At 40.0% G+C, this 72089-nt stretch overlaps 1 protein-coding gene across 1 annotated transcript; it reads right to left on the reverse strand.

Moving 5' to 3' along the window:
• Nucleotides 1-7298: 7298 nt before the first annotated feature.
• Nucleotides 7299-44917, reverse strand: LOC132823086 (cationic amino acid transporter 2-like). Its single transcript, XM_060836626.1, has 11 exons — nucleotides 44542-44917; nucleotides 42062-42217; nucleotides 40548-40713; nucleotides 38734-38870; nucleotides 25071-25293; nucleotides 21050-21186; nucleotides 18837-18939; nucleotides 18559-18731; nucleotides 17412-17578; nucleotides 11502-11610; nucleotides 7299-7351 (listed from the first exon to the last, which is right to left on the reverse strand). The coding sequence occupies exons 1-11, from the start codon at nucleotides 44915-44917 to the stop codon at nucleotides 7299-7301; spliced, it is 1800 nt and encodes a 599-aa protein (XP_060692609.1).
• Between the last annotated feature and the right edge of the window lie 27172 nt (nucleotides 44918-72089).

Here is a 72089-nt window from a genome sequence, read left to right on the forward strand (position 1 = left end):
GTAGGACTGCCAATGATTCCTTCCATTACTTCACTGATAATTGAGATGGTTTGATAAGGAGGTTAGTGGATGGAGTAGATTTGATTTGTTTTTTGTAGACAGGTCATATCTGGGCAATTTAGCAGATTTTCATACTGATACTAGTGTTGTCGCTGCAATGAAACAGCTGAGCTAGGGGTACAGTTGATTCTGCAACAAAAGTCTTCTTAGCTGGAATGTTGACATGGCCCATAGCTTTTGCAGTATCCAATGCTTTCAACTGTTTCTTGATATCTCATGGTCATGAAAGGCTTTGGGATTATCTTCATGCATTAACTTTATGCATACTTTATATAAATTTTATGTATTACTTAGATGTTTCTGTTTTAGTTTTAAGATTGTATACAACATTGTTACTTGTTTTAATTTTAAGTTTTAATTAACTCAGTTTCAAGTACCAACAGTCACAATTAAAGCACACACATTAGAAGATGGTTTCTTCAACTTGCCTTAATGAGAGTTCTGGAAGTTACACAATGCAAATTAATTTGGGTGATTCATTAGGTATACTATTACTGATATCATTCCCTCTCTTCGCTCAAAAAAGTGGAAGCGACATTAAACCACATAATTATTTCAGTGGAAAGTCATAAAAACTCATTTCTCATTATCTGCAGATTCACTACCCATGGATCCACATACCCATGAGATTGGCCCCACATCCCATGTTTTTTGTAACTCATATATGCATCAGTCTGATTGCTCAATCCTTCACAGGTGATAGGTAAGCAAATGAGGAATAGTATCCTAATTTGTTATTATCTGTGGAAATCTATACTCCTGCCCCCCATGGTTTATGAGGATTTAATGTAATTAGGTTTGATCCCATGACATCTTGGAGAACCAGTCAGGAGGTAATGGGAAGTGACATCGGTAGATAAATGACCCCTTTAAGAAACCAATCAAAAATCAATGAAGCACTGCACAGCTAATCAGAGATCAGGAATGTAGTTGGGTTTTGCCTTGGAAATGAGTAAGTTAATATTCTATGTTTTCCAACTCAAAGAATTCAAGTTTAAATTGTGCTGAAGATGTACAAAAGGATGCCAGCAACATTTCTGATCTAATGGTCCAGACCTATGAGAATGGTAACAAATCCATAGTTGAAAGGTTTTCAAGGGTAGGCAGCATTGTAGATTTGAGGTTGTAATCAGATTAACCATGATTTTGTTGAGTGGCAGCGTAGGCTCAAGGGGCTGAATGGTCTCAATATGTTAGATGTTAACTCGACAGTAATGAAAGAACAGAAATATATGATCACAAATGGTGAGGGACCTGGAGTTCAGTTTTTTTCTGTGATGGTAGAGTTACAAAGCTGGCATTGCCCTCAGTAAAATAAATTGTCTAACATAACAATAATGATTGGTACTTGAAAGGTTTTGGAATCTTCTGAAGATATGGAAAGGCAAGAGTTAAATGCCCATGAAGGCCTATATGCACAAAAACATAAAACAAATGAACCATTGAAAGGCTGAAAAAAAGGCCTTTTAAAGTGCTCAGACCTTTAAAAGTCTCCATTCAGGAAATGTAAAGTTAGTTGGGACATGGAATGTTCCCTGGACTGCAGTCTCTATTGGAAGAAGTCAAAGAACCAAGTTGTTATATTGCTAGCAGTGATGAGAAACATACCATTTACAAAGCTTCTATCATAAAGCAAAACAGGACACAAAAACAAGCCAAGAAAGTGACATCAGGAATAAATGAAAATACAGGAGGTTCAGACTGATGTAAGAATTTTTATAAAATATGTATATATTTGAAATAGAATAGCACCATGGCCCTTTTTGCTGATAAATGCCATGTGAAAATCAGAAAGATTCCAACTTCATGAGTGCAGGATTTGCTATTACGATGCTCCTATTCACCTCAGTGCTCATGGGAGAGGAGCAGGAGAAATCAACCATAGTTCCCATTTGACATTGTGAATCTATGACTCCATGTATGTAAGTGTGACATCTCCTTTCATCAAGATCAAAATACCTGTGGAAATTCACCAACATCAAAAGTACAACCAGTTCAACAAAGAGCCTGGAGGGTACCAGTAATAATTTGATTCACTTTTATTTATGAATTCAATTTCAATTAGCCCTGCAAAGTAAAACCCAAACAACCTCTTGGTCTCCTTTACTGCAACACCAATCACAGGTTTGCATGTATGCATATTGTATATGTACAATATGCATATATATAGCAATGGCACAAAGTGAAGATGTGTCTGTTAACTCAGCTCAATGTCTGGCTTGAAATGCAGAGTAACACCAACAGTCTGGGTTCAATTCTCTCGACCATCTGAGGTTCCAATAAAGATCCCAACTTCCCAACCTTGACCCTCACCTGAGGAGTGGTGACCCTCAGGTTAAGTTCACTACCAGTTAACCCTTTGTCACGAAAGAGTGGCACTATGGTCCTCTGGCAGTGTGACAACTTTACCTTAGAGGCATAACACATGCCTCCTATCTTAGCAAGGTGAGGCTTCAGGGTCCAAAAAATATATTATTAACCATACTTCCAAATATGCTGAAATAAAAACAGGACATTTTGTCACAAAGCTTTTGAGAAAAGGTTGTCAGCCTGGAATATAAACTCTTTCTCTCTTTGCAGATGTTACCTCACCTCCTGAATATTTCCAGAATTTATCCCAATGGAAAGGCCTTTTTGAGTTGGAGTGTGTCATTTTCCATAGAATACCCAGCATCTGACCTAATCTAGTAGCCATTGGTATTAATGCAATTGGATCAGTCAATTTTTTGGTCACTGGTGATCTCCAGGATGTTATTGGTGGAGTGTTTAATGGTCATAATATAATTGAGGGTCAAGTGAAAAAAACAACAGGAGTCCTACTTTATATATTAAAAAGAAACATCAAACTAAAAGTTAAAAAGTTTAATTCAAAGATTACAATTCAATTTTAGAAATTCTAAAAAATCATATATACTCCAATAGTTTGTAAAAAAAAAGAATATTCTACACACTACAGTCTATTGAAAACATTATTCAGTATTGAAATAGATTTGTCAATACATCTTTTTCAATTCTGCATTGAATTTTGCGTATATTGCTTAGTTTCAATGTTCATTTTCTGACGAGCAATAATAAACTGATTTAATATAAGAATTAACATTAACCATTCTGTTTGTGAATGTCCCAGCAATGAACAATTTATTTCCTCATAAATGTTCCATCACAGTGAAATAATATGAGAAACAAAAAAAGTTAATGTTTGTGATTAAAGAATATTGCAGCACCAATCAGTGAATAAATTCCTCAAGTCCATTGAGTCGCCAATAACTGCTCCCATATGGTTTCTGGTGAGGAGGCTGTCTAACTCATCCCCTTAAGGGAAGAAATTTGGAGCATGCTTTATTTATTTTTACTTTAAAATAATTTTAGTAACTTGGTAGTAACTTGGGACAAATGACCTATTCCTTGCAGTTGCCTTTCTCATGGTTGGCAGCCCATTTCTCTCTTTGTCTTCCCACAGATATGGTTGCCAACTCACTTTTTTGATTATTTTGAATGTACACTTCTCTTTGCAGAACTTAAGCAATTCTATTGCACGTCTTTCATAGGTTACAAAACACAGACTTTATGAATCAGACCTTTGACAATCTTGGTATGCTTGGTTAGGTGCCCTCTTCCTCTGCACTGCCTTAGGCTGATCTCATTCTTGGCAATGAGTTAACCTTTAGGCAGGACAACTCCCATGAAATGTGTGATTATTTTTTAAATCATTCACGGAATGAGGGTATTGCTGGTTAGGCCAGCACTTAATGCCCATTCCTAATTGCCTTTATTTATTCATTCATTCATGGGATGAGTGCGTCGCTGGCTAATCCAGCATTTCATCTCCATCTCTAATTGCCCAGAGGGCAGTTAAGAGTCAACCACATAGCTGTGGATCTGGAGTCACATTGTAGGCCAGTCCAGATAAGGATGGCAGTTTCCTTCCCTGAAGGACAGTAGTGTACCAGATGGTTTTTTCCAACAATCAACAATGGATTCATGGTCATCATTAGACCCTTAATTTCAGATTTTTGTTGAATTCAAATTCCACCATCTGCCGTGGCAGGATTCAAACCCAGGTCCTCAGAACATTACCGGGGTCTCTGGATTAACACTCCAGTGATTATACCACCAGGCCATTGCCTCTCCATTTGTCATTATACTTGTTTGTTATGGCTATGGGACTGGAAATAATATTTTCATAGAAATGCCAAGAACTATCTTTCTCTATGTAGCATCCTTGACAAATTGAGGAATTTGAAACGGATGTTGTTGTTATATTCTGAAACACACACTAATAATCTGGCCACCTGAGTGAACTAGTTCCAAAGCATACCAGATTGATCTTTGTGATAATCCATAATAGTTTCATGGTCACCATTACTGAAACTAGTTGTTTTAATTAACTACAAAAAAAAATCAAAAGCTAAACATGTTGATTAGTACTGAAGACTGTGTTTTAATGCTGTGCACCTGAAAGAAAGAAGCATTCTTAAACAATTGCTTTAAAAACCTTGCATTGCATGAGAGTTGTCCTGCCTCAACTCATTAAAGTTGAGATTGCCCAAATTCATTTAGTTGAGATCTTAGAAACAAAGGCAGCTGTTAGATGCCTGATTCTGATGAAGGGCTCTGGCCCAAAACGTCGAATTTCCTGTTCCTTGGATGCTGCCTAACCTCTCAGTCGGTTCCCTCAACTCAGCACCGCCCTCCTAACCTGCAATCCTCTTCCTGACCTCTCCGCCCCCACCCCACTCCGGCCTATCACCCTCACCTTGACCTCCTTCCACCTATCCCACCTCCATCGCCCCTCCCCCTAGTCCCTCCTCCCTACCTTTTATCTCAGCCTGCTTGGCTCTTTCTCTTATTCCTGATGAAGGGCTTATGCTCGAAACGTCGAATTCTCTATTCCTGAGATGCTGCCTAACCTGCTGTGCTTTGACCAGCAACACATTTGCAGCTGCTGTGCTTTAACCAGCAACACATTTTCAGCTGTTAGATGGCAAAGACTGAACTGAATCTAAAGACAGAACCCAAAGTTGAAAGGATAGGGAGTGTTGCTGAACAAAGAGACTTTGGAGTGCAGGTTCACAGTTCTTGATTTACAAGGATGTTGCCAGGGTTAGAGGATTTGAGCTAAAGGGAGAGGCTGAAAAGGCTGGGGCTGTTTTCCCTGGAGTGTCAGAGGCTGAGGGGTGACCTGATAGACTTTTACAAAATTATGAGGGGCATGGATAGGATAAATAGGCAGTCTTTTCCTTGGGGTGGGGGAGTCCAGAACTAGAGGGCATGGGTTTAGGGTGAGAGGGGAAAGATATAAAAGGGACCTAAGGGACAACTTTTTCATGCAGAGAGTGGTATGTGTATGGAATGAACTGCCAGAGAAAGTGGTGGAGGCTGGTACAACTGCAATATTTAAGAGGCATTTGGATGGGTATATGAAGAGGAAGGGTTTGGAGGGATATGGACCGGGTGCTGGCAGGTGGGACTAGATTGGATTGGGATATCTGGTCGGCATGGATGAGTTGGACCGAAGGGTCTGTTACTGTGCTGTATATCTCTATGATTCTATGATAGCTTTCTATCTGAGGTCACTATCCAAACCTCATGTAAATATTGTATGATGTATCAGAAATGTCACCAGTGATAGAAATAAAGAATGATTCCTTTACGTACTTAACATGTGGCCGCTGCCTTCTATAAGCTTGTATATTTTTCTTACAATCCTCTCAGCATTTTCAGTAAACTATCAAACATATATTACAATTGATTTTTGTGCAGGGTAAAATATTAAAACTTTTGCGTTGAACATTATTACCAAAATCTGTTCATTATTATGATTAAAAATTCCAAAGACCCATAGATGCTGAAAATCAGAAACCATAATAAAACATGCTGAAAAAACTTAGCAGGTCAGGTAGCATCGGTGGAGAGAAAATAAAGTTAACATTTTAAGTTGGGTAATACAGTTCTGTCCACAGATGCTGCCAAATTATGATATCAAATAAATAAATATAAGAAATTATTATTCATCTTCATTTTAATTCTTATAGTTTGTACACTAATTTTGCAATTTTCATTGTGCTTTTCGTAATGTTGTACTACCTGGAATTTAACAGTTCAAATGACCTATGCCATGTACCGGAAGCTCTTGAAATGTAACATATGTCTTGCTTACTCCCCTACATGGATCTGTTACAATTGTGAGCAAACCACTTGAAGAATCGTTAAAAGGAATACAAATCCACCTTTTGTAATGGCATTCAAATCTGAAGTTAACATACCCTAGAGAGTGACTAGCTTTGAGTAAATGCACAACAACATTATTTCGAAATACAGCAGGGTGAAAGTTAAAGCAATGTCAGCTGTGGTTCAATGCTTAGTGGTCTCACTGCTGGGTCAGTATGTTGGAACTTTCAATGCCAACTTGAGGACAAGGTCTGGAATGACTCTTCAGTACTGCAGAGTTGAGGTGATGTCTTTTAGATGAGACCTTTAAAGCAAGGTCTATCAGATGGATTGAAGGGATTCCATGGCATGATATCCAAGAAGAATAAAGGTGTGCTGACCAATATTGATGCCTCAATTTAACATCATTGCAATGAATCAATTGCTCATCTTCACATGAATGTGGGAGTTTGCTGTGCACCAGTCGTTATGATTCCTACATTACAACAGCAACCAGTCTCAAGGATGTGAAAAGTGGCTATCTGTCTGTAAGTCTTTCTGTTATCAAGGGATAACTGATTGAGTCACAACTTTTTCAACATTTACTTTGCATACAAAATATTGAATACGATTTTCTTCACAGAATGACTTTTTGATTCACAGATAGCAGAACTTACAGATTAACCAAAATATATCGAAAAGGAAGCCTTACACAGAGCTCCTCTTTGATATCTCGAGAGTTCTTTGTCTGGTGACTGAGTAGAACTGGTATAGCAAAGCACATTCATATTGACCTCCCTTCCTTAGAGTTTAGGTAACATTTTTCTGAGTGTAATCGTTAATAATCATCAAACTTTTGATAGCACTCCTGCAAAGATTCTTCGAGTGTGTAATTATGTTAAAAATGTATAAAAGAAATTTGACTTTATTTGTAGAGGAACTGGACTGTTTATATTCAATTTGTTCAGAAGTTGTAATTACTAACTTATCCTTGATGGATCATTGGTTCCTGAACAAGCCTCATTCTTATTCTCTTTCTCAGCTGGCTTTTCGTTTTCAAATCGATTCAAAATAGAGAATTCTTGATGTCACTGACCTTCCACGCTGTGTCGAATGCCATAGCCAAAATATATCAGTAAGCCTGTTGAATGAAGTAAGAAATTTTATATTTCAGTATTAGTAAGTCAATGTGTGGCAAAGGACCAGAGAAGTTTCTCACTTCACCCTCAACTAAGGAGCTGATTTCAACTCTCCTCCCAATGTGAACAGAAACAATCTGAACATGAACGGGTGTCACTCGCAGCATCAGTTACCCAATTATGACAACTAGCACCATAACAAATCAGAGCAGAAGCAAGGCATTCAGCCCATCAAGTCTGCTGGGCCATTCAATGAGATCATGTCTCATCTGATCACTCTGAAAACTACTTTGTTGGTTTTCCCCATAACCTTTGCTTCCCTCACTGGTTAAAAATGTATCTACCTTAGCCTTTAATATACTTAATGATCCAACCTCTACAGTACTCTGCAACAAAGGATTCTGCAAGTTCACTACCATCTTGAACAAGGGGACAACATTTGCTGTCCTCCAGTCAATCATGCCAGAAGACTGGAGGATAGCAAATGTTGTCCTCTTGTTCAAGAAGGGGAATAGAGACAACCCTCATAATTGTAGACCAGTGAGCCTTACTTCTGTTGTGGGCAAAGTTTTGGAAAGGATTAGAAGAGAGAGAATTTATAATCACCTAGAAAGGAATAATTTGGTTAGGGATATCCAACATGGTTTTGTGAAGGGTTTTTCTCATTCCTGAAGAAGGGCTCATGCCCGAAACGTCGATTCTCCTTCTCCTTGGATGCTGCCTGACCTGCTGCGCTTTTCCAGCAACACATTTTCAGCTCTGATCTCCAGCATCTGCAGTCCTCATTTTCTCCTTTGTGAAGGGTAGGTCATGCCTCACTACCTTACTGAGTTCTTTGACAAGATGACCAAACAGGCGGATGAGGGTAAAGCAGTTGATGTGGTGTATATGGATTTCAGAAAAGAATTTGATAAGGTTCCCTATGGTAGGTTATTGCACAAAATATGGAGGCATGGAATTGAGAGTGACTTAGCAGTTTGGATTAGAAATTGGCTAGCTGTAAGAAGATAGGAGTTCAGTTACTAATGGTGTACAGCAAGGATCTGTTTTGGGACAACTGCTGTTTTTCATTTTTGTAAATGAGCTGGATGAGGGTGTTGAAGGATGGGTTAGTACATTTGCAGATGACACTAAAGTCAGTGGGATTGTGGACAGTGAGAAACGATGTTTTAGGTTACAGAGGGACATAGATAAGCTGCAGAGCTGGGCTGAGAGGTAGCAATGGAGTTTAATGTGGAAAAGTGTGAGGCGATTCACTTTGGAAGTAGTAACTGGAATACAGAGTACTGGGCTAATGATAAGATTTTTGGTAGTGTGGATCAACAGAGAGATTTCAGTGTCATGTGCATAGATCCCTGAAAGTTGCCACCCAAGTAGATTGGGTTGTTAAGGAGGCGTACAGCATATTAGTTTTTATTGGTAATGGGATTGAGTTTCAAAACCATGAGGTCATGTTGCAGCTGTACAAAACTCTGGTGTGGCTGCACTGTATGAGTATTGCATACAGTTCTGGTTGCCACATTATAAGAAGGATGTGGAAGCATTGGAAAGGTTTCAGAGGAGATTTACCAGAATGTTGCCTGTATGGCAGGAAGGCCTTATGAGGAAAGGTTGAGGGACTTAATGCTGTTTTCGTTAGAGAGAAGAAGGTTAACAGGTGATTTAATAGAGGGATACAAGATGATCAGAGGATAAAATAGGATGGACAGTGAGAGCCTTTTTCTTTGGATGGTGATGGCTAGCACAATGGGACATAGCTTTAAATTGAGGGGTGATAGATATAGGACAGATGTCAGAGGTAAGTCCTTTACTCAAAGTGTAGTAAGGGTGTGGAATGCTCTGCCTGCAACAGTAGTGGACTTGCCAACATTAAGGACATTTAAATGGTTATTGGATAAACATGTGGATGATAATGGAACTGTGTAGGTTAAATGGGCTTTAGATTGGTTTCACAGGCTATGGTGCAGCATCGAGGGCTAACGAGCCTGTATTGTGCTATAATAATGTACATTTTATCTGAGAGAAGAAATCCCTCCCCTCTCTATTTTAAAAGAGCAATCCCTTATTCTGAGATTATGTCCCCTGGTCTGAAATTGCCCTACAAGGAGAAACAATCTTTCTGCATCAACCCTGTCAAAATTCCCTGAGAAGTTTGAATGCTTTAACCATCTTGGGAAGATACAGAGAGCCAGCTGGGAGGCTACTGGAAACAAGCAACTTGAGGCACAGTGACTCAAACTTGACCATAACTGCAATATCAAGGTATAAATGCTCAGAGTCTGCCTAGTAGCAATATTTATGAGGTACGTGTGACCATTTAGGATGAGCTGGATCTCAGCATAAACACTCTTGCCTCTGATGGAGCATCATGGCCTGCCTCAATGATTGCTTCTGTTATGGCTGTTATGGGGCAGCATGGTGGCTCAGTGGTTAGCATTGCTGCCTCACAGCACCAGGGTCCCAGGTTCAATTCCAGCCTCGGGCGACTGTCTGTGTGGAGTTTGTACATTCTCCCCATGTCTGCGTGGGTTTCCTCCGGGTGTTCCGGTTTTCTCCCCAGTCCAAAAGATGTGCAGGGAGGTAAATTGGCCATGCTAAATTGTCCATTGTGTTAGGTGCATTAGTCAGAGGGGAAATGTGTCTGTGTGGATTATTCTTCAAAGGGTTGGCGTGGACTTGTTGGGGCCGAAGGGCCTGTTTCCACACTGTAGGGAATCTAAACTAATCTAATCACCTTCCAACATCACCAAGACAGTACTGCTCCTGAACGTTTCTGAGCTCTAATCTTGTCGAGTTGCATTCAACAAGCACTGGTTGTGTAATTTCACAACCCCAACCCCACTTGTGCACCACCATCCTTTCTCTGCTACATTGAAGTTTATTTACATGCTTCTTCCACTCCCTCCTGGCTACCCACAATACAACACAAATGATCTTCCCACATTCTCACTCCCTGTGACTACTTCTGAGTACTGCACCAACCTTTGGCTTGCTTCCCCCAAGTCCTGACAGCACAGAGCCATGCATGTGATTCTTGCTCCACATGATCTTGACCCCTCACTGACTCTCCCACTCTCCTGTTTAGTTCATGGAGTCTACTCTCTATTACCTTCTCCAACACTGTGTCCTTTGATCTCCATTTCAGAGACCCTGAATTGTCCTGAGTGAACTCGATGAAACCTTACAATAAACCCCTCTCCTTTTGCTGAGCATAATTGAAAGTTGCTTCTTAACATCTCTTAGAATTGCATTTGCTTGGAATGTTACAATTCAGAGATTGCTGGCTTCCAAGCATAGCCAAATGCCTACAAATAGAGCATTTCATCACAGTATATAATGGGGAACATCAAGAAGCAGAGAGTCATAGCACATTCAAGTACCAGAATTAGGTGAATAACTTGGCACAATATACACTGAATCAAAATAATAAATTACTGAGGAAAATGTCACTTGATCTCGTCTTGAACAGCCTAGAAATTTCTACACTTGTTCTACACTTTATCTTTGACTGAGCATATCAGTTCAAAATCAGTTAACTTTTTTAATATTCATTCACAGGATGAGGGTGTCATTGGCTAGGCCAGTATTTATTGCCCATCCATAATTGCCCAGAGGATAGTTAAGAGTCAACCACATTGTTGTGGGTCTGGAGTCACATGTAGGTCAGACTGGGTAAGGATGGCAGTTTCCTTACCTAAAGGGCATTAGTGAACCAGATGAGTTTTTCCTGACAATTGAATCATGGGTTTAGATCAGAGTGGTGCTGGAAAAGCACAGCAGGTCAGACAGCATCCGAGGAACAGGAAAATCAACGTTTCGGGCAAAAGCCCTTCTCAGATGCTGTCTGACCTGCTGTGCTTTTCCAGCACCAGTCTGACCTAAACTCTCATTTCCAGCATCTGTAGTCCTCACTTTTGTTAAATGAATCATGGTCCTCTTTGGACTCTTAATTCCAGATTCTTCATTGAAATCAAATCTCACTGTTTGCCACAGAACGTGATCTGGGTCTTTGGATTGACAATCCAGATTTAATATCACTAGGCCATCACCTCCCCCACAAAGTAACTTGCTGCTATCTATAGTAGACTAAAATATTGTAAGTATTGACTGAGTTGCAATATTAACTACTCAAACTGTGGTGAAGGTTCTTACCAATTGCTATCCAAACAGAGAAGCGAATCCAGGTGTCTGCACTCAACTGCACCGTCAGGTAAATGTTTATCAAAATACTGAATATTGGCAGGAATGGTACACACGGCACCTTTTAAAATACAGCAAAGCATACAAGTCAGGATACACGAACGAGACTCGAGGATGGTGAGGTATACAACATTTAACAGTACAGCATCCCCTTGTTATAATTCAGATCATGATCAAACCATTAAAGTTCAAGCATTCTACTGAAGATCATTAATGAAGATAAATTTGTATAGGTTATTAATGCCACAAGCATTGAAATAAAAGTTATGATGCCTGTCTGAATTTTATGGCATTCTTCAATTATCTAGTTAGTATCTAAATAAATGTAATCTTTCCGGGGTCTCTGTGGACAGCACCATCTCAAGTAATCGGAAATAGCAGCAATGAAAATCACCAAACATCAGTGCAACCTATCATAATTGAAGATTCTTTTCTCTGTCATCACTTATAACCATGATACACAATTAAATACAATTCATAATGCTGTACAACCAATTAAGTTGCATTTACATAATTTCCTTAATGTAATACAACATTTCTAGGTACACCAAAAAAGCATAAGCGACCAAATTTGACACCAAGCTACGAAAGATATATTAGCAGTGGTGACCAAAAGTTTGTGCAAAAGATAGATTTAAAAGAATATCTTAAAGGAGTACAGAACAAGAGGAGAGTTAAGAGATTTAGAAAGGCCAGCTTAGTCTTAGAGACTAAGCATTTCACAACATGGCCACCAATAGGAGTGTAGAGATAGGGAAGGTTGAAGCGACGGAGGGGTCTGACAAGAAACATAAGAAATAGGAGCAAGTGTAGGTAATTCCTCTCTTCAAACTGACTCTACTATTCAACATGATCAGAGCTGATTATCTACTTAAGCAACACTTTCCTGCACTAGACCCATTTCTCTTGATGCATTCAGCATCCAAAAATCTATTGATCTCTGACTTGACTATACTCAATGACTGAGCATTTAGGGCTCCATCCAAGTAGAAAATTCCAAAGGTTTTCAATGCTTTGAGTAAAAAATACTCAGCTCAATTGTGATGAAGGTTCATAATATGTTATTACTGTTTGAGAGCTTGGGATCTAAAGGAGGAGAACAATGTAAAAAGCTTTAAGTTCAAGTTATATTCTTATGTTATGTGTTAAGCAAGATACAACATAGGTTTTATTTTAATTTTAGAGTGAATGCAGAAATTTGCTGAAAAGAAATCAATCACAACTGAACAAGGAGGTTTAGCACAGAGACGGGATGACTCGTCACTGAAATTTGAAAGTTCACGCAGTCATTGAGGGAGGTAGCATTGAATCTTTCTGATATTTGTAATAAAACCTTTTAAATAGTCCTTAGTGCATCATTGTTCATGCTTTCCACTTATGTACAATAAACTTCTCTGTCATTTTGTTGAAAGTACATCTGCAACCCCTTGTGAATATGTTCAGTGACTGATGATCGTGACAAATGCCAAAGATAAAGCAAGCTTATGGTCTATCAAGCCAGACGCCTGACCTCCAGCATTACCATTAGCTGGAATCATATCACAGTACTAAGTGATCAGTCCCTGAGACTATAATGCTCAGTTCTGGACTCCCCAGGCAGGAGAAACATTCTGCCAGTATCCGCCATGTCAGATTCCTCAATACGATCATTTTTCAGTCTTTTAAACTCCAATGATTGTAGGCCTCTACTCAAAATTTCCTCCTCATCCATGAGTCAATCTAACATACCTTTGTTACACTCTGACCCAGGCCAGAATATGGTCTTAAGTATGCTGACTAAAACTGTATATCCACTAACTCATACATGTAATCTCTACAAGGCCCTATAAAATTGCAACAAGGTTACTCTTTTGCATTCACCTGGTAATATATTTGATTCAGCTGTTACGTACTAAATGTGAGTGTTATCTTTCTCTAATTTGTGCACAAGATCCCTTGAAATATCAGCATTTCTTAATCTCTCACCCTTTTTGAAACGTTCTGCTTTTTTATTTTTCTTAACTGGATAATTTCACATTTCGCCACATTATATTCCACCAAAAAAGCCCTTTCCTACTGAATTTACCTGAATAAATCAAAGCATCATAGAACTCCTACAGTGTGGATCAGGCCATTCAGCCCATCAAGTGCAAACAAACCCTCTGAAGAACATCCCACCCAGACCCACCCCTCTACCCTATCCCTATAGCCTCTGCATTAACCATGGTTAATGCACCTAACCTGCACAGCTCTGGACTCTATGGACAAGTTAGCATGGCCAGTCCATCTAACCTGTACATCCTGGATTTTTTTCAGTCTCTGATTGTCTTGATCACAACACTCTTTCCCATTTAATTTTAGGTTATCAGCAAACCAGCTCAAACCTGGTCCCCTCAGGTCTGTTATATCATAATTCCATACACATGAGTGTTTGTTGTCTATGGTCCCATAGCTCCAGAAAGAAGTAAATCTTTATTTAAACCTTCAAATTGCTAGTTAAGAATGGAAACAAAAGCAGGTGTTTTCTTATAAACATGATTCAGTTATGACACAGTTTCACTTTTGGGGCCCTTGCATCCAACTTATAACAGATTCCGCCTGTCAATTCTTTGTAGGTTATCAATAACTGAAATGCAGCATCCATACTTACTGTACTGCACTTGGTACAACCTGCCAACCCAAAACTGGAATATTTGTTCCTTCACTATTCCTGTCCTTTATCAATCCTCAGTACATGTTAATATATTACCCCTAAGCTCACGAGAACTACGTTTGTACAACAAATTCTTGTATGGCATTCTATCAAAAGCTATTTGGAAAATCCAAGAATGCTACACTTGCTGGTCCCCCATACCTAGCCTAATTGTTACTTCCTCAAAAAAAATTCAGCATATTTTATCAAAGATTTCTTCCCTTTCATAAATCCATGTTCAGTCTGCTGAGTTATATTATGATTGTCTAAGTATTGGACTATTGTTGGATTCTAAAATTTCTTGTTCTACTGATGTCAGGCTAATTGGCCTAACATTCCCTATTTACTCTTTTCGTATTTGCTTAAACAATGGAGTTATTTTCAATATCTTCCGATCCATAGGTGCCATACTGGATTCAATGAAATTCCAGAAGATCAAAACCAAGCCATCCAATACAATGATCTCTTTTCAACATTCAGGCAGAAGCTATGAGGGGATTTGTCAGTCTTTCATCCCATTAACTCCTCCAATACTATTTCTTTCCACACAATAACATCATTACATTGCCCATCTTCACTATACCCTTCAGTTCCCTGGGTTTTTTTTTGTCTTCCATTATGAAAATACTGATAAAATATTCATTTAATGTCTGCAATTGCCTTACAATATCTCCTCTCATTGCCTCTAAGGGACCTACATTTAACTTTAGCTAATGTCCTAGTTTCCTCAGACCTCCTGACACTTTTGCAATGTTTTTGTGTCTTTAGTCAGCTTTCTCTTATATATTATTTTCACTTCCTCTATAAGTTTCTTAACTATCATTTGCTATTTTTTAAAATGCTCCCAAACCTCAGGCTCACTATTCTTATGTTCCTCCATCGCCAGAACATAACAACACGATGGTTGGAGAAAGAGCGCCTCATCTTCTGCCTGGGAACCCTCCAGCCACAAGGGATGAACTCAGATTTCTCCAGTTTCCTCATTTCCCCTCCCCCCACTTTGTCTCAGTCGATTCCCTTGAACTCAGCACCGCCCTCCTAACCTGCAATCCTCTTCCTGACCTCTCCGCCCCCACTCCACTCCGGCCTATCACCTTCACCTTGACCTCCTTCCACCTATCACATCTCCATCGCCCCTCCCCCAAGTCCCTCCTCCCTACCTTTTATCTTAGCCTGCCTGGCACCCTCTCCTCATTCCTGATGAAGGGCTCTGGCCCGAAACGTCGAATTTCCTGTTCCTTGGATGCTGCCTAACCTGCTGTGCTTTAACCAGCAACACATTTTCAGCTCTGATCTCCAGCATCTGCAGACCTCACTTTTTACTCACTATTCTTATGGGCAACATTAGGAATCTCTTTTGTTCATATAATATTACCTTACAAATCTCTTATTAGCCACTATTGAACTGGGTAGTTTACTGGTTAAGGGAATGTACAACCATTGTAAATTATGAATGAATGTTTAAAGTGTTTTGGAATTGACCCATCACAAGACTGGGAGTAATGGAGGCTAGCAAGCACATAACTTATGGGTGAGCTGGATTTAGATTGAATTATGGACAGTAAAGGTTTTGATGAGTTCAAATTACATGATGATGCAAAATGGTAGGCTGATCAAGAACATCGGTGGTGTAGTAATGATTTCATTAGAATAGGCATCCAGAGGCCCAAGCTACTGGTCTAGGGATCATAGACTCACATCCCACCATGTAGCTGTTAGAATTTAAATTTAATTACGAAAAACAATTTACAAGGATATTGCCAGGGTTGAAGGATTTGAGCTTTAGGGAGAGGTTGAATAGGCTAGGGCTGTTTTCCCTTGAGCGTCGGAGGTTGAGGGGTGACCTTATAGAGGTTTATAAAATCATGAGGGGCATGGATAGGATAAATAGACAAAGCTTTTTCCCTGGGGTGGGGGAGTCCAGAAGTAGAGGACATAGGTTTAGGATGAGAGGGGAAAGATATAAAAGAGACCTAAGAGGCAACTTTTTCATATAGACGGTGATACATGTATGGAATGAGCTTCCAGTGGAAGTGGTGAAGGCTGGTACAATTGCAACATTTAAGAGGCATCTGAATAGGTATCTGAATAAGAAGGGTTTGGCGTGATATGGGCCAGGTGCTGGCAGGTGGGATTAGATTGGGTTGGGATATCTGGTTGGTATGGACGAGTTGGACCAAAGGGTCTGTTTCTGTGATGTACATCTCTATGACTTTATGACTTCATAAATCTCAATTCATTTACATAAATCAAAAATTGAAAGGTAGTTTCAGTTTCATTTTTGGAGAAATGTTCGCTGTAATGTTCCTCAGGAAAACAAGTCTGTTATCCTTCTCATGTTGTTTTTACCTGATCTGACCTAAATGTGATTTCAGGCCCAAACAGTATGGTTAACTCATAAGACCATAAGGCTATATGTTAACCACATGAGCATATATCAACTGGGCATAAGGGCAATTAGTGATGGGCAACAATGTTGTCCTTGCCAGTGGTGCCCACATCCTACCAAAGTATTTTTTAAGGAGTGAAAATTTCTGCTCAACCAAAGTTGAATAAGTAGTGTGACAAATCAGCAGCAATAGAAAGGTTGAGAGGTGGTTGTAAAGTAGACCTGGTATCTTCAATGCTCATGTGGAAGCCAATGTTGTGTTTGTGGATGTAATTGTGAAAGAGCAGTAAGGAGATGTGACATAGGAGGAGGCCTAAGATAGACTGATTAAATAAATTCAGGTGTACAGATGTATACTGGAAAAACACTGTAAATACAAACAGACTTATAGTCATCGAGTCATAGAGGTCTATAACATGGAACAGGCCATTCAGCCTAACTTGTCAATGGCACCCAGTTTCCACAACTAAACTAGTTAGTGGAGCAGTGGCAATGTCCCCACATCTGGACCGTTTGGTCTGCATTCACATCCAATCTCACGTTTATGAAACCATAAAGAGGTATCATAACACATTGAAGCAGGTTACATAAAACTTTATTTTTTGGTCGCTTTACCTTAATGCTTTAGCTGTTTGAAATGCTGCCATTTTTTTCCACAGGTACCTTTTCCAATGTGTCCACTAAAAATAAAGCTGATGAAAGAGTCCAAACACCATTTACCACATAATTGAAATGTTTAATCAAGAAGTTTTGCCCTCCTGAATCAACATTGTAACTTTTATTTTTCCTGCCGTTGACATACCATAAATGAGGCTTTCTTCTGGTTTTGAGGTTGTCTCCAGATAATAAATACTGTGACTACTAATATCAACAGGACCGGCACCAAGCAACCAAGACTCCAGCTCTCTGCTGCAATGATTGAATCCAGCCTAAGAGTGATCATTGCACTTAGAATGCAAATTAAAATGACTGATAAGAGAGAAGTAAGAAGACATGGTTACAACCTCTTCATGATATACAATGATTTAGGTATAGCATTCTAATGGTCTAATTTCCTCTGAGTGTTTTATTACATTAATAATAGCACCAGCAGGGATTTTATGTTTGCACATTAACTGTATGCTAATAACATTGCACACTGGAAGTTAATCCCTTCATAAAATATAGTTTAAAATAGACAACATTGTACTAGTAAAATCCAAGCTTCAAAAGAAACAGAGTCCAACACTCTCAATAACTCTATAGAGGGGTGGGCACTGCAGGTGATGGAGTGCTTTAATTTCACCTTCCAACTCCAATTTGATTTAGTCCCCCTCCCTCTCTCTACCTTTCCCTCACTTTTGGTGTTGTTGCACTTCCCCAGGATTTGTATGTTAATTAATTTGAAACATGGATGATTTAATGATAGAAGATAATGGAGAAAAAAAAATCAAGGATGATTCAGTAATGGGAAATAAAATGTTCAGTTGTGCATTAAAACACTTCTGGATATAAATGAAAGCAAGAAGAGTGGATGGGAAGCTAAAATGGGTCTGTTTCCTGTTCCATTCGCATTGAGTTCCGATGTTAACGGTGCTTGTACTGGTGGTGGATGAGGCATCTGTATAAAAGCTAACCAGACTCTTAGTGTGTTGAAAGGACATCCCTGGTGAGGGAGTGGGTTGAACTCAACTTGGAGTCTTCTAGATGCAAATCGTGGTTTCCAACGTCTTTGCAACTGAGAAATGAGTAAGACGTCATAACACTGGCCTTGTGATAACAAACCGGCCTGAAGACCAAAGGGATCTATCCATATGTGTTTGAAACACTGCTCCATGGTGGCAGCAGGAGGATCTATGATATGTTAGCAGTTGTAACTTGTACCATGCTATGAGCTATGTATTAAATTGCTGACCAGATCTTTGACACTTCAGTGACTCTGATACTTTCAAGTTCCTTTGAATTCTCACCTGTTAGTCCCACACAACATGTAACAATACTTGATGACTGCGGTGATGGGAATTGAAGAGGAATTACCAATAAGTTAATGTTGAAAGATTCCTTTGGGGACTCTGTAGTGTGTTCACATTGTTTCTCTTCATTCATTTCAATGCCAACATTCTTACTAAAGTCTGGTTGGTACCTATTGCAAAAAAAAACATTCTTTTCTTGATAAGTGGGGTCTCTGACCAGACAAGGGTGGAGCATATAGATTGAACTCCAAGCAATCTAGAAATATTATGTTTACCTCAAAATAATGATACATATTGCCACCAATGTGTAGGCCAGAAGTGTTCCAATGGACATCATATCAACCAGTGTCTTCAGATCAAATAGGCATGCCATTACAGCTAAGAAAAGCAGACAATAACTGCAAAATGATTTCTGTTTAGCATTCGGTTTAAATAACATACATTGAAAACACTTAGGAAAATTGAACATTATCCTTTCTGTCTGAACTCTTAACTCTCTTTAATGTTTAAGAACGAAGCATAGTCTAGAGAAAGCTGGATTTTAAGCCCACCGAGTCTATTCCAATCAAAGTCCATATGAAACTATTTCATAATGCCACACATTCTTATAGATGCTATCAATTCCCTAACTTACAGATCTCTGAGATCGCTTCCTATTACCCTGAGAAAATCTCAAGCAATATTAGACTGATTAGGATTCTACACAGCATCCCATCTTTTGAGCAACATATTGTGTTCCTACATTAACTCAGGAAATGTTCCTGAATTTACAGACTAAACGATGGCAACAGCTATGATCTAAAATTATCAAGTAAATGTTGGAAAATTATTAATAGATTCTGACCCTGACCCCAGGTGGAAAACAGACTTTCCTTATGGTTTTAATGGTGATTTTGTTTTGTTTGGATTGCGAAGGATTCCCAATTCAATTACACACGGCAGGCAGGTTCTAGTAGATAGAAGGCCAATCAGACAGCTTCCAGCTTCAGAGGAGAAGGTGGCTTCAGTCAAGAGTAAGTAAGTGAGAGGTAGCTCAAGTCGCAGTCTGTTACTTTTAAAAAATATATTCAGAAAGTACAAAAAAGCAGCCAGGCCAACACTGGTGAGGTGGAGGGGGTATGCCCCTTGACAAAGGTCATCTGGAGGGAAGGACAGAGAGGTTGGAGGTCTCTCTAGAATATTAGCACCCTGAACTGCATACTTAGTGGCTTCCTCCAAGCAGTCTATTTCCCCCCTCTTCACCCACTGCATCAGAAACTGAAAGTTGATTAGAAAATTCGAGTCAGTCTCCTAAAATTGCCTATAACAAACTTCTTAACGAGCCTCATGGCCAAAGGAGTGCTGGGTAAATAAGCATTACTGCTATTAGGTAGAAAAAAAACAGGAGTTTCAGACTCTCCTCATGCGCTGGCATGGTGGCTCAGTGGTTAGCACACTGTTGCCTCACAGCACCAGGGACCCAGGATCGATTCCTCGGGCGGCTGGAATTTGCACATTGTCCCTGTGTCTGTCTTTGTGGGTTTCCTCTAGGTGCTCTGATTTCCTCCCGCAGGCCTGGTGAATTGGTCATGCTAAATTGCCCATAGTGTTAGGCGCATTAGTCAGGTGTAAATATAGGATAGGGGAATGTGTCGGAGTGAGCTACCCTATGGAGGGTTGGTGTGGACTTGTTGGGCCAAATGGCCTGTTTCCATGCTGTAGAGAATCTCATCATTCAAGGGACTGACTCTCACGTGGCTGGCCACAGCCAATGTACTGTGAGAGGAAGACAGTTTCCTTGTCCAGGTAGACATTTGTTTTCTGTTTTTCTTCTTTATTTAAAAACATTAGGAGAAAAAAAGTGGTGCTGGGAACAGAATCAGGAAACTGGCACACCAGTTAGTTCTGATATTTATATGGCTCATCTCTAGATGACCTTGAGAAAGTGGCAGTGAGCAGTCTTCTAGAACTATTAGGGTCCATTTGGTGTAGATATATCCAGAGTGGTTTTAGGGAGGATTCCAATGGTTGCAGTGGGTGGCTGGAACTGGGATGGGTTGGGGTGGGATGATGAGCCCATCTACAAGGTGTCGTGGGTCCGAACCTGCACCCAAGCAGGCAGTAAAAGTATCCAGACCTCAACACTTTCATCCCAGCCTGCTGTTAGGCCTACTTCCACTCACCTCCAGAAACCTTTTCTGTCCCTCATCCTGCATGGGAAATTCAGGGCAACTGATTATTCTGGTCTGCTTTCATTCATTTTGATTAACAAGATACCTAACATGCCTAATCTCCACATTCCAGAGACTGGAATGCCACTGTATTTTCAGGCTTGTCCACTTCTGTTCCCACCCCAGTGCGCCCCAAAGATTTTACTGGAAGTACAGCACTGAAAATATTCTTAATGCATTATCGATTCATTTGAAAACGCAACAAACGCTGAGAAAAAGCCAATAATATATGGACATTTTCAGCCCCAGCTATAAGGTTAACAAATAACCCTTCTTACCAGAAATGCTTGCTGAAATTATTGTGGCAATAACTGGGGTGTGACGCTTACTCAGTTTCGCTAGAAAGTCAAACAGTAAGCCATCCCTTGCCATAGCAAACAGGATGCGGGGTAAAGGGAACATCATGCCCAGCAGGCTGTGGAGGAATAAATCAGAATTAAAACCAAAATCCAAACTAAAAAGAAGTGAGAGGTATGCAGTGCTCACCAAATGTCTAGCCTGTCAAATGTTTAAGAATAAAACAATAACATATAATGGCACTAATGGATGAACTGTAGAAACAAGGAACAGTTCACCTGCTCTGCCATTCAATATATTCATGAGTAATCTTCTACCTCAAATATATATCTCTATTTACCTTCTGTCCATATCTCTCAAAATCTAAAAGATTAAGAATCACTTTCTTAAATATGCTCAGTGGCCCAGCATCCTCAGCGGTCAGAATTCCACAAGTTGACTTCTCTCTGAGGAAAGAAACGTTTCCTCATTGCAGTCCTAAATCGCCTAACCTGAAACTGAAGCTCAGAATCAGGCCATTATCAAAGGAAACACCTAAGCATCATTTAAATTAATCAGTTGGATAGGTCCCAAGATGCCGCTGTCACCCTGCCAAAAGCCAATTAAATAGCAACGCTGTAGAAGAAACAAATACAGGACTTTTGCCCGAAATGTCAATTCTCCTGCTCCTTAGGTGATGCCTGACCTGATGTACTTTTCCAGCACCACACTCTCAACTCTGATCTCCAGCATCTGCAGTCCTCACTTTTGCCTATGTTAGATATATCGGTTTGTTCACATTGTGAAGCATGGTAGTATTACCAATGCCAGGAATGACCAGCAGGGGGAGTTGAGTGCATTCAATGTTGCAAACCCAAGCACTTGCAGCACATTTTCACGTTTAAATGTATATCATCACACCAAAAGCAGCATAAACATTTTAATCATCTGAAAAGGCCCTGGAGAAAGAGAGAATCCAAGAAATGGAAAATGAAAAAAAAGGAAAAGTATATATTTAACTATACATTTTTTGGTGAAGTCAAAGAGGGCAAGCAGAGGCCCTGGCTCGGGGTTGATTAGCTCAGTTGGCTGTACGGCTTGTTTGTGATTATAGAATGATGCTAGTGGCATGGGTCCAATTGCTGTGACTGGCTGAGATTACCATAAAGGGCTCTCCTTTCCAACCCCTTGCCTGAGATGTGGCGGTCCTCAGGTTAAAGCGTTGCCAGCCACCTCTCTCTTATGAGAGAGCAGCCACGTAGATAAAACTCGAGTTACTTTACCTCTTAATCTTTACTGGAATTGCTAGGCTTCAAGAAAGTGTTAAACTGTGAGTATCAGACTGCAAGGTCCAAGGGAGCCCAGATCTTCAGGTACAAGTTCAGTTTTCTCCCACACTTAGCGACAAGTGGAGAGAGTTTAACAATACTCTTGATGTCTTAAAGACCAAAGCCACATTTATCTTTAGTAGAAAGGCATACATACAGGTAGGGCTGCACGAAATATTGGATACAATATTGCACATTGCATATAGGACAGAATTTCAGAAAGAATTCCCTCAAACTTTGTAAAGGTCTCGAAATGCTCAAGAAAGAACATTGCATCACATTACTTCAAGTCGCCCAGAGAATATCTGTATGTACTTCCAGGAATGTCTCACACTCATTGTTCAAGAAAGGGAAGGTTCTACATGGCAGTATGCAACAAAGTCAACTGCTACAGAGCCAACAAGGTAGTGTCAGGACTGTTGACAGTTCCTGAGCCCAATGAGAGCTCAGTTCATGTGTAGACCTTACACAATTGAACAAGGCAGTCCATGAAGAAGTCCAGCTGCAAATGTGTTGCTGGTCAAAGCACAGCAGGTTAGGCAGCATCTCAGGAATAGAGAATTCGACGTTTCGAGCATAAGCCCTTCATCAGGAATAACCAGCCAATTTCAGCAATGATGACTACGGAGCTAACCACCCAATAGTGTGCTCTTTATAAAATTAGATGCAAACACCAGCTTTTGTAAAGTACCTCTAGAGTACAAGTCAATGTTGCCATTCTGGTGATTCTACTTTAATCACTGACCTTTTCCAATTTCATCTGCACCAGAAACATTCCCGCAAGCAGCGTCTCAAATGCTTGAAGGGAACATGAGCAGTAATCATTTCATGACAGAGAACATACTTGGACACACTAAAAAGGAGCATGATCAGTGCCTATGAAGTTCTGAAAGTATTGCAAAATGTAGGCCTTATGCTCAATGGGAATTGTCAATTTGCAAAGATAAGAATGAGATTATTCACCTATATCATGTAAGAGAAAGGAATCATGGTAAATCCCGGGAAAATGAAGGCAATAAACGAGTTTACACAACCAGAGTGTCAATGATGTCCAACTTTTTGTGGAAATGGTCAAACAGGTGGAAAAATTTATTTGAAATCTGGCTATAAACATAGAATATTGGAGAGCTTCAGAGGAAAATTCAATAGTTGGCTTTGGAAAGGATAAGACAGAAATGACTTTGCTTTGATATACTAGCTCACTATAACCCCAGATCACCCACAGTATCGGTTACAGATTCATCTTCCTCAGGATTAGGCACATGCTCATTTCAGTTTAGGATGACACGTGTTGAAAGCCAATCTAATTTGTATCCCGAGCATTTACAGAAACAGAAGAACACAATGTAAATATAAAGCAAGAGCAGTTAGTTGAGGCTGTAAGTGTTTCTCAGTTTTAGTGTGTCAGACATTGTTCTGCAATTCAAGAATGATGAGTTTGAGGTTCACAACAGAATCACAGTCAATGAGTTCTCCTCTTCTTCTTCTAAAGACTATTAGAGAAGCCAGGAGAGTGTTAAAACCCTGAAGTTGTTAATGGTCAAAAACACTGAATGAAATTTATCTTTATCAAATCACATCAATGCTTTTGAGTAATGGATGTTCGCTGTCAGAGTCACTTATGAGTAAATGATTGCGAACAGATATTCCATAATGATAGCAAAATCCTTGGACTAAGTCTATAATCACAAGACCAGAAGAGAATTAGAAAAATTGAGAATGTCCCCAAAAGGAAACAGCAGGGTTGGTACAATTCTAGGCCCACAGTGAAGATTTTGTCAGGTTTGGTATCGTGCAGAAGGTTTGGCTCAGAAATAATAAATCAGAAGATACAGTCTTAAGAAAAGCAGCTCAGCCAAGTCTTACACTGTTTGAGCACTCAGAATGAAAGAAAGCATTGATTTTTCTCAAAGCGTTGAGAAAGAATCTGTAGGAATATACAGAAAATGGATGATGAGAACAGGATAATGTCAACTACCTTGCAATACATTAATTACAGAAATGGTGGCAGATCATTACCTCATGAAATAAACATGTGAACCACAGTAAGACAAGCAGCAAACATTCCACAAAGATATTTGGACATGGGGGCATGGGGAGGGAGCACCCAGTGGAGATCGTGAGAACGTAAATAGTTCAAATAAATTGTTGAAGTAATGATAACATAAGAGTTGAGAGAAACTTGGGGGGAAATGTAACATAAAAAGAAGACTAATGTTAATTATATGATGTCAAGGTAAAATCAGAGACCATAGGATTGTTTTCTCATTGGATAGAAAGAGAGACAACTGTTGGTGGCTTAACCTGAGGGTCATCACACCTCAGGTGAAGAGAGAGGTTGAAGAGACAAGTCCTGATGGCATTGTAAAACAGCTGTCCAGCCAACTGAGCTAACTGACCCCACTGACAGGGATGGAACAATTGTACTTGAGTGCTGTAATACAAAGTTCAGCAACCTGTGCATTTGACTGCAAAAAAAAGGGCTTGTTGGACCTCCTGAGAGTCAGACTATAGTCACTCCTAGACAAAGCACTCTATGGGGACTCGTTAGGGTTTCATACATGATTTTGTTGCACCTTTATGGAAACAGCTCAAATCATTAAGCACAGTAATAAATTAGTTTCTTGGATATGTAATGTGGGAAGCAACATGCAATCTTAATGCATTTAAGGAACTAATTAGATTACCATCATACCTTGTAGAAAGTGCACACAGAGAGCCCACAGCTACAAAGTATCTTGCAGGACTCCATCGCACATATTCAAAGGCCACAGGGATTGGGCTTTGAATATCAAGCAGATAGTAAGGCATCATAAGTGTAAGAGCAGCAGAAACCCCAAAGTAGGCTAACAAGCAAATGAGAAGAGATGCTATAATCCCAACTGGGATGGATTTCTGAGGACTTTTCACCTCTTCACCTGGGAAAATAATAAAATAAAAAGAATCAGTGTGAGATACAATGGAGAAAAGTAACATGAGATTCTTTCCAGATCCTTTAAACAATACTACCGCTAGCCACATCAACAATAATAATTTGCTTTGCTCATGTAATTGTCATTGAAAAACAATAACTTTGAAACTGATTTTACATTAATAGTGAAAGGTTCTGATATAACAATTAATAAATTAAAAGAATTATTCTAGACAGTGTGGTCAATGTATTTCCCTTGGAGTGGTTTACTTGACTATGAATTAAAAATCTATCCCCTGCAGTCCTACTTCATTGAATCATCCCTCACAAAGCATGGGAGGAATGAATGGTGTCGATGTCTTCAAATCAACTTATTCACAGATGATATGATGCACCTCAAGAGCAGCTGGACCTTTAACACCAGACACTTGGCTTAGAGGTATAGACACCACAGAGGGGTGTCCTGGCGGCTCAGTGGTTAGCACTGCTGCACTCATAGTGCCAGGGATACAGGTTCAATTCCTGCCTTGGGTGACTGTCTGGGTGGAGTTTGCACATTCTCCCCATGTCTGCATGGGGGTCCTCCGGTTTCCTCCCACAGTCCAAAGATGTACAGGCGAGGTGGATTGGCCATGCTAAATTGCCCATAGTCAGGGGTAGATGTGCGGGAATGGGTCTGGGTAAGTTACTCTTCGGAGGGTCGGTGTGGACTTGTTGGGCCGAAGGGCCTGTTTCCATACTGTAGGGAATCTAATCACTACCACTGCACTACAGACCCCATGAGTGGTGCATAACTGAAGGATAAACATCGACTTACAGAGAAATAATTACAATCTACTGGTGGGCTTTTGCTGGGTTACTTAAGGATATTATATAAGCAATAGGAGCAGGAATATATCATGCAGTCTTTCCAACCTACTCCACCATTCAAAACAATCAAGGACAATATTCAACTTAAATAATACTATCCAGCCTGCTCCCCATTCACGTAAATACAGAGGAATATCGATTATTCAAATGAGATGGGCAAGCACTATTTTGTTCGGATAATTGATTATTCGGTTAATTGATTTCCTTTTGGGTTCAGCGTTTTCAGTGAACTCTGCTCGCTGTTCAGGAGACTAGGCAGTAGCACACTGCGGGTGAGACCCCATGCATCCCCGTCTACTCCCACGCTGCCCCCGCCCCCATCCACCCCAACCCTGTCCATTCCCACCCTGAACCCCTGCCCGCCCCCAACCCCACTCTCCCAACCCTATCCCTCCACCATCCTCTCACCCCCTCTCTGGGGGAGCCGGGCTGAACATCAACAGTAAGACTGATGCTGCCTTTGTGGGGTAAGTCTCCAAATAACACACACACACACCACCTCTACCCTGAATGTTGGAGAGATTATCTGGGGAAGGGGGGTTCAGGGTTCACGCCTGTGTAGAACTCCAGGGAAAGTGTGTGGGGGGGAGGGAGAGAGAGAGAGAGAGAGAGAGGGCGGGAGGTCGGTCATTTAGAGACGGTGCCTGGACTGTCCAGGACTGTCCTCAGCAGCACTTCAGTGAGTCAAGTTCATTTCTAATCATTGTACTTGTAAACAAAAGATGTGATCAGGGTTGAAACATCTCTTTGACATAATGTTTCTATTGGGACCTTCGGATAATCCAATATTCGGATAATTGATATTCAGATAATCGAGGTTCCTCTGTATTTCAAAGGTCAAGAATCTATATATGTCACCTATAAATGTGATTCAACAATGACCACAATCTTCGGGGGTAAGAAATTTCTAAAGATTCCTAACCGTTTTGATGAATAAACCTCTTTTCCTCAAAATTGAAATGAACTGTCCCCTTATCTTGAGACTGTGCTCCTCATGTTCCAGACTTTCCAGTGGGATGATAGATTTCAGATTATAGTCCCAGAAGTTTCTCCAATACCTTTTCTCTACTGATATTAATGATATATCACTGTCGATTCTGTAAATACTGTTTCCTTTGAATCATATACGTTTCAATGAAATCCCCTCACAAAATTCCAAATTTACTCAGTCTGTCATACAGGATACATTTTCATGCCAGGAACTAATATAGAATGTTTTCAATGTATGCAATAAATAGAGCATAGAACATAGAGCATTACAGCACAGTACAGGCCCTTTGGCCCTCGATGTTGCGCCGACCTGTGAAATCAATCTGAAGCCCATCTAACCTACTCTATTCCATTCTCATCCATATGTCTATCCAATGACCATTTAAATGCCCTTGAGGTTTGTGAGTCTACTACTGTTGCAGGCAGTGTGTTCCATGTCCCTACTATTCTCTGAGTAAAGAAACTACCTCTGACATCTATCCTATATCTATCACCCCTCAGTTTAAAGCTATGTACTCTCAAGCTAGCCATCTCAATCCAAGAAAAAAGGCTCTCACTGTCCAACCTATCTAACCCTCTGATTATCTTATATGTCTTAATTAAGTCAGCTCTCAATCTTCTTCTCTCGAACAAAACAGCCTCAAGTCCCTCAGCCTTTCCTCTTAAGACCTTCCCTCCATACCAGGCAACATCCTAGTAGATCTCCTCTGAACCGTTTCCGAAACTTTTGCATCCTTTCTATAATGCAGTGACCAGAACTGTACACAATACCCCAAGTGCGGTCGCACCAGAGTTTTGTACAGCTGCAAAATGACCTCATGGCTCCGAAACTCAGTCCCTCCACCAATAAAAGTTAATGCACCATATGCTTTCTTAACAACCCTGTGTGGCAGCTTTCAAGGATCTATGCACCTGGACACCGAGATCTCTCTGCTCATCCACACTACCAAGAATCTTATCATTAGCCCAGTACTCTGCATTCCTGTAACTCCTTCCAAAGTGAATCACCTCACACTTTTGTACATTAAATTCCATTTGCCACCTCTCAGCCCAGCTCTCAGCTTATCTATGTCCCTCTGTAACCTACAACATCCTTTGTCACTAGTCACAACTTTACCAACCTTAGTGTCATCCACAAATTTTCTAAACTATCCTTCTATGCCCTCATCCAGGTCATTTATAAAAATGACAAACATCAGTGGCCCCAAAACAGATCCTTGCAGTACACCACTGAACTCCAGGATGAATATTTCCCATCAACCACCACCCTCTGTCTTCTTTCAGCTAGCCATTTTCTGAACCAAATCACTAAATCACCCTCAATCCTATGCCTCTGTATTTTGTGCAATAGCCTACCGTGGGGAACCTTATTGAATGCCTTACTGAAATCCATATATACCACATCAACCGCTTTACCTTCTCAAAGAGCTCAATAAGGTTTGTGAGGCATGATCTACCCTTCACAAAACTGTGTTGACTATCCCTAATCAATTTATTTATTGCTAGATGATAAATCTGATCTCTCTAACCCTTTCCAATACTTTACCCACAACTGAAGTTAGGGTCACTGGTCTATAATTATCAGGGTTGTCTCTACTCCCCTTTTTGAACAAGGGAACAACATTTGCTATCCTCCAGTCTTCTGGCACTATTTCTGTAGACAATGATGACATAAAGACCAATGCTAAAGGCTCTCAATCTCCTCCCTGGCTTCCCAAAGAACCCTAGGATAAATCCCATCTGGCTCAGGGGACATATCTATTTTCACACATTCCAGAATTGCTAACACCTCCTCCTTGTGAATCTCAATCCCATATAGTCTAGTAGCCTGTACCTCGGTATTGTCCTCAATAATATTGTCTTTTTCTATTATGAATACTGATGAAAAATACTCATTTAGTGCTTCCCCTACCTCCCCTGACTCCATACACAATTTCCCTCTGCTTTCCTTAATTAGCCCTAATCTTACTTTAGTCATCCTTTTATCCCATACATATCCAGAGAAAGCTTTAGGGTTTTCCTTGATTCCATCTGCCAATGACTTCTCATGTCCCCTCCTGGCTCTTCTTAGTTCTGCCTTTAGGTCTTTCCTGGCTAACTTGTAACTCTCAAGCACCCTAACTAAGCCATCACATCTCATTCTAACATAGTTAAAAATCACACAACACCAGATTATAGTCCAACAGGTTTAATTGGAAGCACACTAACTTTCAGAGCATCACTCCTTCATCAGGTGGTAGCTACCACCTGATGAAGGAGCGTCGCTCTGAAAGCTAGTGTGCTTCCAATTAAACCTGTTGGACTATAACTTGGTATTGTGTGATTTTTAACTTTGTACACCCCAGTCCAACACCGGCATCTCCAAATCATTCTAACATAAGCTTCCTTCTTCCTCTTGACAAGAGATTCAGCTTCCTTAGTAAACCACGGCTCCCACACTCGACAACTTTCTCCCTGCCTGACCAGTACATGCTTGTCAATGATCTGGAATAGCCGTTCCTTAAATAAGCTCCACATGTCAATTGTGCCCATCCCTGCAGTTTCCTTCCCCATCCTATGCATCCTAAATCTTGCCTAATCGCATCATAATTGCCTTTCCCCCAGCTGTAACTCTTGCACTGTGGTACACACCTACCCCTTTCCATCACTGAAATAAACGAACTGAACTGTAGTCACTATCACCAAAGCGCTCACCTACTTCCAAATCTAACACCTGGCCGGGTTCATTATCCAGTACCAAATCTAATGTGACCTCAATCGTTGTTGGCCTGTCTACATACTGCCTCAGGAAACTTTCCTGCACACATTGGACAAAAACTGACTTATCTAAATTACTTGAACTGTAGCTTTCCCAGTCAATAATTGAAAAGTTAAAGACCCCATAACAAGTATCCTGTCACTCTTGCTCCTATCGAGGATCAACTTTGTTATCCTATCCTCTACATCTCTGGAACTATTTGGAGGCCTATTGAAAACTCCCAACAGGGTGATCTCTCCTTTCCTGTTTCTAATCTCAGCCCATACTACCTCAGTAGATGAGTCCTCAAACGCCCTTTCTGCAACCGTAATAATGTCCTTGACTAATAATGCTACACCTCCCCCCAACTCTTTTACCATTTTCTCTATTCTAACTGAAACATCTACATTCTGGAACTTGCAATAGCCATTTCTGTCACTGCTCTACCTATGTCTCCTAAATGGCCACAACATTGAAATCCGAGGTACCAACCCATGCTGCAAGTTCACACCCATCAAATGTATGTCCATTTTATAATTTGAAGATCAAGACTGTCACAGGCTTCAGATGTGGTCTCATTGATCCCCTACATAATTATAGCAGGACCTCTTTATTGTAGTAATCAAATTTTGTAACGGTAAATATCGATGTGGTTCCCTAATTGATTGCTGTAACATGTCTGAGTACAGCTAAGTTCCTCTGATTATCAACAATTGTACGTTTAATACCTTTTAAGTTATATTCTGATTTTCTATTATTAGTCCAGCTTGATATAACCTGTCATACACATATTGTGAGGAAGATTATGGGAAAGCTAGGGGATTGTGAAGCCTTTTAAAACCAGCAGAGGATACTTTTAAAAAGAAGCGATAAGTGGGGAAAAGATGAAATATAAGAGTAAACTAACTAGTAATATAAAACAAGATTTCTAGATATATAACAGGTAAGAAAGAGTCAAAGGTGGACATTGGATGCTGAGAAGTGACACTAGAGAAGTAGTAAAGGAGAACAAAGAAGTAGCAGAGGAACTGAGAAAGTATTTTTCATTAGTCTTCATGGTGGAAGATACTGGTATCATTCAAGAACTTCTAGAGAGTTGAGGGCAGAGGTGAATGTAGTGGTCATCACTAAGGAGAAGGTGCTGAAAAAGCTGAAAGACTGAAGGTGGAAAGTTACTTGGACGTGATGAATCACCCTAAATATCAGAAGAAGATAGCTGAGGAGATTGTGGTGGCGTTGATGGTGATCTTTTCGGTGTCTTTAGAGTCAGGGAGAGTCCCAGGACACTAGAAAATGGATAATACCCTTGTTTAAGAAAGGAGAGGGTGGCAGATGAGAAGGAACTATATGAAGGTTAGGCTGACCTCGCTCATTGGTAAGATTTTAAGGTCCATTATTGAGGATGAGATTGCAGAGTACTTAGAAGTGCATGTTAAAATAGGACTGAATCAGCACGGCTTTGTCAAGGGGAGGTCATGCCGAATAAATCTGTTAGAATCCTAGAGGAGGTAATGAGGTAAGGAGAGTTAGACAAAAAAGAGCTAGTAGATGTGATCTATTTGGATTTCCAGGGGGCCTTTGACCAGGTGCTGACAGGAGGTGCTCTAAATAATGTTAGAGCCCCTTGTATTGGGACAAAGTACTGCATGGATATATTGGCTGACTGGCAGAATGCAGAGAGTGGGGATAAAAGGGCCTTTTTCAAGATGGTAGCTGGTGATTTGTCAAGTTTCATAGGTGTCAACACTGGGATGAAAGTATTCACATTATACAATAACAATCTGGATGAAGGAACTGAAGGTATTGTTACTAAATTTGCAGATGATCCAAAGGTAGTTGAAGGGTAATGTTGAGGAAGCTTGAAAGCTGCAGAAGGACTTGAACAGGCTAATGGGGTAGACAAAGAAGAGGCAGATGGAATACAATGTGGGAAAGTGTGAAGTTATGAAATTTGGGTGGACGAATGTAGGCATATGCTATTTTCTAAAAGGGGAAAAGCTTCAGAAGTTTGAAACAGAAAGGGACTTAAGAATCTCTTAAGGTTAGCATGCAAGTTCACTTGGCAATTAGGAAGGTAAATGCAATGTTCATATTAATTTCAAGAGGGCTAGAGTACAAGACCAGAGATGTACTGCTGAAGCATTTAATGCTTTGGTCAGACTGTATTTGGAATGTTGTAAGCAGTTCTAGGCTCTGTACACAGGAAGAATGTGCTGACATTGGAGAGGGTCCAGAGGAGGTTTACAAGGATAATCGTGGGGATGAAGGTCATGTGAGGAGCGGTTCTGGAGTCTCAGTCTACACTAAATGGAGTTTAGATAGATGTGGGGGATCTCATTGAAAATGATAGAATACTATGGTGCTTGCATAAAGTAAACATAGAGAAGATGTTCATGCTAGTAGGAGAGATTAGAACCCAAGAGCACAGCCTCAGAGTGAAGGGATAATCTTTTAGAGCTGAGTTGAGGATGTTTTTCAGCCAGTGGTTGGTGAATCTGTGGAACTCATTGCTCCAGTAAGCTGTAGAGGCGTGGTCATTCATTGTTGTTATGATAGAGGTAGTTAGGTTCCTGATTAGTAAGGGAATCAAGGGTCACAGGGAGAAAACAAGAAAATGGGATTGAGAAACATATCAGCCATGACACTTTCTCTCTCTCTTGCAAAGTCATTTTTGCAAAAAAGAACTTGCTTCTACAATAAATAGCAGATAATCTGTAATATGCTTTGACCTTTTGACTCTGTTTCCAATAAATCACAGATGTGTAATTTTACGATGCACAAAGACACATCTAACACAAAGCAGCTGAAATATTACATTCATTCATCCTTATTCTCTCTGTACACATAATTTGTGCAATTTCTTGCTACTTTTTAAATTTCCAAACTGTTCCAACATCTTTGCATTCTTGCCCATGTGTCTGCACTTGTATTACCTTTTCTAGTCATACAAACAATTCATATAGCTCAAGGTTGTATTAACAAACATTATTGAAACAGTCCAATATTTGCATTTTAAATTTCTCTACAAAGGCCAAGGGATTATAGATTCATGTTACTTTACAGTTGTGACAGCCATAAATTTTGAAATATCGAATAGGGTAGTAACAATCCAAGAGCCTCATTTTGTCACTTTGAAAAGTGCCCTACTGTCTGATCTATGCACCACTACCACCACTCCATCACCCCCTCAAGTCTCTCGTATCAATTGCCATTGTAAAATGTGTAGTGAAGTCAGGGACAGCTAACAACCGTTCATTCACTGGGATTGCTTTCAGTTTCTATAAAGCTTTTTGGGACTCTTTTGACAATATTACATTCAACTGTTTTTGTAATAATGCACCTGTTAAACTAAGCATTGAAGCAAATCTCCAATAAAAGCCAAGCAACTGCAAAGGCCTCATGATTTTCCATGTTTGTGTTTTGGAATGGGGAGATCTATCATTGCCTTTATTTTGCTGTCCTTAGCTAGACGTCAATTTGCTCCATAATATGTCCAAAGTAAGTGATTTTGCTTTTGCGAACTCACACTTGAAAAAAAAACTTAGGAAACTATAAATGTTTAAACAAAATATCCTGCCATTTTACATGTTCTTCCCAAGTGTCCTTGTACATTGATTCAACATCTAAATAAATAACACAATTAGGTTTGTCAGTTACAATATAGTTTATAAGTCTTTGGAATGTATGTGGAGGGTCTTTAAATCTGAATAACATGACTTTGCATTGATACACATCATTTAGTATAGCAAAATCTGACAGACTTTTAAGTCTTTATATCATTAGTACTTGCCAGTTCTTCTTCATATAATCAATCTAGGCTATGAATGAGGCACTGCCAACCCTATAATATAATTTTCTAACCAAGAAATTAATTTTTGTTACAGCAGTAATTTTTCTATAATCCATATCGAATCTAATTGACCCATCAAATTAAGAAACTAATAGCACTGGAGAACTCTGTCTGCTTTAACCACAGCTCTGACGTGTTTTCAATCACTGTTTTTACCTGAGCTTGTTTTCCAAGGTTTGAATTGGAGGGATAGTGTTTTATTAATACTGATTCCCCTACGTCATCACCATGTCGGCCTAAAGATATACAAGCGCCATATTTCCTTTAATTCTATGAGCAACCTGATTAGATTCTGTCATTGTCTTTCCTCTAAGTTTGAGAAAACAATATCTAACTGACTCAATGTTTCTGTATTTTCTAATTGGAACACAGATTGTGAATTGTCTATATCTCTTACTACCTCACTCTCATTGTCCATATGCTCCCCTATTTTTACCACTTGCTCCTGCTTGAATTCCTCTCTACGATTATACAATTCTAACAGATTATAGTAACATAACCCATTCTTGTTTCTGTTATCTAACGTGTCCATCAGATGACATAGTTTACTAACTCTATTAACTATTTTGTATGAACTACTGAATGTTACTTTCAGAGATTTGTCTTGGAAAGGAAATTACATTAACAGTTCTTTGCTTATTCAAAATGTTCTGATTTCAGTATATTTGTATGCCCATTCTTTCATCTACACATACTTTTTATGCTTCTGTGAGTCTCTCTGCAAACAGAAATATAAATCCAACACTGCAGATTTGTCTGCCTTGAAGCCTTTTCCTTGATCAACTGGTTTACTCTCATCTACCTGTTTGGTCACCTTCTCAAAAAACTCAATAAGGTTTGTGAGGCACAACCTACCCTTCACAAAACCGTGCTGACTACCCCAAATCAAACTATTCTTTTCTAGATGATTATAAATCCTACCTCTTATAACCTTTTCCAACACTTTGCCAACAACTGAAGTAAGGCTCATTAGTCTATAATTACCAGGTTTGTCTCTACTCCCCTTCTTGAACAGGGAAACCACATTTGCTATCCTACAGTCTTCTGGCACTATTCCTGTAGACAATGATGATTTAAAGATCAATGCCAAAGGCTCGACAATCTCCTCCCTGGCTCCCAGAGGATCGTAGGATAAATCCCATCCGGCCCAGACAACGTATCAGGGGAAAGCAGTGGGTACAGGGCTCTGGCACAGAGTCTGTCCCTGCTGCTCAGAAGGGAAAGGGAAAGAGGAGCAGAGCAGTAGTCATTGGGGACTCCATAATTAGGGGGACAGATAGGAGGCTCTGTGGAGATGAGGGAGAATCATGGTTGGTGTGTTCCCTCCCAGGTGCCAGGGCTCGTGATGTCTCTGATCATGTTTTTGGGATCCTTAAGGGGGAGGGGGAGCAGTCCCAAGTCATGGTCCACATAGGCACCAACGACATAGGTAGGAAGAGAGATGGGGATTTAAGGCAGAAATTCAGGGAGCTAGGATGGAAGCTTAGAGCTAGGATGAACAGAGTTGTTGTCTCTGGTTTGTTGCCTGCGCCACATGCTAGTGAGGCAAGGAATAGGGAGAGAGAGGAGTTGAACACGTGGCTACAGGGATGGTGCAGGAGGGAGGGTTTTGGATTCTTGGATAATTGGAGCTCTTTCTGGAGTAGGTGGGACCTCTGCAAGCAGGATGGTCTTCATCTGAACCAGAGGGGCACCAATATCCTGGGGGGGGGGGGGGAATTCGCTAAGGCTGTTGGGGTGGGTTTAAACTAATCGAGCAGTGGGATGGGAACAGGACAACAGGTGCTTGTAATGAAATCCATTCATGTCAACATGACACAAAATTTCCCCTTTCATCCTAGGCATGGGAAATTCCAACAGAGCCCTTACTTTCACTTCTATAGGTGCTGCTTGGCTTTGTCCCAAAGCATCGCCCAAGTAAGTCACTTCTGTGTTAGCCAATTAACCCTAAACTGAATTAATCACCAAATTATTATTTTGTAGCCAATCAAGCAACTTAGTCAGGTGGTGTAAATGTTCTTCCCAGGTTAAGCTAAATGCTACCAGGTTATTGACTTAAACATAATAAGGCTCAATACATTTATTGGTTAGTTTTTGGTACATTGCTGGTACATTTCCCACTCCAAACATTGATGAAGTCTACCCAGTGTTATAAAAGCTGATTTTCATTTGGTTCCTTCCAACAACAGAACTTGCCAATATCCTCTTAGCCCTTTGATTTTTGGTGACAAATCAACCGCGGCCAAAATATTCAATGAAGTTCCCTCCAAACATGGAATAGGATGTAAGTACACTTTTGTGAGCCCATTGACTTTGTGGTAATCAATACAGAAACATTGTGCCCCATTTGATTTTAGACCCATCTTGATAGGTAAGCTCTGTTACTCTGCCTCAGTTCAATAACGTTATTGTTCTTCTTAAATTTAATATCTTTCATTGGTTGGACTAAAATCTCTCTGGATCGAGTCCCACATTGACATCATGAACAGCCAAATCAGTTTTTCCTGACTTTTTTCCCTCAATTACCATAAAATGGAGGAGCGGAGTAGACCATTCAGTTCATCAAGTCTGCTCCATCACTCAATGAGATCATGGCTGATTTGATCATTCGCAGTCCCATTTTCCCATTACTTTAGATTTTAAATCAGTAATAGAATTTATCTCTGCCTTGAATATAGACTGGAAGGTCATTTCTGAGTTTCACTTGATCTGTTTCTCTTTGATTACATTAACTGGTCCTCTCTCTTTACGTTTGTACATTAGTTAAAAAGGATTAAATCCTGTAGACAAATGGTAACAACAGAACTCCTTTATCTCAATTAGCAGGACAGTCTTGACAATAATCTGTAATCATGGTCTTCAAAGTTTGATGTCATCTTTTCAATGCACCTTGCGATTTTGGGTGATAAGTAGAAGATGCAAATTGTTTTATCCATAAAATAGTCATTGTTCCTTTAATTATCTGTGACATAAATTTTAAAGCTTGATCTAATTGTATTTTTTGGGTAATCCATATCTTGTAAACAAAAAGGCATAATATTTCCATGGTCACTTTGGCAGTACTTTTTCTAAAAATAAGCACCCCTTCAGGAATCCTAATGAAAATATCCACAATTGTTAAAATAGACTGATGCCGATTCCCAATTTTGGGTTTAGTTCCTACAATCTACTAAGACACTGTGAAAGGATTCTTCAAAAACTGGGGCAATTTTAATTCATGGTTAGAGTTTCCACAACCTAATATATCCCTAGGATGGGTGATTTCAAGACTAGGGGGCACATTTTTAAGGTGAGAGGAGAAAGATTTAAAAGAGACATGGGGGCAATTATTTTACACAGTGGATGGTTCACAAGTGGAATTAACATTCTGAGGAAGTGGTAGATGCAGGCACATTTACAGCATTTAAAGGATAAGCATGTGAATAGAAAAGGTTTGGAGGGATACGGGCCAGGAGCAGGCAGGTGGGATTAGTTTAGTTTGGGATTATGTTCGGCATGGACTAGTTGGACTGAAGGTGTCTGTTTCCGTGCTGCATGTCTCTATGACACTATATGTGTCATGTTTGACAAAGTTTGACCACATCTTTATGTAATCCCAGCCAATAAAAATATTTCAATATTTTAGTCATGTTTTCCTAATACCTTCGTGTCCAGCTATTGGAATTCTGTGAGCCACTTGTGAAACTTAGTTACAATATTCAGAGGGAGCAATCAGTTATTGAACTACTGCCCATTACTCATTTTGAAATGGAGAATGAAAGAGCAGATTTTTTTTAAATAGAGAAAAACTGCAGAAAGCTATGGCAATAATCAGACTTGGGGGTGAAACAAAGAAAGCTAACACATAGGTGCAGCATGTATTCAGGATGGCTGATGAAATGTTTGTCCTTATTTCAAGGGGGTTGGAGTATAACTGTAGGGAAGTCTTACTGTATAAGACTATACAACTGTCCAAGATGCTGTTGAGACCACATCTGGAATACTGTGAGTTGTTTTAGTTCTTTATTTATGAAAAGGTTTTATTTAAGAGGCAGTTCAAAGAAGGTTCACTCGAATGATTCCCTGGTGTGAAGGAATTGTCTTATGAGCAAATGTTAAACAGGTTTGGATTCTATTCATTGGAATTTAGAAGAATGAGAGATGATCTCATTTAATCATAAAGGATTCTTAGGGGGTTTGACTGGATAAATGCTGAGAGGACGTTTCCCCTCATGGGAAAGTGTTATAAGCTGGATGCATGCCCCTGAGTGTACAGAGTCCTTGCTGCAGTAATCCAGTGATAGTTGCAGGAGCAGCTCGAGATGCAGCATTGAAGTTCAGAAGCATCCTCTAAGTGAATTGGAATGAACCATGAGGATTCTCAGTGGCTGTCACGTGTCAGATGCCAATGTCCATGGATACGGGATGTTTGCGATCGATGCCCATGCAATGTGCCCTGAGATGTTGAAGGACCTTCAGAGCAAGTGGTGAGCTGAAATCATTGGGTACCCTCTCAGAATTTCATTCAACGTTCCTCGATGTCTAGCTTGTTGGGTGCATTTATTAATATAAGAAGCTATTGAAGAGACGTGTCTAGCCAGTAACAGGGCATTTAGGGAGCAATAATCTCCTTTAATTGGCAATTGCCTCGCGAGAACTTGCCACTCTGCTTCTTAAATGCATAAAAGGCAGAGTGATATGTTCCCAACTCTGGGATAGACATCTCAGGACTTCTCATCCAATTCTGTCACAATAGGCCATGTTACTCAGACCCTGATAAGATTCTGCCTGTTATCTTTGATAACAATCGTACTGACAATCAATATTTGGATGACTGGATATTTGATGCAGATTTTGACTCATTTCAAATTCTCTCTCTGTCATGGTGTGATTTGAACTTAGGTCTTTGCATCATTATTAGTCCAGCGACATGATCACTACGCTACCATAACTGATGGCCAACAAAATGCTTTGGATATCTAGCATTAGTAATTTTTTTGTTTAGCTACAGAAGAACATACCTGTCGTTGCTATGCAATCAAACCCTACAAATGCATAGAAACAAGTGGCGGCACCAGTCAGAGTGCCCCTCAATCCATAAGGCATAAATCCTCCTACTCCATAATCGCTGGTTATGTTTACAATAGAGGACAGATTCCTAAAGAATATAAAAGAAATGATAAGCATACATTGTACACTACTGGAGCCTTTTTGATATCACAAGCTGCCTTTCTCTCCTGTGGCCTGAGCTGTGGTACAGTCAAATAGGTTTTAGCAACCCACCTGACTATACATCAGCCACACGGCTATTACTTGAGTGTAAATTTAGAAAGTGAGCACCTGCAGGCTATTCGACTACAGGAGCCACCATGGTTCTCCATTGAGGCATAGCCTCAAAATAAGGGGGAACCACTTTTAGGATTAAGTTGAGGACGAACTTCTTCACCCAAAGCGTTGTGAATCTGTGGAATTCCCTGTCCAGTGAAGTAGCTAAGGTTACCTCATTAAATGTTTTTAAGGCAAAGACAGGTAGATTTTTGAACAGTAAAGGAATTAAGGGCTACGTTGAGGGGACAGGTAAGTGGAACTGAGTCCACGAAAAGGTCAGTTTAGGGTGAGAGGGGAAAGATAGAAAAGGGACCTATGGGGAAACTTTTTCACGCAGAGGCTGGTGCATATGTGTAATGTGCTGTCAGAGAAAGTGATGGAGGCTGGTAGAACTGCAACATTTAAAAGGCATCTGGATAGGTATATGAATATGAAGGGTTTACAGGGATATGGGAAATGGCGTTGGCAAATGGGAATATATTGTGAGGATATCTGGTCAGCATGGACAAGTTGGACCGAAGGGTCTGTTTCCATGCTGCACGTCTCTGTGACTCGATGACTCTGTCTTATGGAATGGTAGAGCAGGCTTGACAGGCCCAATGGCCTACTCCTGCTTCTATTTTTTATGTTCGTATGTTCTTCTCATTGAGCCTGATCCTGTCCTCAGCTGAGCTCTGTGAGTTGCATTTGTACTGCAGAAAAATCTGAGTTATAAACACCTAAATATGGAATAAGAATAGGCCATTTGGCCCTTTTGAAACTGCTCCATCATTTAATAAGATTATGCCTGATCTGATTTTAACCTAAACTCTACAATTCTGCACATCCCCAGTAATCTTACATCACTTTGGTATTCAAGAATCTATCTACTTTTGCCTTAAAAATATTGAGATGGAATCATCACCATTTCTTTATTTCTCTCCTATGTTCTCACCAGGAGATGGGAGTCAGGTGTAAATCTCCAGCTAGTACCCAAGCTCAGACAAGTGAGTTTGGTGTTTGGGATTCAGGCTTGGGGTCTGGAACCCACACAGCTCAACTGCGTTGGAAGCGCACGGATAAATTAGTAATAAATGTTTAAGCCCTTGGAATGCTGTCAGAACCTGTGAATTTGATGCAACAAAAGTTAGCATTTTCAGAGAGCATGGAGCAGAATTAATCAAGAAAAGCTGTATCAATTGCAAGCAGAGAATCACAGACAAAGAACATCCCTGTCTGCACCAGCTCGTTCAAAAGGAAATGTTGTAGCTCCCACTGCTCTGCTTAATTTATACGTACTGACCAATCAATACCCTTTTAACAATTGATCTTAAGTTAATGTTTGCTTACATTTGTAAAAGTTTGACTGCTTATCATGTATGCTTCAAATAATAAGCAAATCTTCATTCAAAGGGGTCAATGGTAAAGTGCAAGTGCTATATCAGTTAAACACCACATGTTGGGATTGTAAAGCTTTCACCAGCTGAGAAAATTATCCAACGACCAGCAGGTGAGGGGGGGGACATACCGTGCTTCTGCAGTGATGTTCAACAGCACCTCTGTAGTAATCCTCCAGTTATCAATGTTTCCTTTAACGCAACCTCCGATAATAACAAACACAAGCACGAGGCCATTAATTATCGTAAAGACTTTATTTACTGTTGTTGATTCTTCAGCACCAAGTGAAAGGAGTCCTAAAAAAGGGAGGATGAGAAGACATTTTAGTTATCTCTTGACAAGGACACTTTGATGCATATTACTTTTCCCAACTTACCCCATCTCATCCTATCAACATATCGTTCCATCCATTCTCCTTCATGTACTTATCTAACTTCTCTTTAAATGCATCTGTGCTGCTTATCTTGACTTCTTCATGTGAATAGTAGCAAGTTCCACTTCAGTTCTTTATAGATTTTCCATTAACCTTATTGATGAGGGAGAGAGGTCTTGAGTTCTTAAATCACCTTTAAAAACCTTAGGATTTCCCAAAAAAAAAACTTGTTGGAGATCAATTATTTTCTAAAGAGTAATTACCCAACTAAGAACACAAATCAGTCAGCTGAAGATCTGTGCTAAGGGAAATGTTAGGCTTTAATTAATGATCAATTTACTATTTGTGTAGATAAAGACAAACTAATTATAAAAAGCCAGCACTGGAAAATTCCTAGAACTCTTGGAGGAGGCAATGGACATGTGCATTTAGAAATTGCAGTGCACACAGACTTCAAAAAGAGAAACAAGGGAAAAAATTAAAGGATTGAAGCAGATTGTTTACAGTAGCTGAGGGGTCGAGAATGAAGAGCTATAGATACAAGCAAACCTGTGTAAAAGAGATTTAAAACAGAGCGCAAGAGAAACTTCTTTGTACAAAAAATTGTTTCATTCACTGTTTATTGCTTGACTTAGAAACAAAATCAACTTTGAAGATTACATTGGATAGAAAAGTGAAAACAAAAGATTGAAATGACATGGAAACAAATTAGGTAAATGAGATTAGCATCAGTGTTTTTTGTAAAGGGTGAATTCTGACACCAAGCGGTGAGGTCAAGATGGTCTGTGTAACACAGTGAGGACCTCAGAGGGTTAACTGATATCAAAAGGTAAAATAAGCTTTGCCCATCAGGATGTAAAGGACTGTTCCTGGGTGGAACCAATTATATTATTCATGTGTCTTAATGAGTTCTTCTTCTGATTCTGTGCTTTTTTCTTATACTATAAGAATGTTTCATTAGCTGTAATGTAAACGTATTCGCACATTAAGCCTGATGTCTTAGAATCAAATGATGCTACCAGCTATTAAATAATATCTAAGAAACCTATTTACTATTCATCAAGATTGACCCTAACGTCTGCCTAAGATGTTGTGTGGGCATCCTTCCCCATACATAGCCTAAACTTATACCAACAAGAAGGATTGTTGGCAGCGAAACTATCACATGGTATCCTAGACCATATCCAACATGAGGAGAGTCTGTTGGAACTTCAACGTATTTTTAGAAACCGACTGCAAAGTTTATTAATAATATTATAAATTATCGTTACCTGCCAATAATATTATCAAACAGACAGCAAAGAAATCTGGATATTTGGCCAATCCTGGTGCATCCATTTTCACATGGCTGCTGAGAAAACTTTCAATCCGTTTGCCGAACAATTCATCAAAGGTACCACTCCATGCTATCGCCACACTAGACGTGCCTGAAGTAGAAAAAAATTGTAAAAAGAGACCTATAAAAGTACAATTTCTTTTTTCTGGAAACTAATTGAGGATAATTTTGACTTTTGCCAATAGAATAAACCAGGTGTTATCAGATTGGTCATCTATGACACATCCAGTGTGATTTTCACTACCATCAAAATCAATTGGAATAAAAACAAAACGAGAAGTATAAGAAGCACCGCAACGATGTACAATCATCAAAAACTTCCCTTCAATGGATTATTAGTTGGTCTCTATTTATTAATAACCATTTAGTTAGTTTGACCTTTTAGAATTCTTTGAGATAATCTTCTTCCTTAAAAGATCATAAGAAAAGGTTTTTTTTATAGCTGTAATTACTGTATTTTCACTTAAAACTTACTTATAATTTTCACAACATATGCTACCTCCACAACACACTTCAAGTTAAATGTTTCCCTTGCACTGTTATAAAAACCATTACCTCATCCAAATTTAAGATTGGAATAGTAGATTTCATGACAGCAGGTATAGAATATAAAATTTGAGATGAAATAATGTCTGCGTTAAAGCCTATGTAAAACATGATAAGTGGTTTTGCTTTGAACATATATGAAGCATATTGCAGAAGTACTCAGTAAAATAAAGCCACCAAAGGCAGATAAATCCTTTGATGACCTGCTTCCTAGTGTCTTAAAAAAAGAAGTGGCTGCAGGGAAAACTGGATTTGTTGGTCATTAACCTTCAAAATCCCTTTGAAACTGGAAGAACCTCAGCAGAATAGAATGTTAAAGCTGTAATGGCCCTATTCAAGAAAGAAAGGTGACACAAATCAGAAATTATAGGGTAGTCTGACTGCCATTCATCATTGTTAAATTCTGGCATGTAGTATTAACGAAGTAGTAGCAAAGACATTTTGAAAAATCATAACACAATTAAATAGAAGGAAACAAACACAGAAATTGCTGGAGAAACTTGGCAGGTCTGGCAGCAAATGTGCAGAGAAAACATTTTGAATGTAGTACAACTCTTCTTCAGAAGATATAGACTCTTCTGAAGAAGAAGAAGAGTCATACCAGACTTGAAACATCAATTCTGTTTCTCTCTTCACTGATGATGACAGACATGCTGAGTTTCTCCAGCAATCATGTTTAAAAAAGGTATTAAACTTCTTTGATAATGTTATAAGCAGGATGGATAAAAGGGAACCAATAGAGAGAGACTGTTTGGATTTCCAGAATAATGTTTCACAAAAAATATTATTACACAAGGTCAGGGTTTGAGGCATTTGTCTGATCATGGATAGACAATTGGCTAACTGGAAACAAAGAGCGAAGATAAACGGATCATTTTCAACTTTGCAAACTGGAGGAGTGCCATAGGGTTTACTGTCAGGGTCTCAACTACTCTGTAGTAGGTGAATGATATGTTTTCAGTGTGTTGCAGGCAAATTTGTAGTTGATAGAAAGATCGGTCAGAAAACAAGTTGTGAAATGGGTACAAAGGACAATCTTTTATAGAGACAGAACAATTCTTCCACCAGAACTGAAAGTAAGGGTTGTGAAAGGGTGTTAAAGAGGTGAAGGGAAAGCACCCTTCTTTTAAATGGAGAGTGATCAAAGAATGCAGAGTTACACTGCAATGATGTAGGGTGTCTGTGTACTTTAAAGACAAAAATATTAGCTCTCATGTACAGCAATTAATTAGGGAGGTAACCATTAATTGCAAAGGGAATGGAAAATGAAACGCAGGAAATCTTGTTACAACTATCTAGGCTATTGGTAAGAACATACCAATGGTACTGTGTACTGTTTTGGTCTCGTTACTTAAGGGAAGCTTTACTTGCATTGAAGTTAGTTCAGAGATTGTTCACAAGGTTGATTCCTGTGATGAAGAACTGGCTTGAGTGGAAATATTGAGCTGATTAGGCCTATGGTCATTGCAGTTAGGAAGAATGAATGGTGATATTATTCCAGCATAGCATTCTAAGGAGGTTTGACAGGATCTGTACTGAGAGAATGTTTCTCTTGAGGGGAGGTTAGAAATGGTTGCAGTGTAGCTAATTACAATTTTGAGAAGGAGATGAGGAGGAATAATTTCTCTTGTTAATCTTTGGAATCCTCAATCCTAAAGAACTGTGGAATCATTAAATATCTTCAAGGCTGAGATAGACAAGTAAAATCCAAGTGGTGATAGAAGTGGCCACGAATGGGTTTAACATTCCAATGCACTAGTGGTGGAGCGATCTGTACAAAATTCCAATGGCTTTACTTCGTTACATTAACAACTACGGTACCATATTGCTGCAATGATAACAAGAGGATAATAATAGGCAGATACTTGCCAATGACATATGAGAGAATTAAATTCCAACCGGTAATAAACGCCAAAAATTCTCCAATGGTTACATAGCTGTAGAGATAAGCCGATCCAGTCTTTGGTATCCTCGCACCAAACTCTGCATAATATAGACCTGCCGACACTGATGCAAGTGCAGCAATTAGGAAAGAGATTACAATGCTCGGACCACACTGTCTTTTGGCAACGTCTCCAACCAATACATACACACCAGCACCCAGCGTGCTTCCAACACCCAGAGCAATGAGGTCAATGGTTGATAAACAGCGACAGAGATTGGTCTCTTGAATGCAATCCTCTGTCACTATTTTTCTCCGAATAAGGCAGTGAGCAAATGACTTCACTGGACCACACGAAATCATCTTGGTGAAAAAACAACACAGAAAGGAAGAATTATGAAGCAAGCAAAAACAAATGCACAATACTTGCGTTCCACTGACAAATTCAGTTGTGTGTTACTTTCTGACAACTCAATGAGATTACAGCATATTTGGTTTAGCTTCAAAGATATTTAAATATAAGGAAATTTTTTTTTTGTTGATGAGTCATTTAATCCCAGCTGTTCTAGCAAATAATGTAATATGAGAACATTTTTTCATAGTTCCACAACATTTAATTGCTACAAAATGTTGATGTTATTCCTTGGTTCTAAAGATTTGCTGTGGATTCATAATATAAACTTTTGACATATTATTCTGAAATTCTACTTGCTAATCCCTTATCTCATTTCTTTAAATTTCTGCTAAAAATGGAAAAAAAAATTTAAAAATGTCAAATACATTAAGTGCATTGGGTATTTTTGGCGAACATAAAAGCATATATGTAGATTTTCAATTAGGATTCAATGTAAAGGCATGTTCTTGATTTTATGTTCATGGTTGATTTCTGAAAAGGAGTGGAGGAAGCTGAAAGAACATTTCATAACTTACAGGTGACTATCATTATCTATCGATGACCTAGTTTACAAATTTTAATAGTTTAGCATTGAAGTGCTTAGGTTCTGTGTGTTCAAATGTACAATAATGCATTCTACACACTGTCAATAACTATTATATATGTGAGATCTTTACATCAATTTAATCACATAAGAAATGCTGTTCCGAAACAAAGGGCCTGCATTATAATAACACATTTCACAGACTTGAGGATATCCCAAAATGCTTCATGGTCAATTTATTCTGATGATGTGACAGTTAAATTGCACACAGTAAGGCTCCATAAGCAATATTGACAGAATGACTCATAAATTACTAATATTGACCAGGACACAACAACATCTGATCTGGAAAATGGCACAGTCTTGATATTGCACTGAAGTATCAACTTGATTATGTACTCAAATATCCAGAGTCTTTTAAAAAAAGATCTTCTGATCTGGGGACAATTATGCTAATGTGAGACAAGGCTGGCACTACTTTCTGTGTAAAACTCTCCAGAAATATACTCAGTTAACCTCCAAGGTTATTTATCTTGTATACTGTGTAAGTGTTCAATCTGAAGCTAAACTACAGCAGATAAATGTGAAAATTTGGATCAAAGTTGTAAGATACCCAGTTCTTGGTCTCTCAGTTTTTCCTCACCTACTTCTTCCAAAATGGAATCTTAAATATTGCCCCCTTTGCTCCAGACCCCAAGTTTAAAGTCATATAAAGCTAATGTCCCATCTCAGCTGAAATGATTCTCTATTGGCTGACATAAGTAATTTCTTATCAAATATGGGTCACACAGTAAAAACAAATAGGTGATATCTGAGGCTCATTCAGAAAGTAACAATTCATTCCTCTACATTCACATTGAATGTTCATTGTTGTGATCATTCTCTCAAAACACAGAGAAAACTGGTGCAGGATAGTAATGCTATACGCTTTTCAAAGATGGCCTCCTATCTTTTTAAGCACAAAATCACTTTTTGAATTTAAGTGCAATCCATGATCAAAGAGTATACAGAATACTGTGGACAGTTTATTTTTCGCACAATGTCCCAATGTGACCCTGTGACTGCATGTAATCTGCCAGTGCCTTGAAGTCTAGGCTTAGTTTGAGACTGTTGCTTTTATGGGTCTTTTTATGTCACAGTTAGTCAAATGAGGCCTTGATGTCAAGGGCAATTAGTCTCTGAAATTCAGCTCCTTTACATTTGAACCAAGGCTGAAATGAGGACAGGAGCTGGCTGAACCTAAACTGAGCATTGCTGAGCAGCTTTTGATAAACAAGTGACATTTGATGGCAAAATCAATGTCACCTTCCATTTATGATCAACAGAAGACTGATGGGACAATCATTGGCTGGGTTGTTCAGCATTTGTGTCAGAATATACCCAGGCAATTTTCCACATTGTCAGATAGATGTCAAAATTGTAGCTGTACTAGAACAGCTTGGATAAGGCTGTGGCAAGTTCTGGAGCACAAGTTTTCAGAATATCAGAGCACTTAGCTTTTGTAGTATCCAAAGCAATTAGCCATTTCTGGATATTATGTGGAGTGAAGTGAACTAGCTTATGACTGGCATCTGTGATGCTGGAAATCACTGGAGGAGATGGAACATCCAACCAGCAATTCTAACTAGAGATTGTTTCAGTTTTATCTTTTGCACTGCTGAAACAGACTCCTTGACCATTCTGGAGGGGATAATTTTAGAAGCTCTTCCTCCTCCAGAGAGTTGTTTAATTGTCCACCACTATTCATGACTAGGTGCAGCCGCAGTGCAGAGCTTTAGACCTCATCCATTGGTTGTGAAATCACTCAGCTCTGTCTATCAGTTGCACGCAAAGTGTCCTATTTTATATCTTCACCAGGTTGAGACTCCGTTTTTAGATATACCTAGTGTTGTTGCTAGCATGTCTCCTGCATTCTTCTTGAATGGGGATTGATGCACTGGGTTGATTGGAATGGTAGAGTGGGGTATATAAAGCGCCATAAGCTTTCAAATTGTGTTGGAATATAATTCTGCTGCTACTGATAGCCTATAGCACCTCATCGATGCCCAGTGTTGAGTTGCTAGATGTGTTCTAAGTCTATCCTATTTAACGCAAGGATAATGCCACACAGCAACTATGGAGGGTATCCTCAATATGAAGGGAAGATTTTGTCTCTAGAAGGACTGTGCTGTGGTCATTTCTACTGATATTGTCATGGTTGAAGACTGGTGAGGGTGATATTGAGTATGGGTTTTTCTCTTGGAGACAGTGAGGACTGCAGATGCTGGAGAGTCAGAGTCGGAACGGGTGCTGCTGGAAAAGCACAGCAGGTCAGACAGCATGCAAGGAGTAGGAGAGTCAATGTTTCAGGCACAAGCCCTTCATTAGGAATGCAGCCCACATTCCTGATGAAGGGCTTGTGCCTGAAACATCGACTGTCCTGCACCTCAGATGCTGCCTGACCTGCTGTGCTTTTCCAGTGCCACACTTATTGACTCTTCCCTTTTGTTGATTCACTCCAGGCTCAGTTTAGCAGTTAATTCCTATGGAACTCAACCTGCATGGTCAGTAGATAATCGACAATGTTTTCAGGTCACCTTTCGACTTCAGATTTTTAAAAAATAAATTAAAGTTCAAGCCAGAATCCACAGAACATCGCGTGAGTGTCTGAATTACTATTGCATTGACTATGCCACAACACCACCAGCTCCCCTTTAGAACTGAATAGATTCTGCTGATCTCCTGGGACAAGTTTGGCCTTTTCCTCTTAAGCTTAGTCTGTGCTGCATCCGAATCTCAACTAACTGCACCATCTGTATTGCTTTCTTTGAATCATTGTTTTCTTTTGAGTGTTAGAAATCTTACATTAATGGTGCATTCCTCATGACAATGCCTCTACTGGTCAGAGTCCACTTTGTCAACCAATCAGCAATCTCCTCTCATGCAGTATAAATGTTGGCCTTCTTTTTGAATCTGTATTCTTGCAAATTGTCGAGGTGAATGGAAGGTGAAAAGCCTCAACAAAATGTGTATTTTGAAATTCTGTGCTACCAAGTGACAAAACCATATCTTCCTAGCAATATTATTTCTGATACCAGGGGTTAGCAATGGGGCACATGTCTCTGGCACAGAGTCTGTCCCTATTGCTTAGAAGGGAAGGGGGAAGAGGAGCAGAGCATTAGTCACTGGGGACTCCACAGTTAGGGGGACAGATAGGAGGCTCTGTGGGAATGAGAGAGACTCATGGTTGGTGTGTTGCCTCCCAGGTGCCAGGGTTTGTGATGTCTCTGATCATGTTTTCGGGATCCTTACGGGGGAGGGGGAGCAGCCCCAAGTCACAGTCCACATAGGCACCAACGACATAAGTAGGAAAAGAAATGGAGATTTAAAGCAGAAATTCTGTGGGCTAAGGTGAACGCTTAGAGCTAGAACGATCAGAGTTGTTATCTCTGGTTTGTTGCCCATGCCACATGCTAGCGAGGCGAGGAAAAGGGAGAGAGAGGAGTCGAACACATGGCTACAAGGATGGTGCAGGAAGGAGGGTTTTAGATTCCTGGATAATTGGAGCTGATTCTGGGGTAGGAGGAACCTCTAAAAACAGGATGGTTTTCACCTGAATCAGAGGGATACAAATACCCGGGGGGGGTGGGGCGGGGGGGGGGGGGTGCTAATGCTCTTTGAGTGGGTTTAAACTAATTCAGCAGGGGACAGTATCCAAAACTGTAGTTCAAGTAAAATGGGAGGATGAGAGCAGCGAAGTAAGAACTAAGATTTCAAGATTACAAGAAGGCACTGGCAGGCAAAAAACTGGTTCGAAGTGTGTCTACTGCAATGCCAGGAGCAATTGGAATAAAGTGGGTGACCTTGCAGCGTGGGTTGGTACCGGGTTTTCAATGTTATGGCCATTTAACAGACATGGGTAGAGCAGGGACAGGAATGCTTACTGCAGGTTGCAGAAAGAACATTTGAGGACTCCTCTACTGCAGAGATTAGAAACAGGAAAGGAGAGGCTACCCTGTTGGGAGTTTTCAATCGGCCTCTGAATAGTTCCAGAGATGTAGAGGATAGGATAGCAAAGATGATCCTCGATAGGAGCAAGAGTGACAAGGCAGTTGTTTTGGGGGAGTTCAACTTCCCAAATGTTGACTGGGAATACTACAGTACAGTACTTTAGATGGGTCGGATTTTGTCCAATGTGTGCAGGAGTGTTTCCTGACAGTATGTAGACAAGCCAACAAGGGGTGAGGCCACATTGGATTTGGTATTGGATAATGAACCCAGCCAGGTGTTAGATTTGGGGGTCGGTGAGTGCTTTGGTGATAGTGACTATAGTTCGGTTATGTTTACTTTAGTGATGGAAAGGGATAGGTATATACCACAGGGCAAGAGTTACTGTTGGGGGAAAGGCAATTTCGATGTGATTAGGCAAGATTTAGGATGCATAGGTTGGGGAGGAAAACTGCAGGGGATGGGCATAATTGAAATGTGGAGCTCATTCAAGGAACAGCTACTGCAGGTCCTTGATAAGCATGGACTGGTCAGGCAGGGAAGAAGTTGTTGAGCGTGAGAGCCGTGGTTTACTAAGGAAGTTGAATCTCTTGTCAAGAGGAAGAAGAAGGCTTATGTTCGGATAAGATGTGATGGCTCAGTTAAAGTGCTTGAGAGTTACAAGTTAGCCAGGGAAGACCTAAATAGAGAGCTAAGAAGAGCCAGGAGGGGACACGAGAAGTCATTGGTGGATAGGATCAAGGAAAACCCTAAAGCTTTCTATCACTGTATTATGAATAAAAGAATGACTAGAGTAACATTAGGCCAATCGGGCATAGTACTGGAAAGTTATGCGTGGAGTCAGAGGAGATTGGGGAAGCTCTAAATGAATACATTTTGTCAGTATTTGCAGTAGAAAAAGACAATGTAGTCAAGGAGAATACTGAGATACAGGCTACTAGACTAGATGGGATTGAGGTTCACAAGGAGGAGGTGTTAGCAATTCTGGAAAGTGTAAAAATAGGTAAGTCCCCTGGGCTGGATGGGATTTATCCTAGCATTCTCTGGGAAGCCAAGAAGGAGATCGCAGAGCCTTTGGCTTTGATCTTTATGTCGTCATTGTCTACAGGAATAGTGCCAGAAGAGCAAATGTTGTTCCCTTGTTCAAGATGGGGAGTAGAGACTCCCTGGAAATTACAAACCTCTAAGCCTTTCTTCGGTGGGTAAAGTGTTGGAAAGGGTTACAAGAGATAGGATTTATAATCATCTAGAGATGAATAAGTTGATTAGAGATAATCAACACAGTTTTGTGAAGGGTAGGTTGTGCCTCACAAGCCTCATTGTGTTATTGAGAAGGTGACCAAATAGGTGGATGAGGGTTGATGTGCTGTATGTGGATGTCAGTAAGGCATTTGATAAGGTTCCCCATGGTAAGCTGTTGCACAAAATACGGAGGCATGGAATTGAGGGTGATTTAGCAGTTTAGATCAGAAATTGGCTAGCTGAAAGAAGATGGTGGTTGATGGGAAATATTCATCCTCAAGTTCAGTTATTAGTGGGGTATCGCAACAAATGGTTACAGCTGTTGTTTGTCATTTATATAAATGATCTGGATAAAGGCATAGAAGGATGGGATAGTAAATTTGCGAATGACAATGTGGTTGGTCGAGTTGTGGATAGAGACGAAGGATGTTGTAGGTTACAGAGAGACATAGAAAAGCTGAGAGCTGGGCTAAGAGGTGGCAAATGGAGTTTCTTGCGGAAAAGCGTGAGGTGATTCACTTTGGAAGGAGTTACAGGAATGCAAAATACTGGGCGAATCGTAAAATTCTTGGTAGTGTAGATGAGCAGTGAGATCTCGGTGTCCAGGGACATAGATGCTTGAAAACTGCCACTCAGGTTGTTAGGGTTGTTAAGAAGGCCTACGGTGTGTTAGCTTTTATTGGCAGAGGGATTGAGTTTTGAAACCATGAGATTGTGTTGCAGCTGGACAAACTCTGTTGTAGCCACATTTGGAGTATTGCGTACAGTTCTGGTCACTGTATTATAGGAAGGATGCGAAAGTTTTGGAAAGGGTTCAGAGGAGATCTACTAGGATGTCACCTAGTATGGAGGGAAGGTCTTACGAGGAAAGGCTGAGGCATTTGAGGCTGTTTTCATTTGAGAGAATAAGGTTGAGAGGCGACTTAATTGAGACATATAAGATAATCAGAGGGTTAGATAGGTTGGACAGTGAGAGCCTTTTGCCTCTGATGATGATGGCTAGCACATGGGGACGCAGCTTTAAATTGAGGGGGTGATAGCTTTAGGGCAAGATATCAGAGGTAGTTCCTTTACTCAGAGCGTAGTAGTGGTATGGAACACACTGACCAACTTTAAGGGCATTTGAATGGTCATTGGATAGACATATGGATGAGAATAGAATAGTGCAGATTAAATGGGCTTCAGATCGGTTTCACAGGTTGGCGCAACATCAAGGGCCAAAGGATCTGTACTGCACTGTAATGTTCTATGTTCTATGATGTAATGCCTTCCTAATGTGATCATTTTTCTTGCTTAAAATGATTTTAATTTTACTACATGGTTTTCCCCTTGCTTTGTGGGGAAAGTGGGAGATTCCCACCTTCTGTGGCTGAAATGAAGGTTTCCAACCTTTTCTGCAGCCTTAATAAACTCTCCTTCCCTTTTCATTCCATAAATCCACACCTGTCTGGGCATCAAATTTGCCTCTTTATCAATTTATTCCTGACTTTGGGTCCGTGATTTCAATTTGAATTGCATCTGTGGCCCTTGATTTCTGCTATTGTAACCACTCACCAGGTTAATTTAACATTAATGCTGGAGACCGCTGATGTCTGCTAGCTCGCCACCTGAACTCCAACTTGGGGCTGTTCTAATAGATTACTCGGACCCAATATGATTTTTAACTGCCTGGACTGATTAATACTCCTCCAGCTCCAAGGAGCTCCTTACTCTCCTGCAGTACAGCATCTTGTACCAAATCTGGAAGGCTTTTACCACTGAGGGTAGATTTGCTTTCTTCAATCTTCAGCAGTTTGCCACTCTCGGGTGTTTGATGGTACAACTCTTGCTGCTGCTGACTGTCAGCGTGAGCAAGATCCTTAAAAGTTGGGTCTGGAGAAATTTTCAGATTTCCATCTGCGAGGCAGCTAAATCGAATTTGCACCACTGCTCACCATGTTGTATGAACAGTCATATCACTGGGCAAATTTCAACTCATACCCTGAAAACCTCCTCAGGTGAATGTAACAGATCCAATGGCAGCATTTCACAGAACTCCCTAGTCATTATTAATCCCTCAATTTCAACATCACAGCAACAGATCGAATAATCATTATCACATTGCTACTTACTGTACGGTGATAGGATGTCCACAGGTTAAAAGTTTGATATTCTGCTTCTGGGTCACAAGCCAGAATCTTTGGCTGGGAGTTTTCTCTTCTTTGATCAAGGATGCTTCAGCTAAGTGTCTTACCACTGCCTGTGGGAATCAGCAAACAACGTAGAGCAGGCACATGAATCAGGGAGCTGACTGATCTGTGTGGATAAAAGAGTTCAGTAACATGAATACACCTGAAGTTGCTTCTGATTCCTTGCTGGAATACATTGCCATGAAAGTCAGGCACCATGTGATCCTCATCATGTAATGATTGATCAGAGCATCAATTGCAGGAGTTATCCCATCATCAAATGTCAATAAATGCAGCATTTTTGACGTAATCAGGGATATACATTTGCTCAGTTTTCCAGTCCTACACTGGAGATGCTGAAGCCAATTCAAAGCCTTCATTGTTACTTTGACGGAGATAAGTCCTCTCAAAAATCAAGTCTGGACTCGTTTTAACATCCTACAGAGACAAGTTGTTTTGGGCAGCAATCCAGAATTACCCTATTTTATTTGTCCTACAATTGAAGGGCTCTGCTGATTCTTGCCCTTGTTTAGTTTTGGATATAATTTTATTCTGAAATGTTCTAAATGTTCCAAACTGTTTAATCTGTAGCCGAAATACCATTGTTTCAGTCAGATATGTAGAATTGGCCATATCTTCATTGTTCCATGTGCCTGCAATTAACTTTGTCCTTTGTTATCTGTTTGTACTCTGAACTAGAACACAAATATGTATGTAACTAGCATAAAATTGCCGAATGTCTTTATGCTATCAAAAGGATGTCAGACAGAGTTAGAGACTGCAGTATACAGTGAGTAACTTTCTTTAGAGTATGAGATCTCCTGGATTGTTTTAAGTTGCATGTGGGAGGATTATTCCCCAATCAGGTCTGTTGAATTCTTCTTTAATTGTTTTCTGGAGAATTCTAAATGAATGGGTAAATACAGACAAGGGGAGGGAAGGAATATTTATTGAGTTTTTAGACAGCTAAACATGCGACAGTCTTGGTGAAACAGTCAGACCTTACCTTTCCGTTAATGTCATGTTGCAAAATTGACACAACTGTGGAACGCTGCTTGATTGGAAAATGGCGAATTGGGTTTGGAGTCTGATACAAATCTTCCAACATGCTCCTGAATCTCTCCTGATTAGTATTTGGGAAATTGTATATTGAATATATTACAAATAATTCTCTGACCTCTGCTACCCTTGAGGAAGACTAGGTGGCTAGAGAACAGAGTTTGTCCTTGTGCATTTCATTACTTTACAGCAATGTGGTGTTGGAAACATAAACAGAGATTAAAGTTAAACCCAATACAATTGCTCAGAAATGCTGAGACATAGCAGTCACCATCCACTCGTCTATTTTATATTTGTACTGAGCTCTTCATTTCTAGTTAGGAATTCTGATCTGGACTCCTTCAGAAATGCCTGTGGGTGCCACGTTCAGTGGGTATAAGGGGAATGCCCGGGCTGGTGGAGAGACAATATTGGGGATAGAGAGCGAGAGGGATTTGGTAGGGTTGGTGGGTGAAGAAGTGCCTGGTAGGTTGAGGGGAGTTGTTGCTGGTGGGGGTGAGGTGGTTTTGGGGTCAGCATGGTGGAGGGGGACTGAAGTCAGGCCGATAGGGCAGCAGAGGGGTGATGGATGGCGGGAAGAGTCATATTGAGACTTGAGAGGGGTGGGGAAATTGAGATCCCAGGGGGTCAGTCCAGAGGCAAAGCTACAGGGGAGTGGTTGGCTGGGAGACAGAGCTATGTTGTTTTGTGGGGTTTCATGACAGTGCAGGGATGTGATTGACAGGGGTCATAGGAGGTGTCATTGTGGTGAGGGGGGAAGTTATCGTTTGGGTTGCCAGCTTAATAGCCACTGAGGAGGTAGATTTATGTTTGAAAATATCCAACATTCTCTGAGCAGCTATTAACTCAATAGAAATGCAACTTTCCAAATTCACTAACATTGAGAATTTTTATCATAGGATTTTAAAATCAGGGGAATTGCCTGTTGGAATTTTCACTTTCCTGCGTAGTTCCCAGAGAGACTGCTGTGTCTGGGATTCTGCAGGCCCTGTCAGGCAATACCATCCGGCACTGCAGAGACGACTATATGGCTATTGGAATATGTGAGTCACTTCAGCAAAGACTAATCTGGTTCCATTTTGTACAGGTGTTCCTGAACAGGCATTAGGCACATTGTCACTTCATCGTCTGATCGGCATGTGAGGAAGTCTCTTAAATTACTCTGCAAAAGTCAATGTACATTTTATTACAGACTAATTTGACATACAGCCAGGAATGTACAGACTAGGAGTAAATGAGGACTGCGGCTGCTGGAGATCAGAGTTGAAAAGGGTAGCACTGGAAATGTACAGCAGTTCAAGCAGCATCTGAGGATTAGTAGAATCGACATTCCGGGTATAGGTTTATGCTTATGGGCATAAGGGCTTATGCCTGAAACATCGATTCTCCTGCTCGTCAGATGCTGCCTGACCTGCTGTGCTTTTCCAGCACCACATTCTCCACTCTGATCTCCAGCATCTGCAGTCCTCACTTTCTACTAGGTACACCAGCTCAGAATGTTTCCTCCATGAGATTAGATTGTGCACTTTGGCAGAAAGAATAGAGAGGCTGAATATTATTTAAATGGGAGAAAGACTGCAGAAAGCCGCGGCATAGATGGCTTTGGGGGTTGTCCTGCATAAGCCACAGAAAAAGCTTTCTCCAAATTCAGCAGCTAATAGAGAAGGCAAATAGAATATTGGCCTTTATTGCAAAGGGAATGGAATATAAAAATATACTAAAATATATAAGGCAGCAAGAATACTATGGAGTGTTTGGTCCCCTTACCTAAAGAAAATTACACTGGCATTTGAAGCAGCCCAGAGAAACTGCACTAGGTTGACCTTGGAGGACTGTCTTATGAAGAGAGCTTGAATGAGTTGGGTTTCCAAGAATGATTCCAGAGATGAAACACTTGTGAGGTGAGGAGTGGCAGATGACTCTGGGTCTGTTCTCAATAAAGTTTAGAAGAATGAGGTGGGGTCTGATTGAAACTTGCAGAATACTGAGAGGACTGGATAGCGTAGATGTGGTGAAGATGAGACCAAGAACCAAGTGCACTGTCTCAGAGTAAAAGAACAATGGGCAATCCTTTGGATCTGGGGTGACGAGGAATTTCTTCAGCCAGAGGATTGTCAATTTGTACAACTCATTGCCACAGAATGCTGTAGAGGCCAAATCATTGAGTGTATTTAGGACAGGGATAGATCATTTCTTGATTCATAAAGGGATCAAGGGTTACTGGGAGAAGGTAAGACAATAGGGTTGAGAAACATAACAGCCATAATTAAATGGCAGAATAGACACAATGGGTCGAACGACCAAAATCTGCTCCAACATCTTATGGTCTTATTGAAAAGTGCAAGATTCCTAGGGGACTTGACTGGGTAAGTATGGAAAGGTTGTTACCCCTAGTGAGAGAATCTAGGACCAGGTGGCATAATCTCAGAACAAGGGGTTTCCCATTTAAAACAGTGGTGTGGAAGAATTTCTTGTGAGGGGAGTGGATCTGTGAAATTCTTTATCAAAGAATGATGATGTTAAGTATATTCAAGGTAAGAGACAGATTTTTAATCAGCAAGAGAAAAGGGTTATGGAGAAAAGGCAGGGAAGTGGAATTGAGGATTCAGATTAGCCATGATCCATTGAATGACAGAGCAGATTGAATGACCTGTTTCTGCTCCTACTTCTTATACTCATATCAGTCTGTCTTAGTCATATATGGTACATGCTCATTACATCATGATTCATGAAGCTTATGCTGTTAAACCATTCTCAATCTCCTAACTTCTGTTTTAGCAAGCATTAGAAAAAGGATCTCCTCCTGGGTTTGACAGTGGGTCCAATATCCACCTAAACTAAATGTAGCTGAGTATCTCTGCTGGATTGGTATGGTCTGTGACCATTTTATATCAAATCCTACTCCAAGGGTGAAAGTAGTTGTAGCTTTGTAGCACTCACCCAAGCAAAAAAAGTGGTCTGATTTGTGGAACAACACTGCTGCTAATATAGAGGTATTGTTCATCAACCTAAAGAGACATATTATGACACTTCTCTGGATCAGGTTGGACTTGAACCTAAGACTTGTGGTTCAGAGGTAGGGGCACTACCACAGTGCTATAAGAGTATATATAGTGCATATATGAGCATATTGCAAATGGACCAATCTAATAATTAAAATTATTGTATTCTATAAATTAATTCTGCCATTGGTTCTAGTGTTTAAGTCAATGGTATAATAAACTGAATGCAAATAAGTGAAATATTCATTCTACTGTGGCCTTTTCTGTAACTTAGAAATGATGTGTGCTTGTGTTCAATGTGTAGAACATGACTGCATTGAATTAAAAAGTTAAATCAAGCTAAAGTTGAAAAAGAGAAGCGAAGGAAATGACTTAATGTGAAATAAACTGAGTAAGGATCTGAGGCCTGGATTTTAAATGCCTGGAAGGTATGATTAAGGAGAGGAAGAGGTTTCTCAGCTGCTGGGTAAAGAAATTAGAGGAGGATACATTGAGATAATTATTGATTCCAACACCATGTGGAAACAAAGATGAAAAGAATAGAAAAGTGAAAAGTTCATGGCTGACTATATTACTGAAATAGGTATAAAACTTATTGCAAAAATTCAACATACAATAAGCTAAAATCACAAATGGAAGTTAGCAAGATAGCATTGAAGCTCAGAAATTACAAAATAACATGCATTCATTGTCTTACTGAAGAAAATACACAAATGTTTATCACAGCACCTTAACAGAAAATAAACATTAATATACATGTTCGCAACATTTTATTTCAAAGCACCTTTTACCTTTTTTGAACGCTACCGTGTACTTTGTAAAGTTTCCTTCTTCCGATAAAAGTCTCAATTTTCATCAGCGATAGACCAAAGTCCGTTGTTTAAAGTCACGTCGAGCAAAATCTCAAATCATAACTAAAGCTTTAGACGTCCCATGGTGTACATTTGCATATTGTTGAGAAATTTTCCAAAATGAACAATTGATTAAGGTACATTTACTAATTTGAAGAATTATAAATAAAGAAAAACTGCTTAGTAGGCAAAAATAGAAATCCGATTTTAAATCTGCTCAAACATAATCCTTTCAGAATGCAATGTGTTGTTTGAAATATACAGCAGAAAGTGGATGATTAAGACTGTATTAATCCAGCATTAATAGTAGAATAAAGGTGAACAACAGGTTGGAGCAGCATGACTAACCATTCACATCAAAACTACTGCTTTGCAATAATTATAACTATGCACATGATGTATCTGAATGTCTATCCTCTATCACTATGTAACAGAGATGTTAACTCTAAGCAAGCATTTTAATTCCTTTACTGAAACAATGTGAACAGCAATGTATTAGCAGGTGCATTAAGAAGTGCTCTTGCATTTTTATCTCGCTTTCACAACCTTAGGATGCGGCAAGTACTTAACAGCCTTAAACTCCTTTTTTCATTAAGTGATGGGATGTTTGTTTTGGGAATATGATTGCAGCAGAGAGTATGCAGAGGAGATTTACAAGGATTTTGCCTGAGCTGGACAGTTTCTGCTATGAAGAAGGAATGAGGTTGTTTTCCCTTGAGCAAAGGAGACTAGGGTGGAACATGATTGAGATGCGTAAAATAATGAGAGACATTGATAGAGTAGAAGATAGGACTAAACATTTTCTCCTTGGCAGAAGGATCTATGGCTAGGAGGGATCGATTTAAGGTAAGGAGTAGGAGGTTTAAAGATGTGAGGTAAAATCTGGAACTGGGAGCTGGAACTCATTGCCTGTAAAAATAGAGGCAGGAAACTGGAAGAACACAGCAAGCCAGGCAGCATCAGAAAGTGGAAAAATCGAATTTCGGGTCTAACCCTTCTTCAGGACTGGTAAAGATGGGAGAGGCAGAAAACCTCATAACATTCAAGAAATCATGAGGGGCATGGATAGGGTAAATAGAGAAGGTCTTTGCCCTGGGGTGGGGGAGTCCATAACTGGATGGCATAGATTTAGGGTAAGAGAGGAAAAATTTAAATGGGACCTAAGGTACAACTTTTTCACACAGAGGGTGGTACGTGTATGGCATGAGCTGCCAGAGGAAGTGGTGGAGGCTGGTACAATTACAGCATTTAAATGGCATCTGGATGGGTAAATGAATAGGAAGGGTTTGAAGGGAGATGGGCCAAGTGCTGGCAAATGGGACTAGATTAGGTTAGGATATCTGGTCAGCATTGACCAGTTGGACTGAAGGATGTTCTTCCGTGTTGTACATCTCTATGACTCTAAATGTTTAGATGTGCACTTGTGATGTGAAGGCAAACAAGACTATGGACCTATATACTGGCTCGTACCCAAACTCATTCATCCATCACATCTTTACGTTATGACGACATCGGCCACAATTAGACAACACTTTCCTTTTAACATTCTCACCTATATTCTCAAAACCTTTCAGAGCCACATCCTCTCCTTGTCTCTGTACTTTCCTCTATCCCACAACCTTCTAAGGTATTTGTGCTCTTTCAGTTCTGACCTTTTGAGGTATCCCATGAATTGTAATCATTCCCATGCTTTCAAATATTGAGATCCTAAGCTGCGGAGCACCCTGTCTTTCCTTTTTGCCCAAGTTTCTGGTCACTTGCCCTTTTGTGGTTCTGTAGCATATCTTATTTTCCCACACTCTTGTAAAGTGTAATGGATTAGCTCATTACATTTAAGAGCACAATATTGATATAGATTTGCTGTGGTCACACTCACTACCACTCCATGCAACATACAGATCAGAATTTGTATGTAGCAAATTAAGAATGTAATAATTGGTGTAACCAAAGCTCAGTTGCATTAATATTTAACGTATCATGCAGCAAAATACTCCGATAGATTCGTGTAGAGGATAATGATATGGCTCCCATCTATTGTGGGCAATGGTGAACTGTGTCCTGGATCTAAGCCACTTCTGGATTGAATATTTGTCATTCATGCTATAGGGTATGTTTCCTAAGTGACAAACCTTTCCACGGCTGACACCAACATTAGCATTGGCCCAAGGTCGGCAAATGTTTTCATATGCCTTCTGGTGGCCTTTTTTTTTCTGTGCCCCTGTCATTTCTTTTGTTCCCTGTGTAATATAATGAGAATGGAGATGGTAATATAGACATCTGAATGTAATAGAGACATCAGCATTCATGTGCAACAGACTGAGGAAAGAATGGAATAGTCTGTATTGCTGAGGGGATGGACTGATCGTGAACAAGATTATGTACAATCTCGTAAATATGAGTTTCAGGGTCGACAGCAGTCATTCATGGCTCAGGAAAAATCATTACAGATTTGAAGTACCAGCAGAGTCAAGCATAATCTCATTCAGAACAAAACCCTGAGCTACACGCCTCACAGCAACATAACTTACTCTGCTTTTACTAGTGTTATGGACCAGGCTAGACCACCTCAAAATATTTTAAGGTAGCCTAGACCTTAACTTTTTCTTATTTCAAAGGCAGATATGAAGTGGATATTCCAAATGTGATGCAGCTGGTCAAACCACGCAGTTTTAAGCAAAACAGAATTTATTTAAATGCCAAAGTTGAGACACGAAAAAAAGAAAATGGAATTTAGAACAATTGAACTGTTAGGAAACTTAGCCGATCTGACACAGCAACTTAACTAAGAAACTGTTCCAATATAGTAATATCCAATAAATACACCCCTTGGCAAAAAGGTAAATCGAAACAGATTCTTGGCCAGAGGGAACAACATCCAAAGAGATTTTAAAGAGGAATTATTTGCTGAAGCTTGCAGCCATCTTGGATTCTTACATCTTGCGACTGCCGCAGTGAAACCAAACTAGAGAAATCCTGCACTGGGAGAACTAGCCACTCTAATACCAATGTTAACCTACGCTCTTCCTAGACCCCTCAGCACCTCTTCCTTTACAACTTCTCTTAAAAAAAGCCCCAAGAACAAAATAACCTTGTAAAAGTTACAGCATCGTCACACCATGCAGTTCCTGACTGTATGCTTATGGTCAACATGAAGAATTTCCCATGCATCAACCCCAATCCTGATCAACAATACAACACACATCGTCATATCATACAGATGAGCAATCTGTTGGCCTTGTACTGATAGCAAGCTCACCATAGAATGTCGTTAGGAATGCAACTACCATCCATTCTGTCACATGACTCAACCAATGAGGTCTTTGCTGATTCACACAGAACTTGTGAGCTTTCTTGCATGCTGGTGTAGATCCAAACCTAATATCCTATTTTTCCAATATTAGTTAGAGGCATTGGAGCTGGAAGCTGAGCAGAAACTTTTCCGGACTTGCGTATATTTTCTTTGCAAATCTTGCATCAGTTATTTAAACTGAGAATACATCAGCAGGAAGACCAGACGTATGGCCCACGATGTAGAGACTTCCCTTTTATCAACATTGACAACTTCTCTCTGGAGATCATTGACAGATTCACATATCTCAGATAAACAATGACCAGCAATCTGTCCCTTGGAGCTGAAATCTGTACCAGGATTGCCAAGGGTATAGTTGTCATGTCAAAATCAAGAGGTTCGACACAAATCAGCAGCAAACCAACAGAAGAGACAAAGCTCCATGTTTGGATTCTCGGCATCCTCCGTTACAGCAGAGTAACATGGTCAACTTATACAAGTCAGGGCAAACTCATGAAAGTTAGTGAAAACATAAATCTAAATATGTACATATTCACAGAAAAATATATTCCTTCCTATCCAAAAAACATGTAAAATTTGATATTGTGATGGTGAAGATGCTACTTGTGTAACACTGAGCTTTAGAGATCAGTAGAACAGGGACTGTGCTGAGTTAGATAGACTTAGCCCAAACTGCAGTAGAGTTATTACCATGTGAGGTACTGACAGAGGCCTTTCAAGTCATGAGGTGATGGGACAGCGTGAGTCAGCTGATATGTGTTTCAGTTGTAGGTTCTTCAATGTTGAATGGGATAAAACACTTTGAAATTGGAACTGAATTCAGGCAGTCAAGCAACACAGATGACAGCAATAAGAACTGAACGCTGGTGAATTTCAACTTGTCTGGCAGCATTTATGGAGAGTGAAACAGAGTGAAATGTGCTTTTTTCAGAACTCTGATCTGCAGCATCTATAATACTCAGGTTTTAGTTCAGAAGACAGCAAATTGGCAGCAACTTCCACTGAACAGGAAAGCAGACCCAGTGTCAGGCAGGCTGCTGATTTTCCTTTCCCTCATTTGACTGATCTAATCTCCTCTCTATCTAGGCTCAGACTTCAATTTTGAACATTCACCTGAGTTGATGGAGGGATCCTGGTATTTGCAAAACTAAGCCTGAATTTTTAGGAGATGGTCCTTCCTGATGAAAGGCTTATACCCGAAATGTCAATTTTCCTGCTCCTCAGATGCTGCCTGACCTACTGTGCTTTTCCAGCACCACACTCTTGACTCTCATCTTCAGCAACTGCAGTCCTCACTTTCTCCTAGGAGATGGTTGCTGTTCACTTCAATTTCTTTCAGCAGGATCTGACTAGAGATTCATGACTTTGCAAAGCACAATCTGAATATAATAAGTAAAGTTTCAGAGACAACTGAATGCTGTTACAAACATAAAATTATGCAAGAATATGCAGTTTAAAATTCCATCTATTGGAAGAACGTTGAAGGAACAGAGAGAGCACTGGGCATTTTTTTTTATTAATGGATATAAGATTAGTAATTTAGGGGATATTAGGATGGTGAGATATGGTTTGGAAATTAGGGTGAAATGAGTGAATAGAAGTGAGCCTTTTAACTTGTCAACCTTGGGTTCAGTGATCTCCAGTTCCATCAGCAGGCCCACCTCCAGGTTGTCCAGACATCAACTGGATGAAAATAGAGTCAATGGGAGCTGTCAGGTAGACAACATGATCTTAATCCAGGGAAATGCATCTGGCAGCTGGGACTTACTCGTCATTCCAATTAAGTTTAAGTCACAGCACCAATGATGTCACCAGTTTGCAATTTTGGAATGTTAATTTAGCTCCTACTTTTTTTGTCAGAACTCACCAATGGACTAATTTTTGTTTGTTAAGAATTGAAGGGGAAAATTTGGGAATGGGGTTGTGAGCCCTTCTTGTCCATGGTTGGTTGGAGGCGGAATGGTTATAATTAAAGTCCAGCTGTTTTCAATGACCAGCGACCGTTAGAGTTAATGAAGTTCTGAAGAAGAATCTAAACGTTAACACTGCTTCTATCTCCACAGATGCTGCCAGATTTGCCGAGTTCCTCCAGCATTCTCTGATTGTACTAGAATAAATGAAGGGCAGACATGAATTTATATCTCATGTTCTATGACCACAAGATATCCCTAATGTACCTTTCAGACATTGAAGTACTTTCAAATTATAGATACTAGTGTAATATATGGATTGCAACAGCTAACGAGCATGCAAACACTGAAACAGCAATGTGATAATGATCAGGTTTTGTTGTATGTTATTTGAGAGATAAATTGAAATAACTGCACTGAGGCTGGTATTCTGTCACCAAGTCACCCTTTTTTTCCATGTGTACAGTACACAGGCTCTGGCCAGCCAGCTCAGAGTCAGTCACCTGAACTGAGGAGATTCTAAAGTTCTGGTTATATGTATAGTTCTTTCTTCCATAAACTGAGAAGACTCTAAACCTCCTTTTTTTTTCCAGAAAAACAATCAAAAAAGAAAAAAACAGTAAAGAAAACCAAAGAAAAATGTCTTCCCTGAACAAGGGGAAAGAAAAAGAAACTCTTCTCCTCAAAACCAACAGTAGCAGGAACACACTGACTGTGGCCCAGCCAGCACAGAGTCTGTGCCCTCAACCGAAAAGACTCTAAATCTCCTGGTTATATCTTTTTTCATTTTATTCATATTCCCTCACACTATCGCTCAACAGCAGAACTTCTGATTATATTTTTTTTTTCCTTTTTTCTTTTCTTTTTTGTGAGATACAGTGAAAGACAACTGGTGTACAAACCTTTATTCAATTCTCACCACCAGGAAGAAAGGAAACATCCAAGTGGCCAGTGACAAGCAGTGCCTTTCACATCAAGGGGCAATGCTGCGTGATCAAACAGTGAAAGGGAGGGCAGGGATTAAATCAAAATAGAGTTGGAGGAGGAAATAATACACTTCACATCCTGCGATGTCCACCTCTCCCTAAACAGCTCATGGGTGTCGGTGGACACTGCATGCTCCTTCTCCAGAGACACCCGGGCTCTAACATAACCGCGGAAGAGGGGCAGGCAGTTGGCCGTAACAACCACTCCACGGCCTGCTGCGTGGACCTGTTTATGGCCAGTTTGGCCAGGCCCAGGAGCAGACCCACGAAGAGGTCTTCAGACCTGACCTCCCCACTCCGTACCGGGTGCCCAAAGATCAGGAGCGTGGGACTGAAATAAAACCAAAAACAGAGAAGGAGGTTTTTGAGGAGATCAAAAAGGAAATCAAGCACACACTCCCAATATATACATGGTCCACGGACTCCACAGCAACACATTAAGCATATTGGGAATAAAAGTGGGCTCAAGACAGGTGCATAGATTTAGACTGAGGATAAATTCCAACATGAACTGGTTATACAACACAATCTCTTTCCTTGTTGTAACTTCCATGTAACTCTAGTTATGTGGTGGTAGTTCAGGGGAACATAAATTAGTGAACCAATATTTTAAAAATTGTCTCAGAGATGCCATGGAGTTGTAGAAGACCAGATTTAAACAAGAAGAAAGGGCATGGATTGGGTAAAGAGAAATGTGAAACATTTCAGATTGGAAGTGTCACAGAATCACACAATTGTTATGGTGCATCTTCAGTCCACCAAGCCTCAATCAGTTCCATTACCTGGTGACAATCTTCTGCCTTTTTCCCATATCGCTGTCTCTAGATATTTTTAACCAGTCTGCTCAGTGATGTTATGACTCACTTCTAGAGCAAGTAGGACTTGGGTCTCATGTTTCAGAGGTAGGAATACTAGCTCTGTACCATGAGAGTTCTTAATCCATACTGCTTCTTTTAAATAATCAATGCTGTCTTGAATGCCTCAACTAAATTTGCCTCCTCCTCACTTCCCGGCAATGCACTCCACACCTTCACTGTTCGCTGTGTGAAGTTGTTCCTGTTCATCTCACACTTGCTTCATTTGGACACTAAATCTATGCCCTATTGTTTTTTGCCTTTTGTGAGTAGGAAGCATTTCTCCCTGTCTACTCTGTAAAGCTCACTCAAGATTTTGGAACACCTCACAAATCTCCTCTCAGCCTTCTCTCCATGAGAACAGACCCAACTTCTCCAGCTATCCCTCCTAAAGAGAAGAACGTTTCTGCAGGAGTCTCTGATTTCCATCATTTTGGAACAAGGTCAGTGAGAATTGGCTTCAACAGCCAACTTGGGCACCTTTGACCTGCCAATGAATTTATGGCTAGAGACAAAAAAAACTGCAGATGCTGGATTCCAAAGTAGACAAGCAGGAGGCTGGAAGAACACAGCAAGCCAGGCCGCATTAGGAGGTGGAGAAGTCAATGCTTCAGGTATACTCCTTGTCCAGTCCTGGAAAAGCATTGACTTCTCCACCTCCTAATGCTGTCTGTCTTGCTGTGTTCTTCCAGCCTCCTGCTTGTCTACCAATGAATATATGGCAGCAGATCATAAGAAGTTTAGAAATAATTTTAGCTGAAGAGAAAGGAAATGAAAGCAGTGAGTGAAAACACTGAAGGGAAGAAAGGTTCAAGCAAAAAAAAATTTGAAAGAGGAACTTGGCAAGCAAGGAAAGCATAGGTGAATAGTATTGCTCACACAGGGGATGAAAAAGATGTAACTAAGGGGAAATTTCAAAGGCAATGATATTCATCAGGGTTTTCCCACATTACAACAGTGACTACATTTCAATGTCCTATTATTGGTTATAAAGTGTAATGGGATGTCTTGAGTGAAAAAAAAGGCAATGCAAAAATGCAGTTTTCTTTGTTTTTAGGTTTGCCCTAAAGATAAAGTGTGTGTGAAAGCTGAGAAGGAATGTGAAAATATTTCAGAATGTGCAAGCCTGCATTTTTATGAGTTTGAGTTTATGCCTGTGGGGCCATACTGTCTGTGAAAATTCAGCTGCATTTTGCAAATAACTGAAATGTAATGCCAGTGTCAAATCACCAGATGGCAATGCGATATAATGGAAGAAATACAATTGGGCAAGTACATGAATGATGATGATGAGTCAGCTGAAAACTGATGTGTATTGTGATGTTTGTGGTGATATTTTTCATAGACATTAATAAACGTGACCCCTTTCCTATTTTATCAACAGTCAGCATTTTATCATATAGGAAAATGTCTTAAGTCTTTAAAGAAAGAGTATTAGACTAAATTTGCCATGAAGACTGTGGATTCTTTTAACAGGTGACCAAATGCTTGGATAAAGAGGTAAGAGTCCCACATAGAAGAGCTAAAAATATTGACATAAACAGTACAAATCCTTTACTCTTTTTTGGATTTTTGCAAACGATATGATCAGAAAGAGCTGCACAATCAGGTGTTTAAAATATAGCTTTAATTTATACATACAGTAGCACCTCAACTTAGGAACTGAATCTGTTTCGGGACCTGTTCGCAAACCGAAAAGTTCGCGAACTGAATCAATTTTTCCCATTTGAATTAATGTAATTCCAATTGATCCGTTTCACTATGTCATACTGCTTAGCGAGATCAGATACGCGAGCACCATTCTCGTGTTTAGCTATTATTTCCTTCTTCGTTTCCACAGTAATACGTTTAGGCTTCTTAACACCACTATCACTACCACTTTTCACTTTCTTGGGAGCCCAAATGAGGGCGAATTTAATGCAAAAAACAAAAAAAAGCGTGAGAATGCTTGGATGTAGCAACAAATGATGTTCACAGCGCGCGTGCCAAAGATGAACTGAATGAGATCACACAGGGCCCAAGAGTTTTTGCATCCAAAGTGTATGTAGCAAAGCAGAACAATGAAATCACATTGTCGCACACAGGCTTTTTGTGTTCATACCTTCGTTCGTACCTTAAATTTCGTACATACGTTGAAGCAAAGTTTTACATATAATCCTGTTCGTAAACCAATTTGTTCGTGAACGGGGTCGTTCGTATGTCAAGTCCCTACTGTATATTATATATATGTAAATGAAATCATGGAAATCAAAATGTGTATACATTGATCGAGAGCTGATGGGTGCAAGCCAGAATTTGGAATCAAAAGTGCACCCTTTGATGTAATGATATAGAAGATGGTATCAGCAATAACATTAGCAAATGTGCTGATGATACAAAGCTGGGTGGCAGGGTGAAATGTGATGAGGATGTTAGGAGATTACAGGGTGACCTGGACAAGTTAGGTGAGTGGGCAGATGCATGGCAGATGCAGTTTAATGTGGATAAATGTATGGTTATCCACTTTGGTGGCAAGAACAGGAAGGCAGATTACTACCTCAATGGAATTAATTTAGGTAAAGGGGCAGTACAGAGAGATCTGGGTGTTCTTGTACACCAGTCAATGAAGGCAAGCATGCAGGTACAGCAGGTAGTGAAGAAGGCTAATAGCATGCTGGCCTTCATAACAAGAGGGATTGAGTATAGAAGCAAAGAGGTGCTTCTGCAGCTATACAGGGCCCTGGTGAGACCACACCTTGAGTACTGTGTGCAGTTCTGGTCTCCAAATTTGAGGAAAGACATTCTGGCTATTAAGGGAGTGCAGCGTAGGTTCATGAGGTCAATTCCTGGAATGGAGGGATTACCTTACACTGAAAGACTGAAGCGACTGGGCTTGTATACCCTTGAGTTTAGAAAACTGAGGGGGGATATGATTGAGACATATAAGATTATGAAAGGATTGGACACTCTGGCAGCAGGAAACATGTTTCTGCTGATGAGTGAGTGCCGAACCAGAGGACACAGCTTAAAAATATGGGGTAGACCATTTAGGACAGAGATGAGGAGAAACTTCTTCACCCAGAGAGTGGTGGCTGTGTGGAATGCTCTGTCCCAGAGGGCAGTGGAGGCCCAGTCTCTGGATTCATTTAAGAAAGAGTTGGATAGAGCTCTCAAAGATAGTGGAATAAAGGGTTATGGAGATAAGGCAGGAAGCAGATACTGATTAGGAATGATCAACCATGATCATATTGAATGGTGGTGCAGGCTCGAAAGGCTGAATGGCCTACTCCTGCACCTATTGTCTATTGTCTATTATCTATTGTCCATTGTCTCAAAGCAATTTATGCTCAAATTTCATTAGAAGGCATCTAAATGGAAATTAATCAGAGTGAGCAATCAAACCCACACCACACATTTTGTTTTTAATTGAGTATGACACCATTCTTTACTCTGAATCACAATTTCCACTCCGGAACTTGAGCACAAAAATCAAGGTTGTTCAATGCAGAGCTAAGGGAGTATTGTAGTTATTGGAGTATTGTAGTTATTGGAGTATTGTAAAAGATTCCATGTCATCATTCTGAAGAGCAGGGCCTTATCCCACAATGCATATCACAAAAAAAGATGATTTGTTCATCATCACATTGCTATTTGCTGTTGCATTTCATATATTTCAACAGTCTTTGCACTTCAGAAGTAATTCATTGCCTGTAAATCACTTTGATACATCTAGTGAATGTATAAAGCACAATATAAATGTTTTGTTTTCTCTGTTTATCCAAAAGCACTAGGTATGTTTGTGTTAGAATCTGTAATCAGGGACATTTTATTGATGTTATCCTATGAAATATTGAATATGTATACAAATATATAATCATAGAATCCCTAAGAAACAATTTCTCCACAGCTATCCTCAGAGCTACAAACCCTGTATGAATCTTATATGTTCAATAAGGTCTCCTCCTATTTTCCTAAACTCAAACCTTTCCTCATAAGAAAGCCCCACCGTACATGGATCAACCTAGTGAATCTTCACTGGATTGCCTCCAATGTCACTCTAGCTTTCTTTTGATAAAGGAATCAAAAGGTTAACAGTAATCTGGTGTGATCTGATTTGTGCCTTGTATTGTTTCAGCAAAACTTCTGTATTTTTATGCTCCATTCCCTTTGAAAGAAAGGCCAACGTTCCATTTACCAGTACCTGTTGAACTTCTACATTTGCATGTGGAAAGAAAGTAAATATTGGGCAGGTCTTAATGAACTGAAAATGTGTTGCTGGAAAAGCGCAGCAGGTCAGGCAGCATCCAAGGAGCAGGAGAATCGACGTTTCGGGCATGAGCCCTTCTTCAGGAATGAGCCTCATTCCTGAAGAAGGGCTCATGCCTGAAACGTCGGTTCTCCTGCTCCTTGGATGCTGCCTGATCTGCTGTGCTTTTCCAGCAGCACATTTTCAGCTCTGAACTCCAGCATCTGCAGTCCTCACTTTCTCCTAACAGGTCTTAATGAAGCAAACTTTTCTTTCAGAAAATGTTCAAAAGAACTTGCAATATGCAGAAAAAGTAATTACATAGAAACATAGATGTGCAAGACTTCAAAATGGGGCCAGGTTTGTGGATGGTGATGCACTCGAGCAGAGAAATAGACAATTGAAGAGTACTTGGGAATATTTTATTTGAGGGTATTTGCACTCAAAATTCCACAACTCCATCAGCAGCATCATTGACTTGTGCCCCCTATTCCTCAATGCTAAGAGGGAGAACATTCAAGGCATTTGACTTGACATAACTTACTGGGAACAAAGGATCCAATTGGATAAGAATGGGAATAATACTCAAGCTGTCTCTGAAAGCCAGATTCTAACCATGTCACTATTTGCTGAAACCACCAACATTTCTTTTCACATCAAACAAAGGAATAACCAGGTCGCAATGGGAGCAGAGTGGTTAAAAAGCATTTGCTGCCTGTTCACGTGTCTGTTGTTTGCAGCATTGGGTCGTCCAGCCTTAACCTCGCAGTCTCGCAGGGACAGTCAGCTGAAGGATTAGAACTCTGACTGGGTATCAGCATTGGCAGTCGAGCTGAAGCAGCATTCACACAGGCAACTTTTGTATTCAGGCGTTAGTGGGGCCTCTGGTTCTGCGTGCACTCCTCCTAACTGTGTTTTCCCGTACATTTCCAATACTCCAGCCTCCTAGAAAGGTAAGGTGAGCAATTTTTTCAATAAATAAGTCTTGGGCGGTACCAGGACCACACGAGTCCCGGAGGTGTCAGAATAACAATCTATTTAGTAGGCCCATGCAGGTTATATTTCAGCAATCAACAGATTAAACCTACTCCTGCATGGGTCTTTGAATCATTTATGTATGTAAGATAAAAACTGCATTGAGGGCGGTTGATTTATTGCACCAGATGAGTTTCATTCTATTCCAATTTGGACATTTGCTATTAACAGCAGTAATCAATCATTTAACTCTTCGAGGTCAGTTGAAAAGCAGTAAGACTTGAATTTCAAAATGCTTCATTTGTTATTTTTACAGTAGATTGAAGTACATTTTTTAGACCATCTTGAAAAGATTAATAAGATTAAAAAGATCCCAGTTACAGCACGGTACACAATGATGAGCAATTATGTTGTGAAACGCTACAAAATTCAGAACTAAAGTCAGCTTTGAACAGGAGACATTTATAGTTAGGCTAACTATAAATCACCTCAATATTTTGGTCTGCTTGACAAAAATGTGCCATTTTTAAAAAATATGTATGGGACATTGTCAAAATTCTCATTTCCATCCTACATCGAAGAGCCTTTACTTGGCTACAAGGGATTTGGGGGATGTTCCTTTCAGTACAGTTTACTTATGAAAAGAACAATTCCATTCTCTGTTTTAAAACAGTGTCATATTTTCCCCATCTTAATTTTCTCCCTTCTTTCTTGAACATGGCAGAGGTAAAGTTAACTTGTTGATGATTCAACTACCTCTTGTATATCATTCCCAATGAATTCAATATTAACAATATTAAATCTCATTCATTCATTCACGAGATGTTGGCATTGTTGGCTGGGGGCGGCATTCATTATCCAGCCCTACTGGAACCTAAGTTGGTGAGTTGCCTAATTGAATTGCTGGAATCGATGTGTTGGGTATAGTCGCAATGCTGTTAGGAAGGGAGTTCCAACATTTTGATCCAATGACAGTGAATGAGCAGTGATGTAGTTCCAAATCAGGATTGAGAGTGATTTGGAGGGGAATTTTCAAGGGTTGGTGTTCCCATGCACCTGCTGCTCTTGCTTTTCCAGATAGGTCGAAGTCATGGGTTTAGAGGATGCTGTTGAAGGAGTTTTTGCAAGTTATTTCACAAATCACCAGTTTACATTGATTGAGCAGGGAATGAATGATCAAAGTAGTTAATGAGGTGCCAATCAAACAGGCTGGTTTGTCTAGAATAAGGTCGAGTTTTTTTGTCAAGCATAATTGCAGCTGAACTCATCTAGACTATTCCATTACACTCCTGACTTGTCTTGTAGATGGTGGACAGGATTTGCGGAATCAGAATTCCTTACCTGAGAATTCCTCACCTCTTACCTGCTGTTATTAATCACAATATTTTTATGGCTGAGCCAGTTCTGTTTCTTGTCAAGGACTTGCTTTACTCAAAGGCAAAATAGTCTCAAGTGTTTCACTGGAATTCATTTTATCATCTGCAGTCCTCACTTTCTCCCTGCATTCTATAGTTGTCAGCTGCTTTTCTGTGCATCATATGGATGATCTGCCTTTTCACATGAGACTGGGCAGGAAGTATTTAAGACTTTTTGATCAAGCAAACCTCCTCAGCAGAGCTTGAATCTATCATTGCCCAATATTCTGACACTTAGCAAAGGGATTAATTCCTTTTGACAACTGTTAAATGTGGTTTCTGAATAAAACACCACTGCCTTAATGTTATGGTCTGAGTGTTGTTTATACTTTAGACCTTGTAACATTTACCATGAAAATGGGACAGATGTCTTGAAGGTTTTCAACAGCATAACTGCCTACACAATTTTAAGATCTCAGACTTACAAAGTCTGAATTTTGCACTTGCTGATTACATTGAACAAAGATACAATGACTGTAAGCAGGTTATTCCTATGATTATTTCTGCTACTGAAGGTGAGGCAGGTGCCTTTATATTGGAATGTCCTCATGGTGATGGCATCTAACTGCCTTTAGGGCACAATGCCAGTTTGTTCTGGGATCTATGCATTAAT

This window comes from Hemiscyllium ocellatum, chromosome 16 (assembly GCF_020745735.1).
Source record: "Hemiscyllium ocellatum isolate sHemOce1 chromosome 16, sHemOce1.pat.X.cur, whole genome shotgun sequence".
Lineage (NCBI taxonomy): Eukaryota > Metazoa > Chordata > Chondrichthyes > Orectolobiformes > Hemiscylliidae > Hemiscyllium > Hemiscyllium ocellatum.

Excerpts from the sequence above, each read along its gene's own strand:
- LOC132823086 (XM_060836626.1), bottom strand. The coding sequence starts at position 44,917 with ATGATTTCGTGTGGTCCAGTGAAGTCATTTGCTCACTGCCTTATTCGG. Across the intron at positions 38,871-40,547 it reads AACATCACTGCAGAAGCACG|GAATCTGTCCTCTATTGTAA; the intron begins GTATGTCCCCCC and ends TATATTCTTTAG. Across the intron at positions 25,294-38,733 it reads TGATTGCATAGCAACGACAG|GTGAAGAGGTGAAAAGTCCT; the intron begins GTATGTTCTTCT and ends TTATTTTCCCAG.